Below are 69,655 nucleotides of genomic sequence, written 5' to 3' on the forward strand. Positions count from 1 at the left end.
CTTATGGATGAGAGATGGAGACAGACAGATGTCAGGCTTCTTGCCAGAGTTCCTACAGCTGGCATGTGCAGGAAGGGCTGGGTTTAGAACTCACTGTGACTTCAGAGACATTAAAGAGGACAAGTGTGTATTGGTGGGGGATGACTTGAATGAGCTCTGGGTTCTGTCCCAAATCTCAGGGTAGAGGGCATGGGATCACTTTTCCAAACAGAGAGCGCCCAGGGAGAGAGCGTGCAGGGAGGCAGCGGCAGGGTCTTCGTGGTAGAGGGGGCAGGGGAAGACGAAGATACACAGAGTGGGTAGAAGAGGGGCTGGCCAAGAGGAAATTACAAGGGTTTTAGGAGCTCTGTGCCAGAAACTGGGGGTAGAGACCTATATATATATATATATATATATATATTTTTTTTTTTTTTTTCTATTATTTCCCGCCGCGGTTCATCCTCCTGGTGGGGGTGGATATAGGCTCAGAGCAGACTGGGTTATGGTGAAATGACAGACAACCACAGCTTATTTCTCACTCATGCTACTTGTCCACCTCAGGTAGACTGGGGTTCTTCTCCACATTATCAACACCGTCACGGAACCCAGGGACACAGAACAGCCACATGGGTGGCCTGACAGAGAGAAAGGAGAGTGTGGCTAAGCATGAACTGGCTCATCCAATGGCTGAGTCTGACCTTGGCGAGGGTGAGAGACTGCAGTTCTCAATGAACGCAGAGAGTGAACCTTCTAAAATCTGCCATAAGGAGGGTGTGGCATCATAAGAGAAGGCAGTGTAGGGGACTGCCTAACCCAGTGGTTCTCAATGGAGACAGTGAGGAGGGGGCGGGTTTTGTCCCCCCAAGGGACATTCCACAATGCCTGGAGACATTTTTGGTTGTCACAACTTGGAGTGGGGGAGGTTACTGGCGTCTCATGGGTAGAGGCCAAGGTGCATGTTACAATGCACGGGACAGTGCCCCCCCAAACAAAGAATTATCCGACCCCAAATGTAAATGTTGCCAAAGTTGAAAACCCTGACTAAAAGAATGGTGTTTAAATGGAGAGATTTTAGGCATCAGACAGAGGAGATCTCTCAGTGAGGGTAAGCATATAGAAGGATGGTATTGTTTCTAAGTCAGTCAATTTATTACAAGGCACTTATTAAGCCATGACTGTGTGCAGAACTCTGTGGGAGAGGCTGGCAAGGTGAAAGACTGGGTTCCTGTAGTAGTCTTAAGGGAGACAGTTGATGGTGCATGGGTGCTCTTGTCCCCACTGCTCTGAGGGCCACCTCAGCTCCGTGTCAAGGGTACCTGTGTATGGGTCTCTCCGCTTTCTCTTCTGTCCCACCGTCAAGCTGCCAAGCCCTGTGCCAGCACCACCCTATGTCAGGGACCATAGCTCCGCAATACGACTGGCTGTCTGGAGGGCAAGTCCTCTCACTTTGTCCTTCTTTAGGCCCTCTGCACATCCAGGTACAGTACATTTTAGAATCTGCTGGTCAAGTTCCATGATTTAAAAAATCCCTGTTGGGATTCTGACGGGACTTCCTTTGAATTCATAGATCAATTCAGGGGGATAATGACATCTTTACACTGTGGAGTCTTCCTATCCAAGAACTTGGGCTATGTCTCCATTTTCAAGGCCTTTTTTATGTCTTTATAAAGTTTTATAATTTATTGCATCCATAGTTTGCACGTTTTTTGTTAGATTTATTTCTAAGTCTCTGCTGTTACTTTCTCACGAGAACATATGGGGGGGCGGGGGGGGCCTGAGGTTCAGAGAGTGCCCAGCCCCTGCTTTCCCGCTCACACCTGAAGGAACTGCAAGAGGAGACGATCTACACTCCGTCAGAGGCAGAGGGCTTGAGGTGCGCTGCTGGAGGCGGACACCATTTGCGCTGCAAGTCAGCCAAGCAACCACGCTGTAGAAGAAATTGTTATACGGGAACCACGGTCATTATAACATTTCTACTTCTGAGGGAACACTAGAATTTGGAAATCAGGAAGGTACTGGGTAGGGGACAGAGGCTGAAAGGAGACTGGGAGACAGTGAGAACACCGCACTGGCTCCGTAATATTGCCTGGCAGGCTTAGGTCCTCTGAGACCTGCTGTTTCCCCAGACTCTGCTCTGCAGGACTTATACCAATTCTGGCCCAGGACTCAATCTGTTTCACTCCTCCAAAAGAAAATTCATTTCACAAGGCAATTGTTATTAAAGGATGATTTATTGAAGATTTCATAGAGGAGACTGATGGAGGTGAAGGAAGTATATCTTTTATAGAGCGGAGCAACTTATTCCCAAAATCACCTGAACTGCCTTTTTTTCTTCAAAAATATCACCCTTAAGCTGTTCTCCTACTGGTTCTTCTATTCCTTCTGTCTATCCCCAATCCTCAAATTTTCCCTTATTGGGACAATATTACTCTGCTCAGACTTGGGTCCTCCACAATCAACGCTTAATACTGTCTTCAAGTGTTTGAATGTCAGTTGTTTTGGCCCAGGTTCCCAAGGAAACGGACTTTGGGCCATACAGGACATCTCCAGAGAGACTATATAGAGAAACCATTCTTTTTTTTTTTAATTTATTTTTTTATTTTTTGGTGAGGAAGATTGTCACTGAGCTAGCATCTGTGCCAGTCTTCCTCTATTTTATGTGGGATGCCACCACAGCATGGCTTGATGAGTGGTGCTAGGTCGGCGCGGCATCCAGGCCTGTGAACCCCAGGCAGCGAAGCAGAGTGCATGAACTTAACCACTGTGCCACTGGGCTGGCCCCTAGAGAAACCGTTCTTGGAACAGTGCCTAAGTGGGAGGAAGGAGGGGGAATTTGTCTACCTGGCTCACTCTGTTCCTTTTCTTATTGATCAAAATGTACCCTACAGGCATGAACTGCCCCCACACTTCTAGATTGCATCCTCTGGCCCCTTGGGCAGCTGTTTGGAAAGCCAAATCCCACACTTTGAGGTGTAGTGTTTCATACAACCCAAAATTGGTGGGCATAGCCAGAAAATCCAGGTGTGCAGCTCATCCAGGTGTGCAGGATCCAAGGGTGACAGCTAAATCCATACTCCTAGGCTAAGTCCTAAATTCACCAGGCAGTTGGAGTAGCCATCTGTGATAGCTAACTGCCTTTATCCGGAGGAAAAATTAAACTCTTATCTCTATGATAAGGGGTACTTACAGCTTGGAGGCAGGCGCCTAGGCTAAACTCCCAGGCAACGGGAGAGGGGCCCTTATCTTCCTCGACATCCACATTTCAAAGAGATGGCTCAAGGCTCTTAAGAAAGACATTCCTGGATTATAGGCAGGCAAGAGGCTTATTTAGCTTTTAAAAAGATGTACATAGAAATCAAAGTGGCAGAGGAAGGATTCACACGTCCAGGTTTCTTGAGGAAATGCTGGAAGAAGAGGGAAAGTCTCTTTCCCTTTGGGCAACAGGGAAAATTCCACGTGATGCATATTTACCCTAATGATTTTCCCCTTTGGTTACTCTTGTACTTACACTACCATTTTTTGATTGTTTACATTGCCATTTCTGCCTTTCTCTGGGTAGTTGGTATCTGCCTAAATATCCAGTAAGTCCATAGTAAGATGCAAAGTGAAGCAATCATCAGAATTACAGTAGAATGAATTTAAAAGTTCAATATAACACTTATCTTGGGGGAAAAAACTTTAAATCTGTCATACCAATGATTAAAGCAGATTCTTGCTTAGCAATGAGCAAAAATTCTCCATCACACATTCATTTTACTGCTGTGTTATCTTTACTGCTTGTGCTTTCTCTCTGTCTTGAACCTTCTCAGAACCTATATGCCTGAGACTGTCTTTATTCCACCCCATATAAATGTTCCTTTCTTTCAACACTTCGGAGTTATTACACTCTTGTCTCCTTGCCTCCAGTGTGGTGTTTGAGCGATCTGAGGTCAGTTTAATTATTCTTCCTCTGTAAGTAAACTGCTGTTTCTCTCTGGGCGTTTTAAAAATAATTTTTGCTTATCTTTCATAATCTTAAATTTCACTGTGTTTATGTGTATATGTATGTGTGTCTTATCTGTTCTATTCAGCACACTATGATCCCTTTAAATCTGAAGTCGTCTGTCTAAATCTGAGAAATTCTCATCATTATTTATTTAACTATTCCCTCCTTTCTGATCACTGTATTCTCTTCTTGTGCGTCTACTGTCAGATGGACTTTCACATTTATGCTTCTATCCTCCCTATTAATTAACTTTTCTTTCATTTACTCCATCTCTATCCATTCCTAATGACTTTTATTGCTTTTTCAAAGGCATCTACTTTAATATCCAACCTATTCCACTGAATTACTTATTTGAGCAATTGCTATGCAGTATCTCCAGTAGTTCTTCTTTATAACTGTTCGTTCCAGGGAAGCTGTGTAGCCTGGACAGCCAACGTGAGTTTCAGGGTTTGGAGGGTGGTGTCTTAGGGTAGAGACCGTCTAGAGCTGCCCTCTGGACTCAGCCAATCCTTCTTTCCCTTCCCCAGCCTATGACTTCCCAAGGAAGCTTCCAGGACGTCTGCCTTAGCCACCAAGCAAGAACATGGAAGGGATACAGTGATAGGGGTGTTATTTGTTGAAATTGCCTAGCCCAGAGAGTGGAGGGGGCCCCAGGAAGAAACGCCTAGTTTCTAGCCAGCCTGACTACACTTTTTCTTTGAGCTTTCCCACTCCACTATGCCTTGCTGTGACCATGCCACTGTAGGGGAGGAAGACGTTTCCTCTACCCACTCTGGGTCCTTCTGGCTGGACAATGGATTAAATTCACATGAGACAGAATAACAGGAGAAAATTAAACAAAGCTTTATAACATGTATACATGGGAGAGGCTCAGGGAAACTGAGCAACTCACCAAAATGGCGGAAGCTCTCACCTTAAATACCATCCTCAGCTAAAGACAAAGGAGGATGTTGGGGGTGGGGGGAGTCAGTTATGGGAGATTACCAGAAAAGCACAGTTAACAAAAGTAAGGTTATTATGCAGATTTAAATCCTTGCCTTCTGCATTGAAAAGAGTTTCTAGAGATAAGGTCATCCCCTCTTCTTCCTGGTACAGAGAGGGAGACACCTTTACAGATGGAGATTTCCTTTACAATGTAAATGACACTTAACAAAGGGTAACTTCTACTTTTCAGAGTTTCTGTCATGTCTGCAATTTTTCAAAGTAACCAGCCCAAGATAATCCTCATGCCAAAGAGATCTATCTTGGGATGGCAGATTCCAGTCCCCCACGCCACCTCAGACTGGCACCGGGCCAGCCCTGCCACTTTTCTGCTCTGTAGTATTTACAGGACAGATAATGAGCCTTTCAGAAAATATGAGGAGAGAAAAGGATGCAGTTAGAAAGCTCCACCTCAGCTCATCCTCCATCTGTGGCTTCTGACCTTTTCCCACTCTAGGCCATCTCATCCCCCAATGGGGAGCAAACCCTCAGGAGTTTTGCTGCTGGGAACTGTTCCAAAATTCAACCACCTCCTTATATCTTCTGTGGCATCTGCAGGGTTGGGTTTGGGGAAGGCAGCCAGCAGCTCTTGCTGGCTCACCATCCTCTAGAACCAAATATGCCTTTACATTTTAAGAGATACTTTAGGTCATTACTAACAACAACAATAATAATAACTAAAATATATATAGCACTTACCACATGACAGGTGCTAAGTACTTTATATATATTAACTCATTTAATGATCATAGCAAACCAATGAGTTAGATACTCTAGTTATCCCCAGTTTACTCTTGAATAGACTAGGGCACAGAAAGGTCATGTGACTTATACAAGGTCACACAGCCAGTAAGTTGAGAAGCCAGAATTTGAACCCATGCAATCTGGCTCCAGAGTTTGCAATCTAAAAGGCTAGTGCTCTTAACTATTCTACAGTTCTACCATTAATCAGCATCTATATCCATCCCTTAACCAACAGAAGAACTTCTCTTTCCTTTCCTGTTCTTCCCCTCGTCTCGCATGTTTATATTACCCAGAATTTTAGTTCAAGATTGTAGTTTTTTAAATTTATGATCAAAACATATTTAGGCTTTTCAATAAATTTTACAATTTTTCCCTTCATCATTGTTTGTTGCAACCCCCTCCTTCCTCCTAAATCCATTTTTTCTTCTTGCTGGATCACATACACTAATAATCCTTTCAGAAAAGGTATGTGTGTAATGAATTTTCTGAAGGATTTTTGCTGTCACCTGGATTCTCTTGGCTAGGTATAGAAATCTAGGTTCAAAGTTATTTCTCATTAGCTCTTTGAAGAACCTCTTCTTTGTATTCTGTCTTCTTTCTTTTCTCTTTAGGACCTTTCAGGATTTTCTCTTTATCCTTTAGGATTTTATCTTTAACCTAGAAATTTTATTTCTAGGGTATGTGTGTGTATGTGTTTGTGTGTGTGTGTTTTAATCATGCTCAGAACTTAGTGGCTCTTTTCAGTTTGAAGATTCATGTCTTTCTTTAGCTCAGACAATTCTAGAACATTATTTCTTCAACTATCGCCTTATCTCCAGTCTTTCTATTCTCTATGTCTGGAACTCCTGTTGGATGAATGTTGAAACTTCTGGGATCTATCTTCCATTTTCTTTATTTTTTTTCCTTCTATATACTTTCTACTTTTTTTTCCAGATTTTATTTTTCCTTTTTCTCCCAAAGCCCCCTGGTACATAGTTGTGTATTTTTAGTTGTGGGTCCTTCTAGTTGTGGCATGTGGGATGCTGCCTCAGCATGGCTTGATGAACAGTGCCATGTCCGCACCCAGGATTCAAACTGGTGAAACCCTGGGCCACCGAAGCAGAGCACGCGAACTTAACCACCTAGCCATGGGGCTGGCCCCTACTTTCTACTTCTTAATCCCTTTGTGCTATACTGTGAAGTAATGCTGTTGCCTAAATATGTGTTTTCATTGGGTTGCTCCAGTTTCTCTTATTGATTTGCAAAAGCTTTCTTATATATTAGGATAGTTCCTTTTAATTTGTTGCATAGTGTAGGAGACCAGATATGCCACCCCAAAATATGCCTCTTTGGCATAAGAATTATTTTGAGAAACAGTAGACATGGGAGAAGCTCTGGAAACAGAGTAGAAGTTACTTTTTTGTGAGGGAAATTTACATTTATAAAGGAAATCTCCATTTGTAAGAGTGTCACCCTCTCTGTACCAGGAAGAGTAGGGTGACTCTAAATTACAAGAAACTCTCATCAGTGGAGAAAGCACTGACATAAATCCGCATAACGAATCTTATCCTTGCTTACCTTACTTTCCCTGGTCACCTTCCCATAACTTGCCTCCCTTACCTGGAAGCCCAAAACCCCTTTTGCCTTTGTTTTAGCCCAAGTTGCTATATAAATCCAAGCTGTAGCCATCCCTTTGAGTTACTTACCCCTGAGTCTCTCCCATATATATATGAGATACACATGTCAATAAACTTCTATTTGTTTTTCTCTTATTCATCTGTCTTTTGTTACAGAGCCTCAGCCAAGGACCTAGAAGTGTAGAATGAAAATATTTTTGTCTTCTCTACAATATATTTCAACATTTTCCCTCAAATATGCCCTTTCAAATGGTTGTTTATGGTGTCTTTTCACTTAGATGATACTTTTTTATGTCTTTAAATATGTCATTTATTGCTCATATTCTTGGTCTAATGCCAAGAAATGCGTATGCCACCTCAAGATTTATTATAATATTTTCCTAAATTTCCTTCTAGTTCTTTATGAGGTCACATTTCTACATTTAAACCTCTGATTTTTATTGAATTTATTATTTTATGTGATATAAGGTAAGAATTTAATCTTTATTTTTTCCAAATGGATAGACTCTTGTCAAACCATTACTTGTTACACAATCCATCAAAAGCCTACTGGCTGAGTGGGTAAGTTCTCAGGCTCCACTTCGGCGGCCCAGGGTTTCACTGGTTCAAATCCTGGGTGTGGACATGGCACCACTCATCAGGCCATGTTGAGGTGGCGTCCCACATGCCACAACTAGAAGGACCCACAACTATAATATACAACTATGTACTGGGGGGATTTGGGGAGAAAAAGCAATAAAATAAATAAATAAATAAATAAGATTGGCAAGAGTTGTTAGCTCAGGTGCCAATCTTTTCTTAAAAAAAAAAGTCCACTGTTTGGAAATGCATGATGAGGTTTTATATATAGGTCAGTCTGTTTCTCATCTTTCTATTTTGTTTCATTAATTGATCTGTTTCTGTGTTAGTTTTCTATTTCTATTATAACAAATTGTCACATACTTGGTGGCTTAAAACAACACAAGTTTATTATCTTATAGTTCTGTAGGTAGGAAATCCAAAATGAGTCTCATTGGACTAAAATCAAGGTGTTCACAAGGGTGTTTTCCTTTCTGGAGGCTCCAAAGGAAAAACCATTTCCTTGCCTTTTCCAGCTTCTAGAGGCTGCCCACATCCCTTGGCTCATGGCCCCCTTTCCTCCATCCTCAAAGCCAACACATAACATTTCTCTGGCCCTGCTTCTGTCATCACATCTCTTCCTCTGGCTCCTCTTCTGCTCCCTCTTTAACTTATAAGGGCCCTTGTGATTACACTGGACCCACCCAGACAATCCAGGATGATCCACATTAAGGTTTAGCAACCTTAGTCCCACCTGCAGCTTTAATCCCTCTTTACATGGAACAATATATCCACAGGTCCCGGGGGTTAGGATGTGGATGCCTTTGTTGGGGGCACTTATACCGCCTACCACACTATTTCAGCCCCCTTACTGATTTTAAAGTACATTTCAGTATTTGTTAGGGCAAAAACACCTTAGTATTCTTTAGTTTTCAAAAAATTCTTAGTTATAAAATCAATAAGTCCTGGGGATGTAATGTACAGCATGGTGACTGCAGTCAATAATACTATATTGTATATTTGAAAGTTGCTGAGAGAAGATCTTAAAGGCTCTAATCACAAGAAAAAAATTTCTCAGGGCCTGCCCCGTGGCCGAGTGGTTAATTTCGCACACTCCGCTTTGGTGGCCCAGGGTTTTGCTGGTTTGGATCCCAGGCATGGACATGGCACCACTCATCAGGCCACGCTGAGGCGGCGTCCCGCATAGCACAACCAGAGGCACTCACAACTAGAAAATACATCTATGTACTGGGGGTGCTTTGGGGAGAAGAAGGAAGGAAAAGAAAATAACGATCAGCAACAGATATTAGCTCAGGTGCCAATCTTTAAAAAAAAAAGAAAAGAAAAAAGATTTTCTGTAATTATGTGTGACCATTTTGTCATATATACAAATATCGAATCATTATGTTGTACACCTGAAACTAATATAAAGTTATATGTCAACTACACCTCAATAAAAAAAAGAACTCAGGTTTGTACGTCTGAGTATTTTCTCCAAAGAATAAATAAAATGTTTTCTAATTGTCTAAACTTCAAATAGTTCATAAAACTAAAAAAAAAATTCTTGGCTACTCTCATATATTTATTCCACTGCCACTTAGTTTTCCACTGGCAAACTTTAGAATCAATATCATAGTCCAAAGAAAATCTCACCTGGATTTTGTCCAGAAATTGCAGCAAAGAGAAAACTGCAGCAAACAGAAAACTGTATAAAATAAATATCAGAAATGACATCTGGACAACACTGAGTCTTCTCACCCAGGAATAGAGCATTTCTGCAAGTTTATTCCCATCTTCTTTTATGTTCTTGAATTCAGTTTTATAGTTTTGTTGTTATGATCATGCATATTTCTGATTCAGTTTATTCTTAGTGAGGTTTTGTGTTTTTTTTTACCATTTTGTTGTCATTGTAAATGGGATATTTTCTCCATTATAATTTCTATCTGATTATTGCTGAGGGGAGGAATACAAACTGAGTTTGGGATATTTGTGTCCATGACAACTTACTGAATTTTTTTATAATTCTAATGCTTTTTGCCGATTTCCTTGGGCCTCCTGAGTAGATAATCTCATCATCTGAAAAAATATTATGTTTCCAATCATTTAAAAATACGTGTACCTCTTATTGCCTTGGGCGTCATGTCCAGATCAATATTGACTAATAGTGGGAATAGTGGGCAATGAACACATGGCAACTGAGATTAAAAACACAATACCATTTACGATTACTGCAGAGAAATGAAATATTGAGGTATAAATTAAAAAAAAACATGTACAGAACTTATATGTTGAAAACTACAAAACATTGATGAAAGGAATGAGAGAAGATCTAAATAAGTAGAAAGAGAGTGTTCATGGATTAGAAAACTCAATATAGTAAAGATGTCAGTTTGCCACACCTTGATATACAGATTTAATGCAATTCTTACCAAAATCCTAGCAGTATTGTAGATATAGACAAGATTATCTAAAATTTATATAGAAAGGCAAAGGAACTAGAAGAGCTAAAACAATTTTGAAAAAGAAGAATAAAGTGGGAGGAATCACTCGACCCAATTTCAACATTTATATAGCTATAGGAATCAAGATTGTGATATTGAGGAAAAAACAGACACATAGGTCAATGGAACTAAATAGAAAACAGAAATAGTGCCACACTGCTTCTTTTTACAAAAACACAGAAGTAATTCAGTGGAGGAAGGATTGTCTTCTTAAGAAATGATGCTGGTGGGGCCGCCCGGTGGCACAGCAGTTAAGTGTGCACGTTCCGCTTCGGCGGCCCAGAGTTCGCCAGTTCGTATCCCGGGTGCGGACATGGCACCGCTTGTCAACCATGCTGTGGTAGGCGTCCCATGTATAAAATAGAGGAAGATGGGCACAGATGTTAGCTCAGGGCCAGTCTTCCTCAGCAAAAAGAGGAGGATTGGTGGCAGGTGTTAGCTCAGGGTTAATCTTCCTCAAAAAAAAAAAAAAAGAAAGAAAAGAAATGATACTGGAACAGTTGAATATCCATAGGCAAAAAAAAATCAACCTAAACCTCATACCTAATACAAAACTCAATTCAAATGGATCACAGATTTAAATGAAAAATGTAAAATTTAAAAACTTGGGCATGGGGGCCAGCCCAGTGGCATAGTGGTTACGTTCACATACCCTACTTCAGCAGCCCGGGGTTTGCAGGTTCGGATCCTGGGTGTGGACCTGGCACTGTTTGTCAAACCATTCTGTGGCGGCATCCCACATACAAAATAGAGGAAGACTAACACAGATGTTAGCTCAGGGCCAATCCTCCTCAAACACAAAAAAAAAACCCAAAAACCAAAAAACTTTGGCATGGTGAACAGTTCTTAAACATGACACCAAAAGCACAACCCAGAAAAACCAGATAAATTAGATTTCACCAAAATTTAAAAGTTTATTCTGCAGGAGACCCTGTTGAGAGGATGATCTCTTTTTGTGGTGCTTTTTGTTAAACACGAAGACTTGCATTTTTCAGGCCAGGCACTGCAATTCCAAGTTGGCATTATTATTAAAAAAGCAGGCTTGTTGAGCTTAAATTCAGTGGCAGTAAGGAATGAAGAACAGTGAAACAAGGAGCCCAGAGTATTAACTGACTACAGTCAACTGTCCGATTTCTAAATATGGAGAGGAGAACAAAGATTATATATCCGTAGTGGCTTGTATGCATAAAATTTATCAGGGAAGATAAATGAATATCTCTTAAACATCTGAAAACATCTTCATAAAAACACGTGAATTTCAACAGCAATACCGTTTTCACCTATCAGGTTGGCAAAAATCCCTAAGTTTCATAACTTGGCCTCCCCACGTCACCCTCTCATAGTGCTCATCTTTATCAGAAATGATTTATCTCATCCTTTCTTCTGCTAGATCAGGGATCAGCAAATTTCTTCTGAAAAGGGCCAGATAATAAATAGCATAGGCTTTGTGGCCCATATGGTCTCTGTTGCAACTGCTCAGCTCCGCTGTTGTAACACTGAAGAACCATAAACAATATAATATGGACATGAATGAGGGTGAATGTGTTTCAGTAAAACTTTTATTAGCAGATGCTGAAATGTGAATTTCATATAATTTTCAAGTGTCACAAACTATTCTTCTTTTGATTTTCTTTTCAATCATCATCCAGAAACGTGTAAACCATTCTTAGCTCTGGGGCCATACAAAACTCGGCAGTGGGCTGAATTTGGCCTGCGGGCCACAGTGTGCCCACTCCTGTGCTAGAACACCAACCCCAGGGAGTCCTGTCGGCTTGCTTCCCTGCTGCACCCCCCGCGCCCAGAACAGTGCCTGGCACCCAGGAGGCTCTCAATAGATGTTTCTTGAGTGAGCAAGTGAATAGAATGATGAGTCGGGTAGTGAGCTACTGAAGGAGAGGAGAAGTGAGTGAGTTGGCTCAGTCCTACTCTCAGGGCATCAGTTTACCCTTGTCTGAACCCAAGCAGGCTCCCCCAAGAAGTCTTAGAAAGAGATCAGAAGGCTGAGTCCAGAGTTGCAATTCAGCATCTTTATTCCTCCCCTTTAGCTCGAGGGTGATTCTGACAAACAGCTTCCACCAGGAGGAGGCACAAAGGACTGGGCTGGGCAGGGACTCCCCAAGGATCCGGCCTCCTCCTCCTCCCGTGGGGTTGGGGTTGGGGCCATAATCCAAGCTCAGCATTCCTGGGGAGGAGGGAAGCGGACCACTCTGCAGCCTCTGTGGCCCCCTACCTCTGACGGCCACATTAATGGGCACCAGCCACCTCTACACGCCAGACAGGAGGGACCTGGAAGAGTGACTTCATCTTCCTCCATAAGCACAGGCGCATGATCGCAGGGGCCCGGGAGAGGCAGCGCATGGTCAGTGTCCAGACACATGGCTCTGGCCTGTGGCCCAGTTGGCAAACATAAAGCCTAGACTGATCGCCATGAAGAGGACCCCCAGGACACCAAAACACAGAGCCTGTAGACGAGAGGGATAGAAGATAGAGCTGCTTGGGTCTCCACACCTGAGCTGCTCCTGAGAATGTTCCTCCAGCCCTCCCCTCCCTCCACAGAGTGCCCCATTCTTCCTGACTCTCCTTTGTGCTCCCTCTCCTTCCTTAAAACCAGCCCCTTCCTGTGAAGCCCACTTCCATCTTCCTGGAACCCTTCAGGGAGTACTCTCCTCCATCCTCCTTAAAAGGACTCCCAACCCTCTTCTAATAATGCTCCTTCCATCTGTCTGGAGAAGGCTCCCTCTGTGCCAGCCCCTTCTTGAGTGCTCCCTCTGTCTTCCCAGACTCTGCTGGTGCTCTGCTCAGCCCCTTCCTAAGCCAAGCTCCTTCCTGCTTCCAGACCATCTGCCCCCTCCCTAGATCGATGCTCTCTCTTCCCCGAGTCCCCACTTGAGAATGTTCCTTCTAACTCTAGCCATCCTGGGGTGCTCCCTCCTCAGAATGCTTCCTCTTTCCCCAGCCCTTCCCTGAAATGCTCACCTGGATCTTGGGCCAGGAGTAGATGGGCTCCACCTCAGAGGGTACAATGCGGAGGTAGAAGATGCTGGGAAGGATGAAGATGAGGCTGGGGGCTGAGGTGGACCCTGGAGGACAAGCAGGAGGGACAGGAGTCAATGTAAGTTTGGGGTACAAGGCCCATATTAGGTGGTGTCTGGGACTGGGGTTGGGGGTACTGACCAATAACCCCAAAGATATCCCGGATGGTCGGCACGCAGATGACAAGGACATTGACCAAGACAAGCAGCATCAGGGCTATGGCCACATGCCGTGGCCAGCTGAAGGCCTTGCTTGGGAACAGCAGCTGCTGCAGGGCCCGGCGGATCTGTGGCCAGAGTAGGGTTGGAGACGGGTCAGGGCCAAGTGCTGCCTCCCCTCCGTGTGGTCATCTGTCTTTAACTCCACCCTCTATCTGAGCATCCCCCTGTGCCTCCACCCTCTGTCTGAGATCCCTGTCTCTCTCCATCTACCTCTATCTCCCTCTTCTGTCTAGTCATCCTACCTCCCCATCTGAGAGTCTTGTCCCTCCTACACCTCACTACTTCTGCCTCCACCCTTTTTCTGTCCATCTCTCTTTCTTCATTCTGTCCATCTATCTATGCCTCTACCTCCTGACCATTCCTGCCTCCATCTTTTGTCTAGCCAGATATCTGTGCCTCCTTCCTCCAAGTGACTACCCTGTCCCCATGACTCTCTCTGTTCTGCCATCTATGTCCCCCTTCTGTCTAACCATCTATTTTTGCCTTCTCTGTCCATCTGACAACTCTGCCTTCACTATCCATGCCTGCCTCCTCCATCCATCCTTCCACTCCTATCTCCACCCTCCATCCAAACATCCATGCCTATGCCCTATACCCATCCATCCATGTCCCCCCGCTCCACGGGCCCACCCTCGCCCCCACGCACAGGGAACAGCACGACTGGTACAGTGAGAGTCACCGCGAGCAGCACAGCCAGGCGCACACAGAGGATGAGCAGGTCCTTCTGGCTGTACATGTGCAGCATCTCTGCCTCCACGCTGCCTGGGCCATAGGACATAGGACATGGGATGCAGGATGTGGTGGGAGCACCAGGACCAGTGTCCCAGAAACACACACACGCATGCATGCACACATGCACGCAGACACAGTGATGAAATCTACATGTGTGATATGTACCCTCCTTTTGGAAACTGATGGGTCTGAGGGCATGGAGGAAAAGTGCTCAGGCTCCTGCCCTAGCAGTCTGCCCAGTCCCCACCCCAGTTCCCACCCAACCCTAGCCCCAGCCCCACTCACTGTAGAAGGTGAGGTATCCAAAGGTCGCTGTGAGCCCATACATGCAGAACATGGCCCCAATGGACACGTTGGCCACAGCCTGCATTCTGCGCTTGGAGGGTCTAAGGTATAGAAGTCACGTAGCTGTCATGCCCAGACCCCCGGACTTGGCCCAGGCCCCCTCAAAACCAGCCCCTACCCTCCAGAGTCCCCTTCTCCCAGAGCTGACATCCAGCTGGGACACACTGGGATGCTCATTTCTGCTTCCCCTGTGTGATTAGCCAAGCCTCCCCTCTCTGTCCATCCATATCTCGTCCCATATGACCATCTTTGCCCATCTCCTCTGTCTGACCACCTCTGCCTTTCCCTTCCATCTGACCATCCGTGCCATGCCCCTCTGTCTGATATCCCCCCATCATATCATCCCTGCCCACCTTTTGTTCATCTATATCTTCCTCCATCTGACGATCCTCGTCTCCCTATCCCCAATCATGCATGCCACCCCCTCATCTGATCATCTCTGCTTCCCCACTCTGTCCATTCACACTTGTACTGGAGGGTAAAATACTTAAGCCCCAATCAGTAAAGAGTCACTGCCCTGCATCCCCCAAGTCCTCCTGGCCACCTCAAACTCTTGCCCTGGCACAATCTAGCCATGATCAAGCTACAGTACCAGGACTGCTGTAGGGATTATCAGACCTTATGACTACTGCCCCACCTGCTGGCCCATCACACATGCCCATTTGCCTGCCCACTCACCGGTAGAGCTCCGTGTAAATGGGCAGCACCTCAGGGTGGCAGACGAAGGCGAAAGCCATAATGGGCACCGTGTAGAACATCTGGGGGGATGGCCCAAGTACACAAGATTAGAGCCTATGGGCTTCCATCCTCTCCTCCCCATCCCCCAGGCCCTGCCATGGCCCTCCACAGCAGACACATAGAAGCCCCTGATGTCCGAAACCTGGCTCTACTCTGAGCAGAGTGCACTGTGTGACAGGACCAGATGGCCTGAGTGTGGTGCAAGCCCTACACGTATGCCTGCACACCCACCTGTGAGTCAACTGTGAACATGTGGGCCTCACAGCTTCTGTTGAACCCCTGGAGGGGAAGATCCGGGGGGCCCTTGCTCTCCGTGGCTGTCTCATTGCGGCCTATGACACAGCCTAGCTGGAACTTCTTATAGATGACCTGGGGGAGGGCAGGTGAGGAAGCAAGGTCATGGGGAAGGCTATGTCCCAACATTCCAAACTCTCTCCCCACTTTTTCACGTCCTTCTCTCTCAGACTCACCGAAATGAGGAAAAACAGCATACAGGTCAGAGAGAGACCACTAGTATATCCCAGGTAGCCTGCAAGGGGCAATACACAGAGCCTCAGAAACCAAGGGACCCCCATCCCCACAGCAAATATCAAACTCCCAGTCTGGTCTTCAAGGCCCCCTCACCCCAATTATGCCACACTTTTGTACAAGCTTTTATGTTTACCTGGACCAGCCGCCCCTCCATAACAAACTCCTATTCATCTGTTAAAACCCACATCAAACAAACTCTCCCTTGATGTTCCACAGCCCTTGAAAATGGGTGTTTTCTCAATCTGACTCCCCTTCTCTAATTCCACCATCCAATGACCAACACAGGAAGCCTCTTACCCAAGTGTCTCATGAGGGCCAGGGGCAAGATGATTAACACACTGACAATGATGATGAGGAGGTTTCCCTTCAAGAACCAGTCCCTAGGGAGACAGGCAGACAGAGTGACTAGCTGCCAGCCAAAGAAAACTGTCAGGCAGATACTCAGAAGACTGCCAGACAGACAGATTTCTGCCTGCAGTCAGGAGAGATAAGCCAACAGCTCAGCTTCGAGAAGTCATTCGGGTGGCTACAGTGACAAATGGCACAACAGGATTGGCAGAAACAGCCAGAGTGATTATCAGACTGTCAGTTGGACACTCAGAGGGATACAGCTGAGAACACATACACAGCCAGAGAAAACTGCGCCGATAGACTCGCAAGTGGACATACAACCAGACGGGCAAACACTCAAAATCAGTCAGACTCACACAGTCCAACACAAGGTGCCAGACAGAGTGAGTCACGACCCTGGCGTGTCTGACAGGTAGAACAGTCTGATGAGCTGGAAGACAGGCAATGAAGCAGAGTCAGACAAAAAGTCAGAAACACACGTCTGGTTGTTTTAACAGCTCAAGGTTTGCTGAACACCTGAAAGTAGCTGGACTAATTTGGCCACACAGTGAAAGACTGAAATAGAGCCAGAATCAGCTAGCTGGCCACACTGCTGGAACCAAGCTCAAAGAAAGAGTGGGATCTGTATAGACGCTGGAAGGAGGTGCCCAGGCAAGAGAGTCAGTCAGTACAGAATTCGCTGAACAATTGCTCATTCGTTGTATTGAGTATCTACATGTTCCAGACATTCACACACTCTCTTTCTATCTCCTACGCACAGGTACACAGAAATAAACCAACAAAGCACCACTGGCCGTATACACTGTGGGAGCTGATTATAACAATTAGACACACTTAGTCACATAAACCGTCAGCTACCTAGATGATTTCAGAATCACACCAAAGATCCAACAGTATACACACAGAATCAGCCATCATATACAAACAACTGAACAAACTCAATCAGCAGACGGATCCAGAATCAAACATACAGCCGGCCGGATGCATACTTAGAACAACAGTCAAACGTACATGGTTGGAACCATAAAACAAAGGATATCTACAGTCATAGTCAAGAATCACACAGCCAGAGAGAATTTGCCAGAACAATGGTCACTAAATTAAACACATAAATGGAGTGTACTGGCATATACAGTTGGAGCAAGTCACATATACATAGTTGGCACCACAACACACAAACAAAGACAAACATACACACTGCTGGAGCCAGTGACCATACACTTACAGCTAGACATATTCAGCCAGGTTGATCAACCCAACATCAAGCAGAATCCGCTGGACAGGGAAAGTCAGAGTAAGCAAACGTCAAATACACATGGTCGGAATCACAGTATACAGGACACAGCTGGAGTCAGCTATCATACAGCAGGCCTGAGAATCTGCCAATACAACAGTCACAGAATCAAACCCACAGACAAAGCTTAGGTCTACTGGATATGTACAGTCACATGGTCAGCATCAGAGTACACTGCACATGTGGAGTCAGCCACCAGACAGAATCAGCCAGAACAACAGTCACAAAAATCAACACATGGTCTACTGGACTCATAGTCAGAGCAACAGCCACACATCCTGTTGGCATCACAATGCACAGGAATCACAGTCTGACCAAACTGGCCTGCCCAACAGTCTCAAAATAGAACACCAGGGAGTCAGCTGGACATAGAGTTGAAGACGGCAGCCAGACCTCACAGGCAGAGTCAGGGGCCTGCGGGCCAGAGCCAAGGGGTGTTGCTCACTCACCCCTCGGGGTCCATGTTCAGGAAGGTGCCGATAACCAGGGGGAGTTCAGATTTAATGATGAACAGGTAACTGGACATGGCTGGTGCAGGGGGAGGAGGTGTAAGCAGAAAGATTCCCCTCATCCTCATACCCCATCTTCCCCGGCCCAGCCTGGGGAAGCCCACCTCACCCCACCCTCTGCTCCCAAGTTGACTCCCCACCTCCCAGAGTCCTCACCCCCAACATTGTGCAGACAGATGACAGCGGCCACCACTACCTTCCCCGCAGGCCCCAGTGCCCTCTGTCCCAGCTGCTCATAGGCTCGGATGCCTGGTGGGGGGGGGGACAGGGAGGAACAGTTTGTGGGTTCAGGAGGCCAGGCCAGGGGTGAGGAGTGCAGGGGTCAGAGGGTCTGGAAGCTGGGGCGTTGGGTGTGACTGATGGGAGTGGGAGGTGAGGGTTAAGCAGTCTGGGAGGTGCGATCTGTGGCCAGGGACTGGTGGCCAGGGAGAAGATTAGTGGCTAGATGTGGGTAGTAGGGGTCTTGGGAGCAGGACTGGACTGAGACCATGGTGGGAGTGAAGTCTGAGATCTGCAGTGGGAGCTTGGGAGGCTGAGGAGAGGGGGTCAGAGGTGGAGTGGAGTGGTCTGGGGGCCGGGAGGGTCTGAGCAATGAGGTTTGACGGCCAGACCGAGGGCGAGGGTTGGGGATCTGGGAGCTCAGATAAGGTCTGAGGGCCAGGGTGCAGGGTGGGGTCTTGAGTCCAGGGAGTTAGGTGTGGGATCTGGGGTCCTGGCTCTAGGATCTGGGGTCAGGGTGCTATGTCCAGAGTCTGGAGTTTGGGTTGAGATCTGGGGTCTCAGGTCAGGGTGGGAAGGTTCAGGGTCTGGAGTCCAAGGTCTGGGATGAGCTCTGGGTCTCACCTACAACACCAGCACAGGTCAGCAGGAGATGGATGGAATATGAAGACAGAAGAGCAATGCATAGCAGCAGGGCCCTATGGCAGATGGCACAGCTCAGACTCAGCCCCCAGGCCTCCCACCTGCCCCACACACCCCCAGCCTCCCCCCCAGGCCGCCTAGGACTCACAAGAAGAAGAGGACCCCTGTGTGGGCCATAGCATAGGCCAGCCCCAGGATGCCGCTGCCCATGATGGCGTTGCTGAGGTTGAACACTGACATTCCAAACGATGTCTTCCCATCGAACTGCGGGTAAGGGGCAAGGCCCAGGCACACATGGGGAAGGGGACCAGGGAAGGAGACCAGTGCTAGGGCCCAGGAAAGACTAGGGAAGAGTGACTGGGGTAGGGAGAAGCCCAGGAAGCATCACTGGAGAAAGGGAGAAGCTAGGAAGGAAAAGGAGTTGAAGCTAGAAGGAAAAGGAGGGAAGAAACTGGGAGAGGCAGAACCGGGAAGGGAAAACACTAGGAGAAATTTTGGAGGGGAGCAGATGGAAGTGGATAGGAATAGGGGAGGGTGGAGCAGCTACCAGAGGCAAAACAGCTGGGGAGGCGAGTAGCTAGGGATAGGGAGCAGCTGGGGCAGTAAAGAGCTAGGCAGGGGAACCGCTGGGAAGGGGGAGTAGCCAGGAAGAGGGAGCAGTAGGAGAGGAGATGAGTTAGGCAAGGTGCAGCTGGGACAGATCCTGTGGGGTCACTCACATCCATAAACTGGGCTGGCTTCCTCCCAGGAGCAGCACTATGGCTGGGCAGGAAGCCCTCACGTTCCTGCCTGTAGCTGAATAGGGCAGGGAAATCGGGGCTGATGAGAGGGTAATCCTGCCCCTGACCTCGACCCCTTGGGCCCCCGACTCACCCCACAGCACCCGCAGGGAGGGCTCCATTAATCTTTGGATCCTGCAGTTCCATCCTGTGGGCAGAGAAATGGGATAGGGTGTCAGGGATGGAGCAGAGGGGCTACAAAGTGGGGAGAGCTAGACGAAGACAGGTGGGGGTCAGATAGAGACAGACAGAGACACAGAAACAGAGATGAGGTGAGGGGAACAGGAACAGAGGGATGAGAGAGACAGGGAGATGAATGGAGAAAATCTGAGACAAGAGTGAGAGTCCAACAGAGAAAGAGATGGGAGAGAGAGGAGGGGATCAGAGGGGGAGAGACGCCAATAGTTACTGAGAGACAGAGATGAAAAGAGGGCAGTGAAAGAGAAATAGAGGGAGAGAGACACAGAGAGACAGAGCGACCCCATGGCAGATGAGATGGCCATTTGGAGCTAGGATAGCCTCTCCTCCCAGGCCCCAGACTCACACCGTCTCTCTTGCTGTCTCTTTCCTTCCCCGTCCCCTGCGCACCGCCCCCCCTCTTCCCTCCACCCACACCGCATGGCCAGGCCACTCACTCCTTACAGGGACACGTGTCAGCCTGGCTGCCCCACCCCTCCTAATGCCCCCTACCCCCCTCCTCCCTGCCTGGGCCCCACGCCTGAGCTCAGAGCTGATGCAACCTGTTAAAGGTGCCGGGGGTGGGGGGCGGGCTTGGAGACCCCAGACTGACGCCGCAAACGGCTCTCTGCCACAACTCTGAATATCCTCACTAGAGGCCAGAGACAATTCTCCCAACTGAGCCCCCTTCCAGGGAGAGAAGTGACCCATGGTCCCCCATTTAATCCTCCTCCTAGGGACGAGAAGTATTTTCTAGGACCCCTGTCAAGTCTTAAACACTCGTCTCCTGGCAGACGGAACTTTGGAGACACTTCCAGACTTGAGACCCTTCCTGGGATTGGGGTGTCTCAGGAGCCTGCCTTGAGCCCTTATTTCCCCTCCTGAGGATGAGCTATCTGAGACCTTCATCAAAAGCCCCCTCCTAAGGGCTGATGTGTTTCCTGGGGTGGGGGCGTCTGCAATCCCCATGCAAGCCAGGAGCCCCTGTCTTCTGGATGGAGTGTCTCTGAAGAAACCCCAGCCCTGAGCTTACTTCCTGGGAATGCCCAGTATCTCAGAAACCCCTCTTCAAGGTTCCCATCGTTGCTAAACCTGCCTCCAGGAAGCCCCCTCCCCAAGCCCTGAATCTCCTTCCTGGGACGGGGAGGGCTCTCAAGGATCCCCATCCTCAGTCCTGAACACCCTCTGGAGACTCCCACCCACTCCTGAATTCACTTGCTGGGAGCAAGGTACCAAAAGGACTCCCCCTCCCATTCAATTCCCCACTAGTGCTAGAAATGTCTCCGAGGAACCCCTGAGCCCCCTCCAGCGACCTCCCACTTGTGCCTCGGGGTCTTCGGAGCCCCCCCGCCACGGCAAGCGCCCCCTCCTCACCTCGTTGCTCCTCTCAGCTCCGAAGCAGCAGCAACTCAGACTGCAGTTCTGGGACCCCGCCCGGCCCGGACCCTGCCCCCGCCCCGCCCTGCAGCCAATCAGCGCCGCCCCGCTCGCTCCGAGGCTAATCTGCGAGGGCTGAGCCCCATCTGGCCCGCGGATTTTTTTTTTTTCTGGGAAGAAGTTTTAATTTTAATTCAGTTTCCCTCCTTCTGGCTCTGGGCGGGGGAAGTAGCCTGAAAGGGCAGGGTGGGGGCTGCCTCCCCTCATCTGGACCCACGTGGAGGGAGACAGAGGTTTGTATGGATCTTGGTTGGGGGGTAGGGTTGATGGACAGAAAGACTGAGGAAGTGGATGACACCTAGACAGAGGGACAGGCAGACAGAGGGGACTGACTCAGGGGTCGGGCACACAGTGGGATGGGATGGATGACCGGATGACAGCAGAAAGGAGAGACCAGAGATAGAAAGAGAAACAGTGACAAATAGAGGCAGGCAGGCAGGCAGGAGAAACAACACAAGGACAGACAACAGAGGGGACAGAAAGACAGACAGGGTGTGGGGTAGTGGTAGACAGGCAGAAGGGCAGTCACAGGGAGAAAGACGGACAGACAGACACAGAAACAGATGGGTGGCAGGGATAGGCTCATGTAAGCACCTGGAGGAAGGCAACAGGCAGTGGGGCCCAGTAATACACAGGAGACACAAGTTGCAGATAGACAGGTGGACACAGCCAGACATATTCCCAAACAGAGATTGGGAGCGGACACACCGGTCCAGAGAGACAAGGGGACAGAGGGAGTAGTTGAGGCAGAGAGACACCTGGAGGGACAGATGACAACAGGCAGAGAAAGGTTCAGGCAGAGGGGCTGACAGGGATGATGGACAGACCTGGGGACAGCAGTGGAACAGGTGCAAGGATAAACACAGCCAGGCCACTAGAGGCTGACCTCAGACAGACAGCCGAGCCGAGAGAGAACCCTAGATCTCAGGGGTCCCCAGAGGGAAGCAAGGAGGGCATTTGTGGTTGGGTGGGGAGGGTGGACATGCACTGTCTGTAAACTAGGCACACCCTGCAGGCCTGGATCCACCCAGGCATTGGGTGGGGCCTGTCTACACCCTAACTGAGCTCCACTGTCTTCTGTCTGACTGTCTTATATGGGGGTCTGTCTGTTCATTCTCATCCAGGCATGTGACAGGCATGTCTGTCCCCCGTTAGGCTTGTGTCTCCTGCAGGGAGTCAGGCGGGGTGGACTTGGGGTCCAAACCCAACTGGACTGGGCTGCTTGAGGCCCAGGTGGACTAGAGGCCTCTGTCTGGGCCCCTCCACCCGCCTGCCCACCCCCCACAGGGAGCACAAAATTCCCGGAAAGGCCAGGGGCTGGCTGGGGCTTCAAAGCTAGCCTAGATGCCCCCACCCCACCCGCAGCTGGAAGAGGACGAGGGATGGGGCGTTTACTTCCCCACAGCGGGAGAGAGACTCTTGCACACTCTGAGTCCATCCAGAGGCTCAGAGATGGAGGCACACTCACCGTCACCCACAAAAGTACAAACTTGCACGCAGACTCACAGCCATGCATGGAGAATACAGGCTGACATATGAACACACACAGACTGCACACGGATAGCCCAGGCCAGGGTACAGTTACATACTCACGGCCACACAGAGTGACTTAGTCTTACAGGTATCATCACCCACAGCCTCAGAGCTGCACCCAGAGAGCACAGATTGACACGGGGATAGGCTCACACCGATTTACAGCCACTATAGACTCATGGACATCATCGCCCACAGACTCAACAGCCAGACCCAAGAGAACCATCAGGCAAATCACACACAGACTCACAGCCACACACACAGCCCACAAGTGTGATTTCATACAGCCGACACCATCACCCCGGGCCCAGTGTCTCCCACACGCAATTCCAGTCTCAGACAGCTCTGGAGGCCAATGTCCAGATTTAGGCTCTCTAAGGATACCTCTGTGCACGTGAACTCGTGTGTGAACTTGTGACCACGTGTGACCACATGCAGCTCTGGTCACAGAGAGAGAGGCACTCACAGGCAGGCACAATTGTACAGAGAAACCACAGTCACAGACGTACATACAACCACATTCAAGCAGATGGCTACACACAGCCTTGTACACACACAGCTACTCACAAATCAAGTCTACAAAGAAATGCACAGGGAAGGTGTAGACAGGTGCACAAGCCAGGAATGCAAGGATGCCGAGGGTCTGCTTACAATGGTTACAAAGAGGAAATCCCAAAACTGCCCCTAAAGCTGCATGGAGAGGAAAAAGGGAACCAGAGAGGACACATACAGTGGCACCAAAAGAAATATCCATAGGGCACACCCACCTCCAGCCACTCAGCAAGGAGAGACACAACGTGCGGTGGCAGAGAAGACACACATACATAGGAGACACACGCACAGGAGAGACAAATAAACACACTCCTCACCCACAAGCATTACCAACGAGACACATACACACCCAAGGAATACACACACAACCCCATATAGATGAATTTCACAAGCAGCCAGTACCAACACACACAGTCGCTGAAAAGGAAACACACGAGTTGGACAGGCAGCCAAAGACACAAGACACAACCAGGCCAGTTACATGGGAAGACACACGTGGAACTCACATCCATGTGTTTGTGGCTGAGAACATGTACAGGCAGGTGAGATGCACTCAGGGTCTCCACACACATACACACTCCCCTGTCTATCCCGGCCCTTCTCATGTCTCTCTCCTCCATACTCCTCCCCCCAGAGCCATTACACCATCTGTGCTACAGGCTGGCCAGGGAAAGAGACACCTGTCAGCAGAGGCCTTAGCCCAGATGGCTAAGGTAGCAGGGGTGGTGGGTGGCGGGGAGGGTGTTGGCAGGTGCCTAGATTTCAAGAAAAGTCTGAAGTGTCCTGGCCCAAGAACTAGTGTACCTTGGACAAAAACAGACACCCCCAGCCACCACCTCCAGGCAGCAGCTTCCTGCTCTCATCTCTGATCATTCCGCTCCCTTCCCAGGGCCTTCCCTGGCCCTTCACCATTGCCCAGCACAGCAGGTACTCAATAAATGCCAGGCACACAGCAGGTGCTCAATAAATGCCACTTATCAAGTGTCATATTATCATCATTAGTATTTTTATTTCTGCCAAGTGAATGCTTCTCGAGGAGGGATGCACCCCATAGCTCAGCTAGGTTTCAGGGCACTACAAACAGCAGGTGCTCAACATATGCTGGTAGGAGGAAAAACAGAGGGAAAGAGAAATCTGGCTGCAGAAGACAGCCTGCTTTAGAGGGAACAGATGTCTTGAAGCATGACCGAGGCCTTGAGGCCATGCCAGGGATAAAAACGCTTTGTTAGTTCATCAAAGTGGGGCCCTTTCTCAGGGTCATTTAAGGCTTTTGTTGGTTCAGCAAAGCAGACCCTTGTGTGACATTTGGAATTCCTACCGAGTCTATTAAACGTCAGTTTGGGTTCTTGTCAGTTCTTCTAAGCAGACCCCTGCTTTTCATTAAAACAGGTCACTGCTCAGCAGCCTTCGGGGGAGGGAGCCACAGAGCAAAGCAGTTCACAGCACGAGCTCTGCCGCTTACTAGCTGTATGGCCAGGAGCGAGTTCCGAAACCTCACCGTCTCAGCTTCCCCCAGGGCATAATAACACCTAACTCCTGGGGCCATTGGGAAGATTGAAGGAATTAATACAAGCAAAGCACTTAGAACAATGCTCGCTGGACACTCAGTAATTGCTCAATAAGATTTGTGAAAGGAATTAATGAATTCTTCTCGCCGGTGAAAGCAGCGCCCCACCAGGCTGCATTTCGGATTCTAATCTCTCCTTTCATGCAGGCTCCCCACTGAGTAACTCTTCCGTCCCTCAAAGCAGCCCCTGGGCAGCAAGGCTTTCTGAGTCAGTGTCTAGTCCCCTGCGCCTGGACCACCCCGTCTTTCCCTCACGTGATAAGATGCCCTCCGGTACAGAGCTGGCCTGGCAGTTCCCCCTTCCTTGACCTCTTCAGGAGGCTGAGGGGAGGACACCTTTACACTCAGTGGGGTGCCGGGTGGGAGCTGCAGGCCGACACCCTATTTCGGGAACAGCCTGCGGAGTTCAGAGCCTGGCTCCTGTCCCCCAGTCCCCCGGCCCTGCTGGAGGAAGCAAATTTCTTTGCGAAAAATTAAACATCCTCTTTGTGAGAGGCAAGAAAACAGGACGTGGGAAGTGTCCCACAGGGTGAACATGGGCCCCCAATGCCTGGCACCAGCGGGGGCCTGGTGGCTTGAACCCTGGCTTTCTCACACTTGCTCGCCTCCGCAGGGGAGCGTGTTCCCACCACCCCCACAAGGCTCTGGAGCTCTGCTGACAAGCTCTTGCTTCCTCTCTGGCTATGGAGACTCCCCCAGGAGGTGCTCTCTGTGTCTCTGCGCGTCTGTCTACGCCTCCCCGGGCCCCGCATAGATGCAGAACACACCACTGAGGAAAGAATGAAGGAACAAAGCGACAAAAGGGTGGATTCGACAAACATCTACTGAACACCAACTGTGTGCTGGGCCCTATTCTAGGTGCCTGGGAAACAGCAGTGAACAAGACAGAACAGAAATCCCTGCCTAGTGAAGCTCACATTTCTAAGGAATATGAATCAATTGTTCAGTTCTTTGAATACTCGCCAAGCTTGTTCCCGTGTCAGGGGCTTTGCACTTGGTGTTCTCTCTGCCTGGAATGCTCTTCCTCCAAATATTCCTAGGGGGTGCTCCCCTTCAGCTCTCAGCCCAAATGTCACCTCCTCAGAGAAGCCCTCCCTGATCACGCTAAAATAGCAACTCAACCCCTCTGTTAGCCTCCATCTCTTTCACCCTACCTTATTATTCTTCATAATAACATAACATTATATATTTACATACTTAATGGTATATTTATATTTAGTACAGTTACTTCAGTAAACAAATATACATAGATATTAGCATATTTATACATATCAGCATACATATTTATATATTATATGTATAAGATGACACATAGTGGGCTGGCCCTGTGGCCGAGTGGTTAAGTTCGCCCACTCTGCTTTGGCGGCCCAGGGTTTTGCTGGTTCGGATCCTGGGCAGACATGGCACCGCTCATCAAGCCATGCTGAGGCGCCGTCCCACATGCCACAACTAGAAGGACCCACAACTAAAAATACACAACTATGTACCAGGGGGCTTTGGGGAGAAAAAGGAAAAATAAAATCTTAAAAAAAAATGATACATATGTTATATATACACTAAAAAACATCCATAAATATATACTTCCTTAAATTTACATATAATAGCATATTGTATTTATTATATTTGTTTACTAATACATAACATAATTTATGTACTAGTAAATATTACGCATCACTGTATTTCTATATAATCACATACATATTAAAAGGCATATATGTTTATAGACCTAACATAGTAATATATATCTTCCCTCATCTGTTTCCTCATCTATAAACTGGGGGAAATTACAGTGACTACCTCATGTTGTTGTCATAAGGATTTAAAATGAGTTCAAGGAAGAACTCAGCAGTGTGCTGGAGCCTACTTGGCACGTTTGCAGATCGCTTGTTTAATTTTCAGGAATTTTGCGAAGTGGTTGTTAAACACAGTTATTATTAAAAATGAAATGATATAAACTTACAATTAAATAAATTAGATGTTTTAAACGTAATAAATACTAGAAACTCCTCACTTTCTTACTATTTTACTACATTTCACTATTCTCTATGCTCTTGAGGGCATTTACCCCTATTTTATCTGTATGGTAGAAATATGACATAATGGTGCACTACTGCATGTCTTCTGAACTCTGTGTTCCGTGACTACACGTTGATAACTTGAAATCTAACAAGATGATAGTATGTGAATCATGTAAACCATGGAAAATAGAAATGTTAGAAATCAAGCCTTCCTCCTTCGCTACCTCCAAAGAGCCTGTTGTTAACCATTTACCAGCACACCACCCAGGAGCACTTAGACTAGTGCCTGGCACATAGTAAACGCTATAATAAATGTTTCCATGATCATATTTGCTCGTGTACTGGGTCGCCATGTATAGTCTTTTTGTGGGTCGGAGTTAAAAATTTTTGCAGAACACAGAATTACGAAAGGCCAGGCAATGTTCTGAACTACACCTATTCAATCCCCCGAATAACCCTGTGAAGTCTGTACTACTTATCATCCCCATTTTACAGATAGAGAAACTGCCAAGTTCTAAAACGGTACAATTCAGGAAGCGCTATCAACTAGCGGAAGTGGATTCGAAATTGGCGCAAAACAGCTTCCGCGCGCCCGCGCATTTCATTAACGCACTTTCCTCACTCTCACGTTAATGACCCCAGCGGTAATTTCACCTCGCACCACGCCTAAAATGAATGGGTGCCGTCGTGCTCGTTGCATCTTGGGAAATGTAGTCCACAGACTCAATGACTACCACTGTCCAAGAAGGGAGGGGCGGGGATTAAATCGATTTTAAGCCTTGGAACAAAAGAAGAGAGTCAGTTCTTGTGCCTCGCGGCGTTTCAGCTACGCAGTGCGCGAGTTCAGCAGCGCCGGTCGTGGCCGTTGCATTCTGGGAACGGTAGTTCGCAAGACCAGCTACGTCGACACAAGATGACGGGACTCACGCTGTACGTTCCTGTCCGGACCTCGCCGGAGCCTCCACGTTCGACGATGACAGGCTTGCCACGCTGCCGTAGCCCTTGGGCATGCGCGACGGGCATTGGGAGCCACTAAGAAACGAACTGTAGCCCTACGATTTCCCCCGGGTTTGCGCGCTCGCCGAAGCTCGGACTGCTCGCGGACCGGCCTCCGTCGTCAGACTTCTCCCTACTCGGAAAGTTCAGGTAGGCCCTGGGGTGCGGAGGACGTGGGTCCAGGCCGAGACGGTTGAGGCACGCCTGCGCTGTCCCGCGGCCAGGGAAGGAGGGGAGCTCGCCCTCGGCGCCGCGGCTGTGCAGTCCGCGCGGCTGGCGCCACGTGGGCTCCAGACCCGATGTTTGTCTGTAGAAAGGGACCACTGTGCGGGGAGGACTTGGGGGGAGAGGGTCGTAGGGGTCCAGATATCAGCGGAGCCGCCTCGGGGGGACGTCTGGAGGCCCCAATGGGGACATGGTCTTCGAGGTAATGAGGAGGAGGGACCGGGGGCGTGGTCAGAGGGCTGTTAATGGGGAGGGCGGTTGGTGGGCTGCGTGAGGGTAATGGAAGTGTTATCAGGGAATCAATGGGAGCTAATAGGAGTGTTTTAGTCGACATGTTCATGGGGGCCGGTGGAGGTGTGTTCATTGATTAATGAAGGGGTGGTAGAGTAGGCAACCGAAAGATAATGGGAGGCGGATGGGGGTGTGACCCCTGAGGGATTGATGGAGGTATCATATTCAAGGAGTTAATGAAGAGCCGTGGGGCATAGTAATTGAAATGATAATCGTGAGGCTGTGGAGGGTATAATAGAGGCCAGTGGGGGTCATGATCAAGGAACTCAAGGGGGCAGTGGTCAAAGAAAAGCGAATGAGAGGCCAAAGGGGTGTTGTAGTCAAAGAGTTTTAGTGGGCGGTCCTGGCATGACTCTCGAGGAATTAATGGGAACAAAGTGAGCAAAGAGAGGATAATAGTAAGCTGTTGGGGTGTGATCATCAAATGATTATGGGAGGGCAAGGCGGGCAGTGAGGGGAGAATGGAGAACTGATGTATGATCCTCAGAGATTAACGTGAGTGTGCGATAATGCACGGGTTACAGGGGCCTGGTGGTGTGATCTATGAGGGATCACTTGGAGGGCTAAGTTAATGGGGGCTGATAAATCATAGTAATTGAGAGCTTCATGGAGAGTTAATAGGCCGTGATCCTCCAGGCATCATGGGGGGTTGGTAAGGATATAGTAGTAAAGGAATTACCGGGGGCCTAATCATTTCATCGGGAAGAGAGATTATGGGGTGGGGAGTGCAAGGAGATAGTGTTAGGATAATGAGGGGAAAGCAAGGGATTAAAGGGGCGCTAATAGGGCTACATGAATCTGGAGGCAACGAGGACAGCTGGGGAGACGGTCAGTAAGATGTTAATGGGGATGAGGTGGGCAAAGAAGGGTCAATAGTGAGAGTTGCAGGGTTTAATATGTGGAGTGTGGGTGACAGCAGTGGAAGGTTGACAGGGTCAGTAATGGGTCATCTATGAGATAAGTGTTGGGTTTGTGGGGTCTTTTGGGGGATCGGTGGCATTAATGATGGAGTCTGTGGAGTAAGTTGTGGGGGAGCCTGTGGGGTGAGTGGTGGAGCCTGAGAGCACACTGGTGGGGTCAGCAACTGGGCTTCAGTCTTCCTGTCTGCTGAATGAGCTGTCATGTGAGTCCGATGAGCCCAGTTTGGTTTGTGTGGTTCTTGCTGCCCTGCAGAGGTAGGTGGTGGCCCACTCACCTGGTTACTGATACGGGGTGGCATCAGCTTGCTGTTGGCAGGTCCCTGGGCAAACAGTGTGTGAGATGGGACGGACGTCGAAGGACAAGCGGGATGTCTACTACCGCCTGGCCAAGGAGAATGGCTGGCGTGCCCGCAGTGCCTTCAAGCTGCTACAACTTGACGAGGAATTCCAACTCTTCCAAGGTCCCCACCTGGCGGGCTAGTCCCTGGGGGGTGGGGCTGGCAAAGAGAATGGACAAGTGGGCTAGGTCTGCAGAGCTCCCCGTGGTAGGCGGGTTGACTTGGAGGGTCTATGGGGCAGGGACCAGGCAGGAAGCTGGGCAGATACTCAAAAGAAGTCGGGCACCTGGGCAGCGGATAGATGTGGGTGCTCCCCAGGGGAAAGGGGTGAACTTGGCAGGGTCCCCGGGTTGGAGGGGGGGGGTGCAACTGACCACTACACCTTCCTGTGTGTGCTCAGGCGTGACACGGGCAGTTGACCTGTGTGCAGCCCCAGGCAGCTGGAGTCAGGTGCTGAGCCAGAAGATTGGGTGAGTGTGGAGTCCCAGGTGGTGGGATGGGAGGGCAGCCTAGGTCAAGGGCAGGCCAGGAGTGAAAACTGGGCTGACGTGGGCCATGTTGTCCACAGGGGCCAGGGTTCTGGCCATGTGGTGGCTGTGGACCTTCAGGCTATGGCTCCTCTACCAGGTGTGTTACAGATCCAGGGGGACATCACCCAGGTGAGAGCATGGCTGGGGGTGTTGGGGTGTATCCTGGGCAAAGGCCACCCCCCGTACGTGGAGGCTACAGAAAGTGGAAGAGAGAGAGAAAGACAGAGAAACAGACTGAGAAAGACAGGCAGAGAGAGAATGTGTAACTGAGAGAACCCAAGAGGCTGTAACAGCAGAGAAACAGAGGCAGCAGGTCATCATCACAGAGAGACAGCAACAGATGATGACACCAGGTCCCTAGGGATGGAGCCCAGTCTTAGACAGACAAAGCCTGAGGATTTGGCTGACCCAGGGGCAGGTGAGGTTAGAGGGTTGCGGGCGAGGGGAACCCTGAGGCCACTCATCCTCCTTGTCTTCCATAGCTGTCCACTGCCCAGGAAATCATCCGGCACTTTGAGGGCTGCCCTGCGGACCTAGTGGTGTGCGACGGGGCTCCTGATGGTAAACAGCAGGGGTTGGGAGGTCAGGCGGGGGCCCTGTGTATGTCCTTCTCTGTATCTCCCACCTCTCCTGGCTTCTTTCACCACTTCAACTATTCTTGCCACTCCCCTCCCCTGTCAGCTGTTCTCCACATCTGGCAACTTCTTGCTGCCCCTACTGCCTGCTTTCTGCCTCTGCCTCTGCCTTCTCCCTCCCCACGCTCTACCATTTTGGTTTTGTCCGTTGTCCACCCCTCCCTCTTCTCGTCTCTCAGCCCTCTGCAGCCATCCAGTTCCGTCCGATTTTCTTTAAGCAGTCAGTCCTCCATTCAGCACACGTTTGCTGAGCACCTGTTGTGTGTCGGGCACTGTTCTACATGTTGGGAAAACATTCGTGAATAAAATTCCACTGATCTCTGACCTCAGGGAGCTGCTGTTCTAGTGGGAGCAGCTGGAAAAGAAACAAAAGATTGATCTATGTAGCCTGTCACCAGGTGATAGGTACCGTGTGGGAACAATGAAAAGGGGAGGGCAGTGGGGAGTACCCGTTGGGGTCTTCAATAAAGTGGATGGGGAAGGCCTCGCTGGCTTTAGTACGAAGACCTCGAGGTGAGGGAGTGGGCCAGGGGGAAGAACAAGCCAGACAAAGGGACCAGCCCATGCAAAGGCCCTGAGATGGGGGAGTGCTTGGTGTGTGAGGACCAGTGAGGTGGCCGAGGTGGAGACAGAGTGAGTGAGGGGGGAGTGGTAGGAGGTGAGGTCACGGGGGACAGATCCTTGAGGGCCGCAGTGAGGACTTTGGCTTTTCACTGAGATGAGAGCTCAGAGAAAACCAGGAGAGAGCTGTGAGCAGAGGAGGGCCGTGCCTGACTCGGGCTGTGATGACCCCTCTGGCTGCTGTGAGCAGTGTGAACGGCAAGTGTGGAAGCGGGGCTCCCAGAGGTGAGGAGGCCAGTGCAGTAGTACAGGCAAGTGACAACACTGGGCACAGTGGTGGAGGTGAGAGGAGGGTCGATTCAGGAGCTCGTCTGAAAGTAGAGCCGACAGGATTTGCTAATAGCTTGAACGTGGGTGTGAGGAAAGACTGGGGGCCGTCCCAGGTGACTAAGGGTTTTGGCCTGAACAACTGGAAGGCTCAGATGAGGTGCAGAAGACGCTGGGAGGAGCAGGTTTGGGCAGGCAGGCCAGGAGCTTGGTTTCGGATGTGTCAAGTCTGAGACGTCGGGTCTGGTCTGAGTCTGGAGTCCAGAGGAGCGGTCTGCACTGGAGGTAGACATGGTGATAGTGGTCCTTGCATATAAGACTGTTTTGAGAATTAGAATGAGCTCTTAAGGCTTAGGAGCTCAGAGTACGCGTCCAGTTGGCCAACGTTAATTCTGACGCAGAACCTTAGCAGTGTGAGAGCCTGGGAAATGTTTTTAGCGTCTAATCTCTGGGACAGGGCAAGGCTAGAACTAGACAGCCCTGCTAACGCTCTTCCTCTTGCTGCAGTAACTGGCCTCCATGATGTTGATGAGTATATGCAGGCCCAGCTCCTCCTAGCCGTGAGTAACCCTGGCTGCCCCTGCCTCAGTTTGGCCCCCTCCTGGCTGTCTCCACCTCAGCCTTAGCCATCTGTCCTGCCCACAGGCTCTGAACATTGCTACACACGTCCTGAAGCCAGGGGGCTGCTTTGTAGCCAAGGTAAGCCTTGGGGAACCAGGTAGAGGGGTAGAGTGGGGTCCCCAAGGGCCTCCCTCATGCCTCCATCTCTGCCTCTTCACCCTGCAGATCTTCCGAGGCCGGGATGTGACGCTGATCTATAGCCAGCTGCGTGTCTTCTTCTCCAGCGTGCTCTGTGCCAAGCCCAGGAGCAGCCGGAACTCCAGCATTGGTCAGTGGGCTGGAGGGGCCAAGCAGGCGGCTGCAAATCTCAGGGACGCATCCTGCCTGGGGCGGGGGTGGCAATCGCCCCTCACTCCACCTTCTACCCACAGAGGCCTTTGCTGTGTGTCGGGGCTATGACCCCCCTGAGGGCTTCCTGCCAGACCTGACCAAACCCCTGCTGGACCACTCCTACGGTGAGAGCCTGAGCCATGAGCCCTGTCCCTGGGGAGACTCTGCCCCCTTGTGGAGTTTATGTCTCAGGAGGGCCCTCAGCCCCACCTGTTGGTGGAGACTGCTCCTCATGGGAATTCTTCCCAAGAGGATCCTCAGCCCCACCCTCCCGTGGAAAGTCCTCCCCTTAGGGATATTTTATCCCAGGAGGATCTTCGGCCTAGTCCCTAGTGGTACGTCTTGGGCCGGGTGAAAATTCTGTCCCAGGAGGATCCTGAGTTCTGCCCCAGTGAAGACTCTCCCTACCTAAGGAGATCCCAGCCTAGGAAGACTCAGTCACCCCCCCACAGATGGAAACCCCAACCCTGTGTGGGAGTTTTGCCCCACGAGGGTCTTTAGCCTGGCCCCAAGTGGAAAAAGGGACAGAGCCTGCTCTTGCAGCGAGCAGGCTCGAGTGAGACAAGGTCCAGGCAGCGTATGATAGAATGGCAGGTGGACATAAGTGCGGTGCAGGAAGAAGCGGGGTGGTCCTGGAGGGCCTCCCTGAGGAGGTGGTTTGAACCCAATGAAGGATTGCTGGGGGAGGCGTATGAGAGTAGCTGGTGGATCCATGGGGAGCCCTCAGTACCCGTGCTGCAGCCTGAGTCATGACCGACCCCAGGCACCCCAGCCCTGTCCTGTCTCATTTCTCCCTGTTTGTCAGATCCAGATTTCAACCAATTAGATGGTCCCACCCGCATCATTGTGCCATTTGTGGCCTGTGGAGACCTGAGCTCCTATGATTCGGACCGCAGTTACCCGCTGGACGTGAGTGCCCAGCCAACAGGAGGCGGATGGAGGGCACCGTCCTAGGTTCCCAGGTCCTCACCATCTCCCCCCAATGTGTCCCTGCAGCTAGAGGACGGCTCGGAGTACAAGTATACTCCGCCCACGCAGCCCCCCATCTCTCCACCGTACCAGGAGGCCTGCACGTTGAAGAAGAAGGGGCGGCTAGCCAAGGAGATTCGGCCCCAGGACTGCCCCCTCAGCACAGTGGATACGTTGCCCCAGCCCCTGGCCGCCCCACCACGCCACACCCTGCTGGCCTCTGAGGTCTGGAAACATGGTGCCCAAGGCCTGCTGTACCCGCAGTGACCCCCTCCCGGTGTGCCCCTTCTGCCCCCAAATCACATGGCTTCTGGGGCCAAAATCCTCTTCCCTGCTTCCCAATAGCTATAAAAACCAGTGGGTAAAACCAAGTGTAATGAATGGAAGAGCTTAGCCAAGTATTTAAGTCCCTTTTCTTTTTCTTGAGTAGGTGGAAGACAATGAAATGAATTGTTCACCTTAACACATTAAGGTAAATTTGCTTTTTTATCTAAGAGTTTGAATAAAGGACACCTTTAAGAAAAAAACTCAGTAGGGGCCAGCCCGGTGGCACAGCGGTTAAGTGCGCACATTCCGCTTCTCAGCGGCCCGGGGTTCACCGGTTCGGATCCCGGGTGCGGACATGGCACCGCTTGGCACACCATGCTGTGGTAGCCGTCCCACATATAAAGTAGAGGAAGATGCGCACAGATGTTAGCTCAGGGCCAGTCTTCCTCAGCAAAAAGAGGAGGATTGGCAGTAGTTAGCTCAGGGCTAATCTTCCTCAGAGAAAAAAAAAAACAGTGAAATTTCACCTTTGAAATTCTTACGCCAACTGATAAGATTTCAATCAGCAAACCTTCCCTAAGCAGGCAATGTTGTATGCCAGGAACTGCTTTAAGCATTTTCCATGTTAGGTGTTGAGGCAGTCAGTCGGCATTTATTGAGCACATACTGTATGCTGGGCCTGGGCATTGTTTCAGGTGTGGAGATAGAGCAGTAAGCCAAACAGGCGAATATCCCGGCCCTCACAGAGCTGCTAGTGCGGGAAAGGGGGAACAACATAGGCTGAACGCCGGAGTGTCCGCACGCTGTATACACACACACACGATAGCTTGCATTTCACTGTATATTTGTATAGCTCGTATTGTAATATATGTGTGTATACACATATGTATTCTATGTATGCAATATGTAAAAGTGATACAGGATATGGCAATTTTAAAAAATAAAGCAGGGTAAAGAGATCAGGAATTCTAGGCGTGACAGTTTGCAGTTTTTACAAGGGTTGTCATGGAAGGCCTCATGAGGTGATGTTTGAGCAGAGACTTGAAGATGAGAGAGGGAATCCAGGTGTTTATCTAGGGGAGGAACATTCCAGGGAGAGGAGACAGCAAGTGCAAAGGCCCTGAGGTGGGCCTGTGCCTGGTGTGTGAGGGACCAGTTTGAGCTAAACCTGTCAGTGCCAGAGGGCTTCTCATCCTTGGGATGTCACTTTAGAGGATGTCCCTCTGACAGTGGCTTTGCATCTTATTCAGACCAAGTCTTTTGTTTAAAAAAGTAAAAAAGACACCTTTAACAAAATGAAATGGTGAAGCTCAGTGGGGAGAGATTATTTACAATCCCTGTATATAGTATCCTTGATATTAAAAAGCTCCTGTAAATCGATAGGGAAAAGAAAATATGACAGTGGACAGTAAGCACGTGAAAAGCTGCTCATCAGGGAAATGCAAGCTAAAACTAAAAAGATTGACAGTACTGAGCATCTGGCAGGATACGCAACAATTGGAACCCTCAGATATGCTGATGGCAGCATAAATGGTGCAGCTACTGTGGAAAATTGTCAGGCGTTATCTACTGAAGCTACGTGCCTGCCAGTTGCACTCCTAAGAAACGAGTACTAGACTGTTTCCAGCCAGCACTGTTTGTAGAACTCGCAGACTAGATGGAACCCAAACATCCATTAACTGTGGAGTGGATCATGAAATCAGGGTGTGTTCACGTGGAGAGTTACACAGCAGTGTGAATATCCTACGATTATACAAAATAACACCAGATTGTTACTCATTGAACTGAACATATATATGTTTTATGTAGTTTTCTGTATGTTTTTGGTTCATAATAAAAGTAGGAAAAAAACTTCACAAAAATGTTAGTGGCTGAGTAAACAATAATTATAGTAGAAGAAAGCAGGAAAATATTGTTTTGTTTAAAATTTTCCTTTCCTTTGACCTCCAGTTCCCTGGCAGTCTGTTACAACTCGGAAGCTGTTTGCTGTCAGGAAAACCAAAACTCACGTTGATGAACTTGTTTTCGACTATCTCATCGACGGGTCCTGAACATACACGCACCGAGTGGGAACCTGCAACAAGCCCCGAACACAGCAAGGAAAGAAACGTTACGGGACGTCCGTCTGCACTCACAAGGGCTTCCTGAGGTCTTGCCTCTTCTCTCAATCTTCCCAGTGGTATCCTGATTCTGTCCAGAATTTACCCCAAAAGCAGATTCTTACCCTGGGTAGAAGTCAGGGGTATCTGTGAACTTGATGGAGGAAAATGTTACACCTTTCTTTTCACTAATAGGAGCTTTACTCCCAAGTGTGAATGCTGGCAGCAAATCACAGTAGTAAAAACAGTGCCTGGGACTTTCCCAGCGATGCAGACCACGGGGACTTATGTTATGTGACAGTCGCCGCAGGCCTCTTCACATACGTTCACGTTCTTCCTTCTTTGAATCCGAAGATCTTACAATTTGATGTACTAATTAAAAAGTCCATATGTTACTGCATCCCAATGCTGTTTCATTTTGATATATATGGTAATATTTTTTCTGGTTTTATTGAAATATAACTGACATATAGCATTGTATAAGTTTAAAGTGTACAACATAATGATTTGCTGTATGTGTATGTTGCAAAATGGTTACCACAATAAGTTTAGTTAACATCCATCACTTCACATAGTCAGAAGTTTCTTTTCTTGGGATAGGAACTTTTAAGATCTACTCTCTTAGCAACTTTCAAATACACGATACAGTATTGATAACTGTAGTCACCGTGCTGTCCGTTACCTCCCCAGGACTTATTTATAACTGGAAGTTTTTACCTTCTGAGCACCTTCACCCCTTCGCCCACCCCGCACCTCCTGCCTCTTGTGACCACCAATCTGTTCTCTGTTTCTCTGAGTTTGGCTTTTTTAGATTCCACATGTAAATGAGATCACACAATGTTTGTCTTTCTCTTTCTGACTTATTTCACTCAGCATAATGCCCTCAAGGGCCATCACGTTGTTGCGAATGGCAGGCTTTCATATTTCTCGCAGCTGAAGCACATTCCTTTGTGTGCATATACCACATCTTCCCGATCCGTCCATCCGTTGTCAGATGCTTAGGTTGTTTCCGTGTCTCAGCTGTTGTGAAGAACGCCGCAGTGATGGTGGGAGTGCAGACGTCTCTGCAGTGGAGCGAGTTGATTCCCTTTGAACGCGTACCCAGAAGGGGGGTGCTGAATCGTGTGGTCACTCTAGTTTTAGATTTCTGATGACCCTCCATACTGTTTAATTGGTTTCCGTAGTAACCCTGTGTATTTGAGTGTGTGTGTGCACATGTGCATCCTTTTTAAAATATTCTGCAAAGTGGTCCACAGATTTAACCAGATGCCAGAGGGTTCCCCAGAACGCATTTTTTATGTTAAGAACCCCTCTCTTTAATGTCAGAAACTCTGCCTTGACTACAGTCCTGAGTTTACAATTTAGCAAACCACAGGTGACAAACGCACCAGCTACCTGCACAGAACCGGTTTCCTCAGCTTACTCGTGTATCCTAAATTCACCCTCTGTGTCCACACCCCAGCGCAGTGATCTCAGACTCCCCGGATCCCAGTCCGTGACCCTAGGTGCTTCTGCGCCTGACTGCATGACCCTGAAAGTGTCCACACTGAGCCTCTCTGACCCCGGGGGAGGCCACACCACCGTGTGTTAACCCAGGAGTCTTCTCACCCTAGTCAGTGTGATCACAGCAATGTCCACACCCCAGTCTGTGTGAGCCCAGAAATGTATGACAGAAGTATCCACACAAAAGACTGCGTGACCACAGGAGTATCCATGCCCATTACCATGAGAATTCAGCAGTGTCCTCACTAGAGTCTATGAGGCCCCAGGAGTGCGCACACCCTTGTTTGTGTAACCCCAGGAGTATAAACACACCGGCCTTTGGGACCCCTCAAGTGTATGCGCCTCAGGCTGTGTGTCCCTAGTTGTGTCCACTTCCATCTGTGTGACATCAGAAGTATACACACACAAGTCTCTGTGATGGGAGCAATGTCTAACCCCCGGTCTGCGTCCTCAGTGGCGTCCACACCCCAAGGATGTGGCCCACGAGAGACCAGGTTGGCCCAGGCCCAGTCTCTGACCTCGGGAATGTCCACTCTCTACCTGGCTGGCCTTGAATGTGGATGCCCTAGTCTTGCAACTCCAGGAGTGTCCACACCCCTCTGTGTGACAGAATTTTCCACAACCAAAGTTAATTTGTCCACAAAGGTGCATATACCTCAGACCGTGTGTCCCCAGTGGAGTATTGACCTTAGTCTGGGTGTCCCCTGGAGTGTTTATGCCCCAGTCTGTGATGAAAGGTGTGTTTATTCTCTAGTCTGTGTGACCCCAGGCTTTCCATAATCCAGTCTGTGTTGCCCCAAAAGTGCACACACCCCAGACAGTTTGACCACAGGTTGTCACTTCCTTAGACTGTGTGACAATAATGAGCATCCATTACCCAGTCTATGTGACCCCAAGGGTTACCACACCTGTCTTTGTCACCCCTGGGGTGTCGTCTACAGTGCAGTCCGTGTCACCACAGAAGTGTATACACTTCAGTCTGCGTAACACCTGGCGTATTCAAAACAGTTTGTGTGACCCCATAAGCGTCCATGTCCCAAAGCTGTGGCCACAGAGTTGTGAAAACTTCAGTCTATTTGACCACAGAGTGCCCACTGCCATGTACGTCAGTCCGGTGTAGTGCCCACACCCCAATCTGGGTGACCTTACCAATGGCCATATGTCAGCCTTTGTCACCACAGGAGTGTCCACTCCCTCTGTGTGTGACCTCAGAAGTCTCCAGACCCCAGTGTGTGTCCTCAGGGGAGCACACCGTAGTCTCTGTTACTGCAGAATTGTCCACATCCCAGTCTGTCACCATGGGCTTTCCACCTCCCAGTCTGTCCCCTAGGCGTGATCATTCCCCAGACTGTGAAACACCAGGAATGTCCACGGCCCAGTCTATGTAACCCCAGGAGGGCCCCAGCCAGGCTGTGTTTCTCCAGAAGTGTCCGCACAATGTCTGTGTAAACCCCAGGATGATCAACTTTCTGTGTGACTGAAGGACTGGCCACCAGGGGCGCCTGTGTTTCCCCAGGGTCCCCTTGACTATGTGGCTCCCAGGGTTTTTACACCCCAGGCTGTATAATCAAAGAGGTCTCCATACCCCAGGCTCTGTGACCACCAGGGTGTCACTCCCCAGTCTGCAACTCCAGGAGTTTCCACCCGGTGTGGGACCAAGGAGTGTCCGCGTCTCAGTCTCCATGGCCCCAGGTTCATTCACTACATCATCCGGTCAGTGTGATGCTAGAAGCATCCATACCCCAAACGATGTGAGCAAAGGGGCATCTACACTCCAGTCCGTGTGCCCACAAACGTGTCCTCCCCCTTGTTGCTATGACCCCAGATGGGGCCAGTAGGTTTTTCCCTGGCTGTGTCCACATCCTAATGTTTGACTATAGAAACGTCCAAGCCCAGCCCGTGTGACCCCAGGAATGTGTACCCCACAGTCAGCGTGAGTCCAGAAGTGGCAACATCTTAGTCTGTGTGACCGCTGGAGTTTCCACACCGCAGTCTCAGTGGCACCATGAGTGCGCGCATCTCAAACCATGTGCACAGAGGTGTCCACACTCCAGTCTCGGTGACCCCGCAGGTGTCCACAGCTCAGCCTGTGATGGTCCAGGAATCGTTTTGCCCCAGCCCAGCCACCTCAGGAGTGTCCACTCCCCAGTCGCCATGACACCAGGAGTGTCCACACCTAAGTTTTTGCGACAGAAGTGATGTCAATGTCCAATCCTGAGTGTATGTGACCCCAGGGTTGTCTAAACCCCACAGGCACAATGTGTCTACACCCAAGTCTCTGTGGCCTCAGGAGGGCGTACTCCTGTCAGTGTGACCACAGGAGTATGAAATTCCCATGCCTGTGACTACTGGCAGGTCCATCACACTCCAATTCGAGTGACCCACGGGAGGAACCCCCCAATCTATGTGACCAAAGGAGTCTCCACACTCCAGTGCCTGTGACCTCAGGGGTGTCGATCATCCATTCACTGTGACCAGAGGGATGCCCACACCAAATTCTGTGTGACCACAGGAGTGTCCATCCCCATCCACATATCCCAAGAGGTGTTTCTGCTCCAGTTGGTGTGACCCCAGCAGAGTCCACACTGCAAGCAGTGTCACTACAGGGGTGTCCACAGCAGAGCCTTTGATAATCTAGGAGTATCCACACCACAGTCATTCGACCGCAGGAGCGTCTACTCCCCAGTTTATGTGTCCTCAGTCATGTCTTTGTCCCAGTCTGTGTGACCCCAGGAGTGTCCACACCCCAAACTAGGTGATCCAAGAGATGTTCAAACTCCAGTCTGCGTGATCCCAGTGTTATCCACACACCAGTCTGTGTGACACCAAAAGTGTCCACACACCAATCCTGAGGACTCTAAGAGGACACATCCCAGTCTGTGACACTTCAGGAGTGGCCACACCCCATTCTGTGTGACCTCAGCCACGTCTACATCCTGGTCTGTGACCCAAGGAGGTCCGCATCCAATTAGTGTGACCCCAGGATAGCTTATACCCAAATCTAGTGACCTCACGAGTATCTACACCCTCATCTGTTTGACCCCAGGAGGGTCTAGACCCCAGACTGTGTGACCCTGGAAGGATCCATACACCAGTCAGTGTGACCCCAGGAAGGGTTATGTCTGGAGGAAGAGTGATCCAGATAAAGGGGAAAGCCTGTGCAAAGGCCCTGAGGCAGGAGTGTGCCTGGCATATTTGAGGAACAGTGAGGAGACCAGTGCAGTGGGAGCAGAGTGAGCAAGGGGGCCAGTGGTAGGAGGTGAGGTTGGAGACTTGACAGGGGCCTGATTCTGTAGGGCTCATGGGCCATGGAAAACACTTTGGCTTTTTCTCTGAAAGAGATGGAGCCACAGCCGGGGTCTGAGCAGAGGAGAGCCATGGACTGACTTGGGTTGTAACAGGCCCCTCTGGCTGCTGTGAGGACAGACTGAGGCCCCTGAATCAGATTAGCGATCATGTTGAACTGTGGAGAGCAGGGGCCCCGGGGGCCAGCACCATAGCCACTTGGCAGACTTCCCTGGGAGGCTATGCATTCTCTCTGGAGTGTACGGTAGGGTTCCACCCCTCCTCCTGTCCCCTAGAAATGCAGCACATGCTGGGGAGAAGCCATGAGTGAAGATGACCTCACTGTGGGACCTCAGGCCAGCTCTGCCTTCCCCTGGGTCCCGGATTTCCCCCTTTGGGGGTTTCCCCTGAGTATAATCATTCCTGCCTGGCCAGTCTTTCTAGCGTCTCTACTCACCTATTCTCTCCAACCACATCACCCTCTTTAATGTTCCTCAAACACACCAAGCATTATCCCACCTCAGGGCCTTTGCATCTGCTGTTCCCTCTCTGCTTGGACACTCTTCCCAAGATATGTATATAGTTTACAGCTACATGGCTGCCCCCTTTATGTTCTTCTTTTTCCTGCTTAAAGATCCTATCCTCAGGAAGCTTTCCCTGACTATCCAAAATGGCACCCCATCTCTCTACCCCTGCAGGCTTTGTGTTTCTTCATAGCAGGGGAAACAAGGCACACACAGCTGGAATTTTGAAGAGACCTAAATGAAGGAACAATTCACAGAGGTGTGGGGAGGGTTCAATAAACCAGTAGGGTCACTGAGCTACCCAGGGACTGGCATCGGAGGGGCGCTGTGACTATTCCCAGGCCTGAAAGGTCAGGGAAGGAAACTGTTCCTGAAACCCAGGGGAAACTGGAGCCCAGCCCCGGCCAGTGAACACCTGGCTTTCTCTGTCCTTGCAGTGTGCGGTCACCTACAAGGGTCTCTCATTGGCCAACCCAGCTGGAAGCCAGATGGGGCAGAGTCTAGCTAATGAAGTCCACACGGTCAACCTCCTGGGACACAGAGCAGGACAGGGAAGGAGAGAGAACGGACTGGGGGACAAATAGAATATTCAACTGGTTAATTTAGTGTTTTCCCTTGTCTATAGAATAATATCGAGCGTGGGAGGTCCACGAAGACAGGGATTTGTGTCTGTTGTGTTCCCTTCTGTGTTTTTAGTACCTAGAGCAGTGCCTGGCATACAGCAGGTTCTTAATAAATATTCGTTGAAAGAATAAATGAACAAAAAAATAGATATAAAAGTATAATGCAAAAGTGAAAGGATAAGCCACACACTGCGAAAAAATATTTTCAAAATGCATTATCTGGCAAAGGACCAGTATCCAGAATATAGAAAGAATTCCTACAACTCAATAATAAGAAAACCAACAACCTAATTTTTAAAATGGCAAAAGATTTGAACAGACACTGCATCAAAGAGGAACTACGGATGGCAGATAAACATGTGAAAAGATACTCCACGTCATCAGTCATTTGGGAACTGCAAATGAAAACCACAGGGGGATATGTACCATCATACACTCATGAGAGCAGTGAAGCTCGCCCAGGCTGACCGCACGAAGTACTGGCAACGATGAAACTCTCCTACAGTGCTGGTGGGAACGCGAAACGGTACGGTCGCTTTGCAAAACAGTTTGGCAGTTTCTCATAAAGTGAAACATACACTGACCATGCAACCCAGAAATCCCACTCCTAGGTATTTATCCAAGAGAATTGGAACTGATGTTTACACAGAAACCTGTATGCAAATATATATAGCAGCTTTATTCACAATCACCCCAAACTGGAAATAACTCAAATGTCTTTCAAATGGCAAATAAATACACAAACTGAGACGTCCTTATTTATTCCTCAGTAATGGAAGACAAACCACTGATGCATACGACAGAGAGGAATCTCAAGCGCACAATGCTGAACGAAAGAAGCCTGAATAATAAGGATACACTTATATGCTCTTATAGAGCATTCTAGAAAAAGCAAAACTATGGGGCTAGCACACAGATCAGTGGTTGCCAGAGGTTAGGGATGGAGGGAGTGGCTGACTTCAAAGTGGCCGCAAAAAGAATTGTTTTGAAGTGAAAGGACTGCTCTGTGTCCTACTTGTGGTGGCAGTTAACAGACTATTTTTGTTTGTCATGCCTCAGAGAACTGAACACTACAAAGGGGAAATTGGGGGCTGGTCCTGTGGCCGAGTGGTTAAGTTCGTGTGCTCTGCTCCAGCGGCCCAGGGTTTTGCTGGTCCAGATCCTGGGCACGGACATGGGACTGCTCATCAGGCCATGCTGAGGCGACGTCCCACATGCCACAGCTAGAAGGACCTGCAACTAGAATATACAACTATGTACTGGGGGGCTTTGGGGAGAAGAAGAAGAAAAAAAAGAAAAAGATTGGCAACAGACGCTAGCTCAGGGCCAATCTTTAAAAAAAAAATGAAGTGTATATTTCAAAGAAGGGTTATGGTTGTGCCTGTTGTTATGCCTCCTCTCCATGTGGTTTCTGCACAGACATGGCTCAGGAATGCCCCTAAAGTGAAGGAGGAGCCATGACCATCCTGCAGCTGCTCAAGGTAGAGCTTTGTTTGTTGACTGTTAGCACCCCAAAAGTCACACACTTGTGTCCCCCAAAAATTCATATGCTGGGGCCCTAACCCCCAGTGTGACTATATTTGGAGATGAGGCCTTTAAGGAGGTAATAAAGGTTAAATGAGGCCATAAGGGTGAGGACCTAATCCGATAGGACTGGTGACCTTATAAAAAAAAAGGAAGAGACACCAGCACGCTCTTTCTGAGTGCATGCGCCCAGAGGAAAGACCTTGTGAGGAAACAGCTAGGAGGCGGCTGTCTACAAGCCAGGAAGAGAGGTCTCATCAGAAACCAACCCTGCTGGCACCTTGATCTTGGACTCCCAGCCCCCAGGACTGTGAGGAAATAAATGTCTGTTGTTTAGGCCACCCATCTGTGGTGTTTTGTTATGGCGGCCTGAGCAAACGAATTCATTGCCCTTCAGTTTCAGATCTGGTTTCAGGAGACTCATCTTGACCGTGTGTGAGGGCAGCAGGCGCTCAAATGGCAGAAGGGAACTTCAGCACATCCTCCTTGTCTGGTTGAAGGGGGCTCTGAAGCTCAGAGAAGGCGTGTGTGGCCCAGGGAAACCGCGGGATGAAACCACAGCACTCCCACGGATTGGATCCTGGGGGCTTTGTCCACAGAGCATCCTCAGCCACACTGTAGGAAGAGTTAGAATCGTTTTGGGAGCTTTCAAAACTGCTCTGAGTCTCCTTTTAAAGCCCCACTCCAACCTGGTTCATGCCAGGTTGTTCTCCCATGGAACACGTTGGCAGTTTCAGAGCCACTGATGCCTTATGTCAGGAGAGTAGCTGTGATGGTATAATCTCAGGCCTGGTGGCAGCCCAAGGGAAGGGGTAAATGTTTGCATCTCTCTAGATGACAGAGACTGGGGAAAGCTGGGGTGAATCAGGGGTCACAGCCTACATCTCACAAGATGCCAAATGCAGGAGCTGGGAGCAATGACCAGCCAGGCAGGATCGGTGACTGAGAGCCTCAAAGGGTAACGGGGTGTGCGTGCCTGTGTGGACGTGTGTATGCACACCAGCATGTGTGAAGTTATGTGTATCTCTGCATGGTGTGCCTATGCCCACGTGTGTGCATTTACAATGCATTCATACATGCACACATATGTGGTCCATGTGTGTGCATTCAGGCTTTGCTGGTTTGAATGCAGGTGTGTATGTGCGCTACACAAGTGTAAGTGTGCGTTTTCGTGGAAATGCTAAGGTGCAGATGAGCTCAGCAGGTGCATAGGAGCTTGTACCCTGACGAGGGTATTTGTGAAAAGCAATTGTGCACATGCATGAGGATTGCTTCTGCATGAGATTCTGTGTTCAAACCCTTATGGCCACGGATGCAAGCTTGAGTGTCTGTGTCTGTGTGTGCACATGTATACCCCAGAATGCACATACATGGCTGTGTGTGAGTGCACAGGTGCAGGGGAGCCCACTGGCCCAGGCTCGTGTGTCTAGTGTCTGTGCACATATACCCCGGGTGCCACACATGTGAAAGTGTGAGTGAGCAGGTGCACACATGGGGCTGGGCCTGGATGTTGGTACATGTGTACCCCTGGGAGCCTGTGCACGAGCATGTGTGTGTGCATAGCTGCAGGTATTTCCATTGGCCTGGGCCACGATGTCTGTGCTCATGTCCCCCAGGGGGCTCATGAATGCACACGTGTGTGTGCATGGATACACAAGTGCTCAGGAGCCCGGACCGTGGTGTCTGTGCACATGTACCCCTGGGCACCCATGTATGTGTGTGTGCATGAGTGCAGGTGTGTCCACGGGCTCAGGTCTAGGCATCCATGTACATGTACTGCTGCGTGCTCATAAACATGTGTGTGTGCACAGGTGCATATTTGTCCATGGGCCCAAGTCTGGGTGTTTGTGCACATGGACCCTGTATGAACATGCATGTGTATGTGGATGGTGAGGAGTGCCCATGGACCCAGGTCTTGGTATCTGTGCATGTGTAACTCTGGGGGCCCATGCGTGTGTGTGTGCATGGTTTCAGGCATAGCCATGGCCTGGGTCAGGGCACATTTGTACATATATCCCTAGGGCCTATGCATGAGTGTGCTCATGTCTTCTTGGATCTGGGTGTCTGTGCACGTGTCTCCTTAGGGGCCCACATATGGCATCTGTGCATGCATATGTGGCCGTGTCGGGGGGATGGGTGTACAGCTTCACTTCCACCTACACCTGGCTGAGGATGGAAAGGGAAACCAAGAAATGCACTTCCTCTAGGAATCCAGGTTTTGGCAAAGCCAGGGGCATGAAATTCACGGCCCTCTTGCTTTTCTAAAACCTTGTTATTTGGGACAAAGCTGGAGCTTGGAAAATGCCCCTTCCTTCATTCAGCCCTGTGCTCCTGCATTGAGCACTGTGCCAGGCTCAGTGGTAACCCAGAGACAGTGTGGCCAGATTCCAGGCTCCAGACTCCAGGCAAGAGGAGCAATGCTTATAAGCCACCATATAAAGCAGAAGTGCCAGGAAGCCGCTCAGAGCAGGGAGAAGAGACTCTGGTAAAGCTTCCTAGAGGGTGGGACAGAAAGGTACAGGGAAGGGAGCCCACGGCAATGGGGATGGGGGCGCGCCTGGGCACGCGGGAATGGGAGTAGGGAGACAGAAGCCAAGGCAAAGGAAACTCAGAAGGCAAAGCCTGGAAGTGGGACAGCAGTGTTTCTTTGGTTTTTTGGAAATTGCATCTGGCTGTCTGATCACTTGGAGACCAAGTGCCCAGGTCTGGGAGGGGCCCAGAGATGAATGAGGGTTGGTGGGTGGGAGCATTGTCTGTCTGTCCCCAGAACAGGCAGTTTACACTTAGGAAGCTGTTTAGGGTTCCATGGGCCACTAGGGTCTAGGGTAAGCCATCTGCTCTTTCTGGGCCTCAGTATTCTTTGCTGTCAAATGGCTTGCTGGTCTGCATCCCAGACGCAGGAAGCATTTAGCCTGAAAGAGCAGCCCATGGGCAATGAGCAGGCAGGGTGGCTGCTCCCCAAGATTGGGCCACCCTCTCACTCCTCGCCACCTCTGAGTCCTCTCACCCTGCCCCCAGGGGCAAGGCTTGGAAATGGGCTTGAGGGAGCCATGCCTACTGGCTTGTCAGCAGCAAGGAGGCCAGGCCCAGCAGGGCTGCAACCCTGGGCTAGAAGGCAGCACCTCCACTGCTAGCCCTGATCCCCCACCAACCTACTAGGGCATGGCAGGGGAGGCACAAGAACCCCCAACCCTTTGCCTGGCTCTGATTGGACATGGGATGACTGCTGCTCCTGAATTCCAAGTCTGGGCCAGGTGTAGAGCAGGTTTGGAGAGGGCAGAGGGGTCTCCCCTTCCAGTCTCAGCACCCAAGCCCTGCCCAGCTTCACCCCTAAAAAGCCCCTCAGGTGCAGGGGTACGGCCTTTGCTGTGCCTCACCTCAACCCCAAGCCTCCAGGGGGTCACCACCAGTGAGTGTGGGATGTCAGGCAGCAGTGGGCCACTGTGCACAGCTGTGCAGGCTGTGCCCTGGCAAAGGACACCCAGCCACAGAGGGAAGCAGGGACAGAAATGCAGCCTGGGCTCCTCTTGCATCCCTGGGGCCTGGCTTGGGGCCATAGTATCAGTAATATGGAACCTGAAGTGAGTTTGCTCACCCGTTGCACAGCAAGCCAATCTCTGACACCAGGTATAGTGGAAGAAAGTAGAAATTTTATTATTGCACAGCACTGGGCAAGGAGAGAGGGCAGCTAATGCTGAAATCCCAAACTCCCTGAAAAGCTACAAGAAAGGGTTTTTATTTGGGGTTTTAGGTAGGGGAGGCAGGAGCATATGGCCTTGCTGGTTGGAGCTTTCCCACCAGCCTGTGTTTGGCCTTGAGACTACTTACAGAGAGAAGGGACCCCATGACCTTGCTGGTCAGCAGCTTTCCCACCAGCCTGTATCTCTTTGCAAGGATGAGATAATGAATCCAGATGCTTGTCCTTGGCGGTGTCTTTCTCCATGGATGATAGTGGATTCTGGAACCAGGAAGCCAGGGAGTAAGCAGGGAATGAGTGTTTTGGTTTTAACCCCATATATGCTGGGTTTAACGTAGGAAAACTGATATCAGGGTTGGTATCAATTCCCCCCTATTTTATGTCCATCCCTCAATCTTGAGGGATATGGGGCGGCAACCAATCTAGCTACTTCCTGCCGAAATGGGGCATAGGTTGTTTCATCTCATTGAATCAGTCTTTTAATAAGGCGGTGATGCTAGTGGGCTCCCGAAGTTAGGCCTGTATCATGTAAGTAAGTAACCAGGTATTTAATAAGAAGTTTTTCTAGAGAAACAAAGAGAGAAAAACAAGGTTAATTGTTGGAGCAAATTATAAACAAGTTTCTGAGCCCAGGGGGCAGCCAATCAAAATTCCTATAAGTCAGGGCCAAAGCATCTTTTGCAGTTTGAAATGTCTCTGATGGTGTCATCGAGCACTTGGGTAGCTTTTTGAGTGGCTTACACAGCAGTAGACATAAATCTCTCTTAAGTTTATGTTAGGTTCTCCAGCTTCAGTTTGCAAGGCTCTAGGAAAAATGGCAGATTTAGTTTTTAATGACTCCAAATGAAAATGATAGGGGAAAAAAAAACCCTGAAAATGTTAGTTTGGAGGTTTGTAGCCAGATATTTCAGGAGACTAGAAGAATTCAAGATCCAGTCCAGTTAACAGATGTAAAACAAAAATATCAAAGACAATTGAAAGAACTAAAATCCACTATCTATAAACGTGTATTATAGTTTCCATTGAAACATAATCTTTCTCTTTAAAATCACCCTCAATTTCACTAGACATAGCCAAATTAAGACTAACTGGTTTTCAAAATAAATCTAGTTTTAATAAATTTGGCATAATTATTTACATAAGTACAGCAAGAATAGTAACTGATTATACAGGCTCTTTTAAATCTGCTTTGCTGGAACCTCATAAGGAATTGATACCAACCCTATTATCAGTTTCTCTACGTCGAACCCAGCATATATGGGGTTAAAACCAAAACACTCATTCCCTGCTTACTCCCTGGCTTCCTGGTTCCAGAATCCACTATCATCCATGGAGAAAGACACCGCCAAGGACAAGCATCTGGATTCATTATCTCATCCTTGCAAAGAGATACAGGCTGGTGGGAAAGCTGCTGACCAGCAAGGTCATGGGGTCCCTTCTCTCTGTAAGTAGTCTCAAGGACAAACACAGGCTGGTGGGAAAGCTCCAACCAGCAAGGCCATATGCTCCTGCCTCCCCTACCTAAAACCCCAAATAAAAACCCTTTCTTGTAGCTTTTCAGGGAGTTTGGGATTTCAGCATTAGCTGCCCTCTCTCCTTGCCCAGTGCTGTGCAATAATAAAATTTCCACTTTCTTCCACTATACCTGGTGCCAGAGATTGGCTCGCTGCCCAACGGGTGAGTGAACTCACTTGAGGTTCCATATCATCAGGAGAAAGGGGCGTCCTTTTCTGAAGTTCACAAAGGCACTACATGTGCTAGTGGCGCCCCTTAGCGTCCAGGTCTTTAAAAGCAAAGAAATCAGAAGATGAGTCGGAAAGTGGACACAGCCCCAAGGGCTGGGCACGCCTCAGCCAGGGAGGCCTCTGTGCTGGAAAGTCTCAGCCATTGTTTAGTCCAGCTCTATATATTGTCAGGAAAAACTGTGAAGGCTTTTAAATGGACAGAACTATTCCCAGATGTCCTTTCAATGGACACTGGTGTCACCTAGTGGACATTTATGGCTTATCTGATCTACAGTGGGCAGCACCTTCATCTCTGGCTGGGCCATTTTGAAACTCCACAGAGACAGGAGTTAACATGTGCAGGGCTGATGATTCCCATTCATAAACACGCAAATGAATTTTGTCTTGTCGAGATACAACTGATTTCTGCTCTGTAGAAAAGATGATTCCAAATATTCTAATGCGTCTATTGGCAAATTCATTTCAGTGTCCCTGTAGCCTATCTATGTCTGTTCTGCAGATTCTCCTTTGAGCTAATTGAAACATCTTACCAGTTCTCTCAGTAACAAAAGACCTAAGTGCAACCTTTGACACATCTTCACTTTATAGCTGTATGAGTTGTGAAAGCACCATTTTGGAAATTATCCTTCAACTCCATCTGCCAGCTCGTAGTACAGATGAGGTCACCAAGGCGGGAGGGGAGGGACTCACTTGAGGTGACACTCAGGGGCTGGGGCTGGGAGACAGAGCTGAATCCAGGCCATTCTGGGCTCTGCCCTGCTCCTGGAGGGAGGGTGCTGTGCTTTGCCCGGGGCGTGGATTGGGGGTCTGTGACACATCCTCCACCCTGGGGATGTGGAATGACCCTCTGGGGTGAGGGCCTCCCCTGTGGTTCCCACCCTCTGTGCTGTGCCCTCATTCAGATCCAAGACAGCCAGCTCCCCACCCCCAAGCCATCCTGGCCAGTGGGAGTTTGGGTGGATTTTTTCGGGCCATGCAGGTGCTGAAATGCCCCATTGCCATCCTGGGCTGCTGCGCTGATGACACCTGTGGGAAGGACTTTATTCTCAGGCTGGTTGTTTCAACTGCTGGGCCTCAACTTCCTGATTGATAAAATCTGGATACCTATGGTTCCCCCCATACAGTAGTGTGGAGAAGACTAAATGAGATAGTGGACGTGAAGCTCTTCAAATAGTCTGGTACAGAGTAGGCGCTCAATAAATATCAGCTGTCAGTCATTAGGCCTGTTTGCTTTGCAGAACTTCCAGTGGCAGACATTTCGGAAAGGATGCTTGATGCTGGCCTAGCAGGACCAGCTGTTCCATCTCCAGCTAAGACAGCAGCAAGTGCTCCCTGGGTGATGGATCAGCAAGTTAGAGCCCTGGCCAGTGAGGACACGCTTGGCTTTCTCTCTCTGGCACCCCATGCTGTCCCCAGGGGATCCTGGGGCCCAGAGGCCAAAGGGAGAGGAGCACAAGGAAAGGCGAGTTCCCAACACGTAGCTGTGGGGTTCCCTGGAGCGAGTCACCTCTTAGGGTCTTGGTTTCTCCATCTGCAAAATGGGCACTTTGGAGCTGAGAATTGCTGAGGACCTTTGAAGCCACCTTTTAGGGAAGAACAGATGGTCTCCAAGAGCATAACGGCTGCAAGCTGAAGCTCCCCCAGGCCAGGCCCTGCTTTCGGAGACCAAGCACAGCAAACAAGGGGAGAGGCGCTCCCCTTTACATACAGGAAGTGGCCCAGCAGGGTGAGAGGCAGAGTTGACCGAGAGCCCAGGTGCCCAAGTTTCTGGGCTCGTGTGGAGGAGATTTTGGTCAAGGTCACTCCCGAGGGCTGCCTGGGGAACTTGTAGGGGCTGAGTGATGAACTCAGTCGCCTGAGGGGTCCCTTCCCGCCCTTGGACCTGACTCCTGGCTATGACATTGGCACGCTCTGACCTGAGAAGACCAACCTTCAAAATGAGCAGAGAACTCCACCAGCGCATGAGAAGGCAGGAAGGTAGATGTACTCTTCAGGGATCTTGGGGTTGTAAGTGAGAGAAACACAAGTCAAATCAGCTGAAGGAAAAGGGACTTAGGGAACTGAAGAGGCCTGGGCAGAACGAGTGGGGTGTGTACCCCATTTATCGCTGGGAGGGGGCTCCGCTTTTTCTTTGACAGCTTCACCCTCAGCAGGCTCTCCTCATGTGGTGGCTGCCTCACCTCCCCCTGAACAGCTAGGAACCCCAAGGGGCAGAAAAGCCCCTTTCCCTACAGTCCCAGCTTTAGGTCATGCAGCCTGGGTTGGGTCACATGCCCATTCCTGACCCCGTGGTCAGGATGACAGATTGATCTGATCAACCAGGCTGGTCAGAGCTCATGGGTCCTGGAGCTTTGGGCCGGGTTTGGGGGAGTTAGCCCCATCAGAACCACAGGCACTGGGATGGGGTGAGGTGTGTTGTGAAAAGAAAATGGAAGGTGGTGTTTAAAAAAAGGGAAGACCTGCTGAGTTGACAAGAGGAAGGCCTGCCTACCACAATAGGCTACCACTGACTCCTTAAATAAAATCGCTGGCAGCCTTCATCCCTCTCTGCCTGCCATTTGGAGGTCCTCAGGTTTATGCCATAAAGTAACCCCATCTCTCTCAGCCACCAGAAATTCCGCCTCCTGTGACAATTAAAAATTTTTACTAAGATGTTAATGTCTTCCAGAAGCAGTTAAACATGTTTGCAGCAGAGGCTGTCTAAAGAAAGCAAAGCCTCGCTGGAAATAATTTAATCTACTGGTGGGATTTAGGGCAGCAGGGCAAAAGGACGGAGGATCTCTGGGGAGACTTCCAAGAACACAGTGGACCTAGTGGCACAAAGGCAGCCCAGGAGGAAAGAGGAAACTCCTGCCCATCTTAGGTCTCCATTCAAGGCGGATGGCTCTTTTGCTCCCTTCCTCTGCGGGATCTGTCTGTCCAGCTGTCAGCCTGTCACTTCAGCTCTGCTTCAAAGCTGTTGTGTAGGTGTGTATTCATCATCAATTTCTAACACTGAGAAAGGATCTTTCTAAAGAGGGAGGTCTGTTCTTCTGCATGATTACAGATAAGTTCTGTGTGGGAGGGTCAAAGGGGAGGCTCCAGGAAGCAGATAGGACAGCTTAGAACATTAGAATAGTCATCACCACTCTTCCATCCACCCACCCACTCACGCATCACCCAACCACTCACCTAGCCTTGCACCGATTCATCCACCCATCAGTCACCCACCTGCCCACCTATCCATTCATCTATTCATCCATCCACCCATCCATCCATCTGCACACCTACCCAACCATCCGCCCACCCACCCACTCATCTGTCCAACCATCCATCCACTCCCACGCACACCCATCCACCCACTCACTCATCCATCCACACACATAACTGGTGACTGCTGTGGATCCAGCCTGTGCCATGCATTGGGAGCACAGAGATGAGTCACGTCTACCCCCTGCCTTTTAAGCCCTCCCAGTCTAGCTGGAGAGACATCCTCAGGCATATCTCACTGCATGATTCTGTGATCAATGCTGTGGGATCCCCAAGGAGCATTTGATTATGACAGTGACATTTTAGCTGCATGTTTTCACATCTGTTGGTGTTTACCGAGAGAGAGGAGGAGGGAAGCCATTCCTGGAAGTGGGAACAGCATGAGTGAATTCTGGGAAGTGTAAGAGAGACGAGTGTAGTTGAAGCACAGGGTGGATGGAGGGCCAAGGCAGAAGTTGACACTGGAAAGCTGGGCAAGGACCTTTAATTCCTAGCCTTGGGGAGCCAGGAGTGACATTTGAGCAAAAGAGCCAGCACTCAGAGAGTGTGGCTAGAGACCTGGGGGTGGCCAGCCACTCTTGCTACAGGCTCCAAGAAGACATGCATGCCAAATCCAGCCTGCAATTCAAAGAAACAAAAAGACTCCAAATCTCAGGAAGGATGCCTTTATGGGAACTGTCCCTGAGATGGACAGATGGATGTGTAGACAGCTGGTTTGTGTGCAGATGTAATCATGAACGCTGGTCCATGCTACACACTCTGGGGACATGTGCCAGGGACCCAACGTGGTCAGAGGCATTAGGCATGTGCATCCCAATATACCTGGCTCTGCAGGGCTGGGAGGCTTATGGGATGCACGGCCACATTGCCAAGGGAAGAAGAGGGAGGGGAGTGCTGATGGCCGTGGCTGGAGCAGCCATGTTGCTGGATGTCTCTAACCAGAAGGTGGAGGCTGCTCCTAGCTGGGGATCTCAGAATTTCCTTGAGGGAAGTGGCTTCTGAATTTTCCTGAGTGTAGCCAAATTCTTATCTAATAAACCATCGTAGGCCTCTTGTCAGCAGCACTGGGCACCATTGGCTCTGTCGGACAGCACGTCTTTCACAGAAAGCAAGAGCCAGGAGGACAGTCGAGAATGTGCCCTAGGGATGACATCTGGCAGGGGATGGGGCTCAGTGGCTGGACAAACCTCCGTGCTGTAGCCTTCCAGGTATCAGGCCCAGTTATTAAAAGCCCACTGCTTTAACAGCTCAACATAAGGTGGGTGCAGTCAGATCTTGGGGCACCAGACAGATCTGGGGCAGGAGACAGTGTACCAGGGGATCCTGGGGTGCTAGGAGCTGTGGAAAGGCCCAAGCTGGCTCTAGAAAGAAGGGGAGCAGCAGCCTCCAGGGTAAGGAGAGGCCTCAGTGCCTTCTCAAATCCGGAGTGTCCCCTTGGCGGCCCCATGCCAAGCACTCTCCAGGCAGGCAGAGGCCAGCAGCATCCGTCCCTTGCTCCCCTGTGCTATTCAGTTGGCTGATAGAGTCCTGTAGTCAACACTTGCTGGACATCACCTAGAAGCCCAGCCCAGCCCAGCGCAGGCACTGGGGGCCCCAGACAGGACAGAGGTGCAGGCCCTGCTTAGTGGGGGGATGGGCACTCCTATGTGATAAGGTTTATGAAGAGTGTCAGTCCACGGTGTGGGAATCCCGGAGGCAGGAGGTGGGAAAGGCTTTTCCCACCTCACAGGTGATACTGAGCTGGATCTCGAAGGGAAATTACCAGAGCTCAAGGATGAGAAGCCGAGGAAGGGTGTTCCAGGCAGAAGGCATGGCATGGGCAAAGAGGGGGAGCTATGCAAAGGGAAACTGAGAGATGGGAATGAGGCATGCTCCTGGGGACAAGGTCTGTGAGGGACCAGACTCTGGGACACAGAGCAGCTGGACCAGGAAAGATGAAGCCCCTTTGGGCTGAATCCTCACTGCCTGAGCCTCCTTGAGGGCAGCCCAGGTGTGGGGTTCCTTATCCCTCACCTCAACCTGGGATCTTACTGCTCCATTCTACAGAGAAAGCTAAGGCTGGGAGGGAAAGAAGCCATCCTCCAGAGATGAGCACGTGTGTGTCCTGCTGGGGAGTTCTGTGGCCCATTCAGGGAGGATGCCGTCACCCTCCTGTTGGGGCTTGGCTGGGCTGGGATGGGCTTGGGGACAAGTCTTGTGTCTGCTGGACATAGCTCACCTTGGGCTTAGCTGCTACAGTTTCCAGTTCCCACCCACCTGTCAGCTCACGGTGGGACTTTAAGGAAATCACTTTATCTGTCTAGACCTCAGTTTCTCCATTTGTTTAATGGCATTCTTGATGCTGTAGGCTCAAGGGCCACTTAATTAGGATTCTGTGAAGTAGAGGTTCCAAAGAGCCCTTGAACTTGCAGCAAACTCTGTAAGTGCTATCAAAGCCCTCCAGCCAAAGCCCCCCAGGAATACACCTGGAATCAAAGAAGTTGGGTTGATCTCTCATTGCAACAAGAGACAGTGCACACCGTGGGGAACCGTGGGGTGTCTCAGTAAGAGGGTGTTAGAGAGGACTTCTTCTTGGATGTGGGGTGGTGTTGGGCGATTTGAGGGTGGGTTTAAGGAAGTGGGACTTTGCTCTGGATCAGAAGTGGGGTGATTCTATGATTGGGTATTTTAATAAATCAAATCTAGAAAGAGGAAAGACTAGAGTGAGGCTGAAGTTGTAATTGGTAAAGAAGCAGCATATCAGCCAGGTTGGGGGACTACCTGGTCATTTTCCTGGCTTGGACAATGTTCATATTCTGTCCGTGTTCAGACATGGTTATGGAGTGGTCTTGTTTTTGTCTTGAGAGTTTGTTTGGAGGTTCTAGGGGGGAGCACACCTACTCATATACCCTTGACCAAGGAACGGCCCTCCTCTATCAGGGAAGGTCATCCTCTTTGTCCGAGCACACAGCTTTGGGAAGGACACACATGGAGCGGTGAGGGAGGAAGCGGATACCCGCCTAGCCAGCCAGATCAACCCTGGCAATCAGTGGGGTGACAGATGTTGCAGCCAGATTGCCCTCACATCCTGTTTTGTCTTGATCTATCACAGTCACAGAGCAGCCTTGTCTGAGGCCGTTGTTCTACGAAATCGCTCACGTTCAACAGAAGGACACCAAGGTCTGGCTGTGAGTATGAGACCAGCTCCTGGATGTGGGGGCTGCTTTTCTCTTTCTCAGGGTGTTCCTAAGGAGAAGGCTTTAATCAGATTTTCTGGGAGATCTGGGATCCCACAAAGAAACAAATGCTTAATCTCTAAAATTACCTGTGGCCCAGTCAGGCTTTGAATCACAGATACCTTTTGATAGATGGCCCCTCCTGTGGTTTATCACATGTGACTTCAGTAGCTGCTTCCGTGAAATGGGCAGCTCCTATGGCAGCATCAGGTCATGTGGGGGAGAGTGGAGCCACCTGCAGAGGCTCCGACAATGTTGGTGAAATTAAATCACCCTATACAAACCAGTCTTTGTGAAATTCAATCCCTCAGTCTTAAAACCAACATGGACTGTTGTATGGCAGCCAGAAAGACTGCTTGGCTTCTCCTGTGAATAGCAACTTTTCCTCTTCTGTGTGCTTTTTTAAACGTCCTTTTTACAACCCCAATGGAGGGCAATATGGCATCTAACAAAAGTGCATACGTTTTTTTCCTTTGCCCCAGCAACCTCACTTCCAGTAATTTGCCCTAAAGATACATTTCAACAATGTGAAGATACATATGCACAAGGTAATTCATTACAGCACGGTTGACAATGGCAAAATATTGGCAACAATGTCAGTTTCTATACATAGGCAGTGGTTGAATAAACTGTGGTACATTCACACAACGGAGGCCTACACAGCTGTAGAAAGATCGAGGAAGAAAAAGAAAAAAAGAACAAAGCTGGAGGCATCACACTCTCTGGTTTCAAAATATACTACAAAACTATAGTAATTAAAACAGCACGGCACTGGCAGAAAAACAGAAAGATAGACCAGTGGAAGAGAACTGAGAACCCAGAAACAAACCCACATATCTTTGGACAGTTAATTTTCAACAAAGAAGCCAACAACACACAACGGGGAAAGAAAAGTCTCTTCAACAAATGGTGTTGGGAAAACCAAACAGCTACATGCAAAAAAATGAACGTAGATCACTATCTTACACCACACACAAAAATTCACTCAAAATGGATTAAAAGCTTGAATGTAAGACCTGAAACCATAGAACTCCTAGAAGAAAACATAGGCAGTACACTCTTTGACATCAATATCTTTTTGAATATTATGTCTTCTCAGGCAAGGGAAACGAAAGAAAAAATTAACAAATGGGACTACATCAGACTAAAAAGCTTCTGCACAGCAGAGGAAACCATCCACAAAACAAAAAGACACCAACTGGGACATGATACTTGCAAATCATATATCTGCTAAGGGGTTAATATCCAAAATATATAAAGAATGCATACAACTCAACTACAAAAAACCAAACAACCCAGGCAAAAAATGGGCAGAGGATCTGAACAGACATTTTTCCAAAGAAGATACACAGATGGCCAATAGACACATGAAAAGATGTTCGATATCACTAATCATCAGGAAAATGCAAATCAAAACCACGAGATATCATCTCATGTCCGTTAGAAAAGCTGTAATTAACAAGACAAGAAATAATAAGTGTTGGAGAGGTTATGGAGAAAAGGGAACCCTCATACACGCTGGTGGGAATGTAAACTGGTGCAGTGACTGTGGAAAACAGTATGAAGATTCCTCAAAAAATTAAAAATAGAACTACCATATGATCCAGCTATTCCACTTCTGGGTATTTATCTAAAGAACACGAAAACACTAATTCGAAAATATGTATGCACCCCTATGTTCATTGCAGCATTATTCACAATAGCTAAGATTTGGAAACAACCTAAGTGCCCATCAACAGATGAATGGATAAAGAAGATGTGGTACAAATATGCAATGGAAAACTACTCAGCCATAAGAAAAAATGAAATCTTGCCATTTGTGACAATATGGATGGGACTTGAGGGTATTATGCTAAGTGAAATAAGTCAGACAAAGAAAGACAATTATAGTGTGATTTCACTCACATATGGAAGATAAAAAACAACAACAAACACATAGACACAGAGAACAGATTGGTGGTTACCAGAGGGGAAGGGTAAGTGGGGAAGACAAAAGGGCACACGTGTATGGTGATGGATGGAAACTAGACTTCATGTGGTGAACACGATGTAGTCTCCACAGATGTTGAAATATGATGTACACTCGAAATTTATATAATGTTATCAATTAAAACAATTGTTATAAATTATAACAATTTATATAGTGTTACAAACTATAACAATGTTACCTCAATTAAAAATTAATTAAAAAAGAAGATCAAGGAAGAAAACTATGAACTAATAAGGTTGATTTCTAGGACATACAGTTAAAGTGAAAAAAACAAAATGCACAAAAGTATCTACAGTTTGCAACACTTCATGTAAGAAGCAAGATGATATAAGAAAACATACATATATTTGCTTATCTTTATAAAAAGAAACATAGAAAGGATAAACCAGCAATGAGTGAGAATGGTTGCCTTAGAGGGGCTGGGTGGAAGCAGGCTAGAAGGAATGGGATGAAGAAGCGATCCTCCTCTGAGTACGCTTGTGGGTATAGTTCTGACTTTTGAAACCAAGTTAATGTTCCACATCCATAAAAAATAAATAAAATTAACAAGGATGGGGGGAATCCTGAAACAGAATACAATCAGAAACAAAGGAACCTTAATCGTATTTCAAACACAGCCTCACTGAAGGGGAGCAGGAAGAAGAACTAATCCTCATAACTTGAACACAGTATCCATCAGGCTAACAACAAAAAGGACTGTAACAAATATTGACCTCTAGTCAGTAGACCTGTCTTCTAACGGTTAGTGTTAATGGTTAGTGAAACTGAAACTACTGAACGTGCATCCTAGGACTGAGCAAATAAGTAAAATTCTTGTGGATAATGAGAATCAGCTTTCTCACTGTTGAAGAAGGGAGTTACAAAATAGCAAAGGAAAAGGCTAGAATGAATGCTCTCACATTGGATTGGTATTGCAGATGTCAGTAGGCACTCATGGATTTCAATATCTAAGTAGAAAGATAAATGTGTGTATGTACTTACACACATGTGCATATGGATTCACTACATATACACATCTATATTCACATCCTAACTCTGTCCACTGAGAAGGCTTAGAATCAGCAACACTACAGAAGCAATGAGCACTTCTGGCATTCAGATCTTGGTTTCCTAAATGCCATTCTCTACTAAAAGGAAACAAGTCTTCTTGGGGGAAATGGCTGACTCCAGGGCCAGGACTGGGAAAGTACAAGATGAGCCTGAAACATTCTGATGTGATCTTAAGGAAAGATGCGCTCAAAAAATGATGGAGATATGTCAAAAGGACAAAGGAGCCAGCTTGAGGAGACTCCCACTGGCCAAATTTAGAACAATTTGAGCATAAAAATAAATAACAATAGTTCTTTTCAACAAATGATGGGAAAACTGGACATCCACATGCAAAAGAATGAAGTTGGTCCCTTACCTCACATCATATACAAAAATTAACTCAAAATGGATCAAACACCTAAATGTAAGGTCTAAAACTATAAACATCTTGGAAGAAAACATAGGGGAAAGCTTCATGACATTGGATTTGGTAATGATTTCTTGGATATGACACCAAAAGAACAGGCAACGAAAGAAAAAATAGATAAGTTGGCTATCTCAAAATTTAAAACTTCTGTGCATCAAAGGACACAACCAACAGAGTGGAAAGGAAACCCACGGAATGGGAGAGAATATTTACAAATCATATATCTGATAAGGGGCTAATATCTAGAATACATAAAAAAAACCTACAACTCAGCAACAACAAAAAAACAAACAACCCCATTTAAAAATGGGCAAAGGACTTGAATAGACATTTCTCCAAAGCAAATATGTAAATAGAGCCAATAACCACATGAAAAAATGCTAAACATCATTAATCATTAGGGAAATACAAGTCAAAACCACAATGAGATACCACCTCACACCCATTAGGATGGCTACTGTAAAAAATAAAGTGACAAAAAATAACAAATGTTGGCGAGATACCCTTGTTGGGACCCTCGTGCACTGTTAGTGGGAATGTAAAATGGTACAGCCACTGTGGAAAACAGTATGGCGGCTCCTCAAAAAACTAAAAATAGAATTACCATATGATCCAGCAATTCCATTTCTGGATATAGACCCAAAAGAACTGCAAGCAGGGACTCGAAGAGATATCTGTACACCCACATTCATAGCAGCATTATTCACAATAGCCAAAAGGTGGATGCATCCCAAGTGTCCAACGACGGATGAGTGGATAAGCAAAGTGTGGCACACACATACAATGGAATATTATTCAGCCTTAAAAAGGAAGGAAATCCTGTCACATGCTACAACATGGATGAACCTTGAGGACATTATGCTAAGTGAAAAAAGGCAGTCACAAAACAGCAAATACTGTATGATTCCATTTATATGTGGTACTTAGAGTAGTCAAATTCATAGAAACAGAAAGTAGACCTTTGGTTGCCAGGAGGTGGGCAAGGAGGGAACGGGGAGTTGGTGTTTAGTGGGTATGCGTGGGGTTGGGAAGATGAAAAAAGTTCTGGAGATGGATGGTGGTGTTTATTGCACAACAGTGTGCATATACTTAATGCTACTGAACTATACACTTAAAAATGGTTAAGATGGTAAACTTGATGTTTTGTGTATTTTATCACAATTTTAAAAACATGCTCGGCGAAAGAAACAAGACACAAAAGATGACATGTTGTATGACTTCATTTATATAGAATGTCCAAAAGAAGCAAATCTTTAGAGACAGAAAGAGATCCGTGGTTGCCTAGGGCTGTCAGGGGCAGATGGGACTCACTGCTCATGGGCACAAGGTTTCTTTTTGGGGTGATTAAAATGTCCTAAAATTAGACTGTGGCGATTTTTACACAAGTCTATAAATATACTACCATTGCATTGCACAACCAACACGGGTGAATTTTATGGCATGTAAATTAGATCTCAGTTAGCTACTTTTATAAATAAATAAAGATGGTAACTGATTTTAACCTGTAAAGTAAAAGAAGAATCCAGGTGTCCCATACTGCTACAAATAAACAAATGAATAAATAAATACACAAGGAAGGAGGGAAAGCTCTTCCTGAGAGTAAAATCCCAGCTATACATGTAAAAGAAAATCATTATTTGCTCACCATCATAGTGGTAATTGCTTCAGGCAAGAATCGCCAATGGATGCTAAACTAGTGAGTGGAAGTTTGAGGAAAAATAGAGCTACGTAATCTCAAAGTATGTCCCTACAAGATACCTGTTAATTACAAAGAGAAAGAGTACATTGACAGTGGAGAAACCCGGGAAACACCCTAATCAAATGATCGAAACTAATACCAACAATTTTGAAATTAACCAATACTTTGTGCCTTCAGATACACTGAGATGAACACAGTGTCACTCCTATGGAATTCATGCCAAAAATGCAGAAGCCAAATCTAATCTTGAGGAAACTTCAGATAAATCCAAATTGAAGGACATTCTTCAAAAAAACTGGCCTGTGCTCTTCCAAAACATCAAGATCATGAAAGTTAAGGGAAGACTGACACATCGTTCCAGATTGAAGGAGACTGAAAAGACCTGATAGCAGAATGCATCTCATGACCTAGGATTTCCTTTTCCTATAAAAGGACGTTATTAGCACACTTGCTAGGATGACTAAAATCAAAAAGTCAGACAACAAGAAGTATTAGTGAACACGTGGAGAAATTGGAACCCTCATACTCTGCTGGTAGGAACATAAGAAAATGTTTTTGTTCTTAGGAAATTCATATTGAAGTATTTCGCTGAAAGGGCATTACATCAATAACTACTATCAAATAGTTTAGAAAAAATTAGATAGATAGATAGATAGACAGACAGATAGATAGAGCGAGCGAACTATACAGAGAGAGACAAAGAGCTAGAGAGAGAGTAAATATGTCATTATTATGAGGCTTGGCTTTGTTTTTTTTTTTTTGGCCAATCTAGTAAGTGAAAAATGGGATATCATTTTTATGAGATCTCATCTCTTTAATTATGGGGAGACCATTTAAAATGCCCCGGAAACCATAACCCAGAATGACCATGAAGGCTATAAAATTTGACAGATATTTATTGAGTGCCCATTCTACTAAGCTCCAGTGATAAAAATATGAAACACCACATCTAGTAGATGTGAAATGGTATCAAACCATCGTTTTAAGTTTGCATTTCCCTGATAACGAAAGAGATGGAATTATCTTTTCATATAGTATACATACTGGCCATTTCAGAGTCTTCTGCTGTGAATGACCTAGTCATGTCCCCTGTCCGTTCTTTAGTGTACTGTTTGTCCTTTTCTCATTGATTTGTAGGTGTCCTTTATATGTTCTAGAATCTAGACACTAGTTCTTTGTCACACACATCAAAAGACTAGATGGAAACAATCAAGTCTGTGAAGCTCAGGGTCACGCATAGTGAAGATCTTCCCATTTTAAATGCCATGTCTTGCAACTAAGGGAAATATTTCCCGCACGTGCTGTGGGTCATCGTTGATTCTCCTTGGGTGTGTTTGAAAAGTGAGGAAAAAAATTAGAATGAAGTCTAAATCATAAAATTCATGACCTGTGTCCTGTTGTTAAGGAAAGGAATTAGTATTTGTGCATCTGGCCTATGTAATTTATTCATTATATATATTCTCACTGTTAAATGTTTTTCATTTGTAACACATGAATATTAATTTATGAGTTAAAACTCCATTTAACTTCATGTTAATTTAAAAAAAAAGAGAGGACACAAACATTCCTCTTCAATTGCCATTGGTATTTCCAAGCAAAGAACTGCTAATCCCACTCTTTTGTTCAACAGAAAGGGACACTGAAGCCCGGTGAGCGGGCATGACTTGCCCAGCTCCCAACAGGCGGGCATGAATCTGATCAGAACCTGTTTTCCTTAGCTCCTCAGGTCACAGTGGGGTCCAGCTTGACCTGGGCTTCCTTCTCCCTTCCACCTCATACGTAGCTAAGCACGCAGTACGTGCCCAGTAAATGTTGGTTTGGAAAAACAGGCCCTTCATCAGCCTAGGGACAGAACGGAGTGCCCAGACACTGCACACTGCAGGGCAGGGGAGGCAGAGAGCAGGTGCTGCATAAATCCTCAGTGTTGGTGCAGGTAGAGCCCAATTCAAACCATTGTTGAGGACGCTGTAAATGCTTTATAAACGCTCCCAATCGGTGCTCCGTACTAGCCTCCTGGTTCACAGGGAACACACCAGCTGCTGGAGTTACCCTCAGTGCGGCGGTGAGTCCGGTGGGGAATTTCGCAGGTAAATCAGTTCTCAACGACAAGCCAAGTGCTCACAAGGAGTCCCTAGGGGAAGCACAGGCGCCTAATTTGTGCTCCTAGGTGACCCAATTAGTACTTATTGAATGTTTCTGGCCCGTCCCTGGGGGGTGGGGAGAGTGAGAATTCCTTTAGTTCCCTCAAAGGATGGGGAAGGAGAGATCTCCGTTTATTTTCCCATCCGTGAAACGGGGTCACGACAGCGTGGAGAGCACGCGCGCGGGGTAGCATCAAGGGGGAGCAGGCTTCCCCTCCTCCCTCCCCCATCTTTCCCATCCCAGCTTCCGAGGATTAGGAATTGCATGAGTCGAAAGTTTGTTCCTGGACGGCCAGGAGACCTCCAGACGCGAACGTTCCGGGGCTGGAACACCAAGAGGCCGGAAAGGTGCGGGCGCGAAAGCTCGGCGCGCGGACGTCCTCTGGCGCCCCGCTCCTCTCGCTCTCCCGCTCCTCCTTCCCTCGGTCCCCCTCCTCGCTGTCCCCGCCCCGCTCCCGTCCTCTTATTGGCCGAGCCGGCCGGCCGGGCCTCCCCGGGATTTAAAGGGCCCGCTCTCCGCGCCGCTCTGGGAACCGCAGCTCGTCCCGGCCTTGCGGCCTGCGGGGGAGGCTGCCCGGAGGAGGCGGCGACGGTGGCGGCGGTGGTGCGTCCCCGGCCCCCAGGACCGCGGCTTCCTTCCTGCCAGGTAGGTCTTCAGTAGTGCGCGCGCGGTTCCACTGCTCCCATCCTGAGCCGGCCTCTCCGTGCGGGTCTGCAGCTCGTGTCCTGGGTCCCCCCTCCATCACCTTTCCCACTCCCCCTCCTGCTCTGCCCCCTACCACCACCTCCACCTCCCTGCAGCCTCCAGGCCTGGGCAGGGCTTTGTTGGCGGCTGCAGGAGGTCGGGTGGGGGTGAGATGAAGCGTGCGGGGGATACAGGACACCCCCACATCCTTAAAAGGAGAGATGCACACGGCCCCCAAGTGTCACAGGATCTCCCTGTCTGCCCTCCACACAGAGTGAATCTACCTTGGAAACCAGGGGGTCCCTGCCATTTGATATACGGGCCTGGAATGTACACCATTCAATCACCATTGGACCCGGACTGTTCACAGCATACAAGAGACACAGGTCCTTCATCCACCACAGGTCATGGGCTGTGTGTGTGCACCCAGGACACCCACATATGCACAGTTGGCAGCTCAGGCTAATGTACCTGACACTCATACCCTCTCCCAGGCCCCCAGGGCCATGTCTCTACATGGGTTGGACAGCCCCAAACTGAAATCTGAGTGCTCAAGTCCATCCCTTGAGCATGGTCTGCCCCGTGGACATCTGGGCTCCCTCTGTGTACCCCTTTGGCAGGTCTGTCCATCTGTCCATCCATCCATAGGGGTCCGCAATGGCCACCTTCAGCCGCCAGGAATTTTTCCAGCAGCTGCTGCAGGGCTGTCTCCTTCCTACTGCCCAGCAGGGCCTTGACCAGATCTGGCTGCTCCTCGCCATCTGCCTCGCCTGCCGCCTCCTCTGGAGGCTCGGTAAGTGCTTGCCACACCATGTGCCACACACTTGCCACGTTCATCCATACCAAGCCACACCTTGTCCTGCCATGTCTTGCCAAGCCAAGCCAGGCTCCGACATGTCCAGCCCACCACATCCTACCAGGCCAAGTGCCATTTAGCCACACCACATCCTACTACACCCAGCCACGCCATGCCACACCACACCAAGCCACATCCTGCCATGCCCAGCCATGCCTTTCAGTATTCCTGGGTTATGGGATTCTGGAAAGCTGAGGTTCTTGGATCTTGGGATCCTGAAATGTCTACATCCCAAGGTTATAAGATTCTGGAATACTGATGTCTCAGGGTCATGGAATCCCAAAGTACCCTGTTACAGGGTTTGGGGATTCTGACAAGTTGAAATTCTCACATTCTAAGCTTCCAAAATGCTGGCATTCTGGATTTCAAGGCATGATGACATTTCTAGATTCTAGGATTCTGGAATGTTTCCACAATCACAGCAAGCCTATATCCAAATGATAAGATTCCAAGTCCCCAAGGTTCCTATAGGATGCTGAGAATTTGGGAAATCTGAGATTCAAAGGTTCTACACTTTCCTTTTTGTTTCCTTTTATTTTAAGTGGATGCTTTATTTTTCCCAAGTTTATCATTTGGAAATATTTCAAAGTTACCAAAAAGTTAAATTGAAAGAACAGTACAATGAACACCCATATATGCATTACCAGATTCTCCAACTGTCAACATCTTGCCACATTAGTTCTATCTACCTACCTATCTATCTATCTATCTATCTATCTATCTATCTATCACCTTCCTGAATCAAACTGCTGACACTTCACCTCAAATCCTTCAGTGTGTGCCCCCCAAGAACAAGGACATCTCCCCCTAATAACCACAGCCTCAAACATCACCCCTCAAGAAATGTACTCTGCGTGCAATAATATTGTCCAATTTAAGTTGATATTCAGATTTCCTCCAGGGTTCCCAAAATGCCCTTTATAGATGTTTCTTTTCTTTAAACCCCGGCCCGGCCACCTCTCCAGCTCCCCAGCACCTGCTTTGGGCCCCCTGCAATCCCACCACATTGCAACCTCTAGGCCTTTGCCCAGGCTGTGCCCTCTGCCCAGGTTGCCCCCCCATTCCTACCAGCCACCCGACTTGCCTTTCTTGCTCTCTCTGTCTCTCACCCGAAGGGTTGCCATCCTACCTGAAGCACGCAAGCACCGTGGCAGGCGGGTTCTTCAGCCTCTACCACTTCTTCCAGCTGCACATGGTTTGGGTCGTGCTGCTCAGCCTCCTGTGCTACCTCGTGCTGTTCCTCTGCCGACACTCCTCCCATCGCGGAGTCTTCCTCTCCGTCACCATCCTTATCTACCTACTCATGGGGTATGGGTGTGAGTCCTTATCCCCACACTGTCACAGTGTGGGCCCCCAGGCCGCTTCTCGTGAGGCTGTCCAGGACAGGGCAGGTGTGGGGGGTTCCTGGAGGAGGGAATCTGGGAGACTTGTTCTTTCTAAAGGCTGTACAGGACAGGCTGGACTTGGGCTTCCCCTGGAGTAGGGAGTCCTGAAGAATTACTCCTCTGTGAGGTTGTGCAGAACAGGGCATGGTATAACCCACCCTGCACCTTGGTTCCCCCTTTGTGGGCTCTGAGGCCATAGGGGTCACGGGGCCAAGACCACCACCTTTGTTCCTCAGTGAGATGCACATGGTGGACACTGTGACGTGGCACAAGATGCGAGGTAGGCAGCCCTGGCCCTCTCTCCTGCCCCAGCCCTCCTGCCCCACTCCCCAGCTCCTAACTCCCCCAGCCCTGTCTTCCCTTCCCCACTCTTCTCCCTCATTTGCCCACTCCACTGGACATGCAGGCCTCAGATCCCCTTATGTCTGTGTCTCTCCCTACCATGCCTCCCTGCCCCCCAGCCCCATCTGTCTGTCCCATCTCATGCATGTGCCTGACTCTCTTGAGTCAGAGCATCTGCCAGTCCTGGGCCTACTTGCTTACCTGCTTGTCTGATCCCATGCCAACCTGTTCACCCTTGTCCTCCTCTTTTCCTACCACCTCTCACCTGGTGCTCCCATTCCCCATGCTGACCCGTACTATACCTGTCCACTTGACTGTGGGTGCCACACACAGGGGCCCAGATGATCGTGGCCATGAAGGCGGTGTCTTTGGGCTTCGACCTGGACCGAGGCGAGGTCGGTGCGGTGCCCTCACCCGTGGAGTTCATGGGCTACCTCTACTTTGTGGGCACCATCGTCTTTGGGCCCTGGATATCCTTCCACAGCTACCTACAGGCTGTCCAAGGCCGCCCGCTGGTGAGGTCCTGGGTGGACAGGTGGGCAGGGACTGTGGGAGCCACCACGGGGCAGTGTTCATGGAGCCTTGATCCCCACAGAGCCGCCAGTGGCTGCAGAAGGTGGCCCGGAGCCTGGCGCTGGCCCTGCTGTGCCTTGTGCTGTCCACCTGTGTGGGCCCCTACCTCTTCCCATACTTCATCCCCCTCGATGGTGACCGCCTCCTTCGCAAGTGAGCACAGCCTTTGAGGCCTCTGCCCTGCAGTGAGGGCGTTGGGTAGGGACCTGGGGTCTCCCTAGCTCTGAGCCTGTCTCTTAATGCTTCTGTCTATCTTCTGTTACTACAGCAAGAAACGCAAAGCCAGGTAAATGAGGGCAGGTGCTGAGGGCGAGTGGGGCTGATGGAGGGTGGGGGCACAGTCTGTGACCGTGGGTTCTGGAAGTCTGAGACTGTCTGACCATCTACCCTGTGACTAGACAGAGACTGAGTGTCTGTCTGTGGCTGTTCTTGGACCAAGATTGGCTCTGTGACTCCATATATGACTGACACTCTGACACATACCATGTCTGGCTATCCATCTGTTCTGCTGTTTCACCATTAGAAACAAGTTACTTAGCTGCAATGGGGAGTGACAAGTATGTGTTGGCTGGTGACGCTGATCTGTCTGTGACTCTGGTTAGGGGTGTGTATGGGTTGTTTGGCTATCAGCCACTGACTCCCTGTGTGGGACTGGAGTTCTGGCTGGCTGGCTGGCTGTGCCATTGTCAAGGATGGGGTGCGTAGCTGTCATTGCATGTCTGGCTTATCTGCAACTCTGGCTGGGAATGGGTCTGGCTGTCGAGTGTTGTGTGCCTATCTGTGCTGGATTCTGCCTGTGGGTCTGCCTTCCGTGGCTGCTTGGTGGAGTCGTGACCAACTGTGTGCCTGTACCTGTCTGCAGGACCAACCATCTGCCTTTGGTGTGACTGTAGGATTCCATCCGGCTGTTTGATTGTATGACTCCCTCCCCCACTCACTGGCCGCTGACTGTGTCTGATGCTGAATGAGGCTCTGAAAGGTGGAGTGACTTGCCCAGTGTCACCCAGCTAAGCAGCCAGGCATTAATCCTAGGCCTGGTTCCAGAACCTCCGCTTTTTCCAGTGCAGGACACTGCCTGTTTTTGACTGTGTCTGACTGTATGACTGACAGGGTGGTTATCCTGAGTGCAGAATCATGTGTGTGTGCATAGCGGGTGCTTGATGGTCTCTGTGCCTAACTAAAGGACTTTTGTGTGTCTTATGGTCACCGAGTCAGGTTAGAGAGCTGCGAGGCTGGGGGTCCGATAGTGTCTGCCTCTGGCCACGTGGCTGTGTCAGGGGGTGGGGCAGTGAGGTCAGGCCTGTGACGGTGGCTGGGGCTGGATGTCTGGCCAGGGGAGGCTGTGGGACTGTGTCATGTTCCGGGGCAGCTCCTGGGTCTGTTTGAGCCAAATGAACCTAACTGACAGTGTTGTATGCGTATGACTGTCACAGCGCACCTCTTTTGCCACCACGGTTCTGTCTGTCTTGTCTACGAGTAACTCAGGCCAGCCTCCAGGGCCTCTCTGACTCTCTTTCCTTTCTTCTCTGCTGCCTTCCTGACCCCTGGGGGCCCTAGGGGCACCATGGTAAGGTGAGTCTACAGAGTGGGGCTGGGGATGCTGACATAAGGGGGGGGGTGTCATGCCGGGGCCTGGGCATCATGCCTCTCTGCCCTGCTCATTTCTCCCCAGGTGGCTGCGAGCCTACGAGAGTGCTGTCTCCTTCCACTTCAGCAACTATTTTGTGGGCTTTCTGTCCGAGGCCACGGCCACGTTGGCGGGGGCTGGCTTCACCGAGGAGAAGGATCACCTGGAATGGTGGGGAGGGCCGGGGGGCCCCTCTCCCACAGGGTGCTGCCTAGAGGAGCTGCAGGGAGGGGGGGGGGGTTCCCGGGAAAAGGAACAGCCAAGACAAAAGTGTGGCAGTCAGATGGGTTGAGCTCCCAAATGAATTTGTGTGTCTCTTTTTCCCATAGGGACCTGACAGTGTCCAAGCCACTGAACGTGGAACTGCCCCGGTCCATGGTCGAAGTTGTCACGAGCTGGAACCTGCCCATGTCTTATTGGCTAAATAACTGTGAGTCACCAAGACGCCACTCTAAGAGAGTTGGGAGTCCTCAGCTCAGGCCCTTTCACACATTCATACAACAAACATTTACTGAGCACCTACTGTGTGCTAGGCCCTTGTGGATCTGGCATTTTTATGGGGGGAGCAGATAATAAAAGAAAAAAAATACACAATAGTTCAGGTGGTAATAAGTGCTATGGTAAAAAAAACAAAGCAGGTAAAGATCTGGGAGTGTTAGCAGGAGTATGGGCAGGGGGGTTGCAATTTTAAATAAGTTAGCCACAGCAAGTCCGACTGAGGAGGTGACATCAAATATGTGGGGGAGGAGTGCAACAGATGGAGGGAACAGCCAGTGCAAAGGCCCTGAGGTAGAAGCATACCTAGCACATCTGAGGAACCAGTGTGGAAGAGACCAGTGTGGCAGGAGCAAAATGAGGGGGCCAGTGGCAGGAAGTGAGGTCAAAAAGGGGACATCCTGGTCCTGGAGGGCATTGCTGACCATGAGGAGGGAGCCATGGCAGAGGTCTGAGCAGAGGAGGGCCATGGGCTGACTTGGGTTATAACAGGACTCTCTGGCTGCTGTGAGGACAGACAGGGATGGGGCGAGGGCAGAAGCAGTGAGGAGGCCACTGCAGTGGTCCAGGCCTGTGATGGCAGTGGCGGCAGTGGACATGGACAGGAGAAGTCAGATTCCGGATAAATTCTGAAGGTGGAACTGACAGGATTCGCTGAGAGTTTGGTTGTGGGAGTGGAGAGAGGACAGGTCAAGGGTGCTTCTGAGTTTTTGCCCCGAGGAGCTGGAAGGGTGGAGTTGACATTGGCTGAACTTGGGGAGACTCTGGGAGGAGCAGGTTGGGAGGGAAGATCAGGTTTCGGACATGTGAAGTTTGAGGCCATTAGAAAGACTTTATCCTGGGGGCTCCAACAGGTTGCGGGTCGCCTCACCCTGCCCTATGGCACCCAG

At 49.1% G+C, this 69,655-nt stretch overlaps 3 protein-coding genes across 16 annotated transcripts in view; 2 read left to right on the forward strand and 1 right to left on the reverse strand.

The window, feature by feature from the left end:
• Positions 1-12,376: 12,376 nt before the first annotated feature.
• SLC38A5 (solute carrier family 38 member 5) lies at positions 12,377-21,439 on the reverse strand. Of its 3 annotated transcripts, none has more exons than XM_023633412.2 (16): positions 21,310-21,439; positions 19,853-19,906; positions 19,699-19,774; positions 19,128-19,243; positions 18,962-19,035; positions 18,275-18,367; positions 18,059-18,137; positions 16,262-16,344; positions 15,904-15,962; positions 15,665-15,802; positions 15,374-15,453; positions 14,636-14,736; positions 14,265-14,380; positions 13,539-13,683; positions 13,341-13,444; positions 12,377-12,826 (listed from the first exon to the last, which is right to left on the reverse strand). In XM_023633412.2, the coding sequence occupies exons 2-16, from the start codon at positions 19,903-19,905 to the stop codon at positions 12,725-12,727; spliced, it is 1,419 nt and encodes a 472-aa protein (XP_023489180.1). In that variant the 5' UTR covers position 19,906; positions 21,310-21,439; the 3' UTR covers positions 12,377-12,724. The 3 variants fall into 3 exon arrangements, with proteins under 3 accessions (XP_023489180.1, XP_070114800.1, XP_023489181.1); XM_070258699.1 differs by lacking the exon at positions 21,310-21,439 and adding an exon at positions 20,303-20,349; XM_023633413.2 differs by lacking the exons at positions 13,539-13,683; positions 14,265-14,380 and having other exon boundaries at positions 21,310-21,376.
• Positions 21,440-27,740: 6,301 nt separating this feature from the next.
• Positions 27,741-36,548, forward strand: FTSJ1 (FtsJ RNA 2'-O-methyltransferase 1). 5 transcript variants are annotated; one of them, XM_070257676.1, is made up of 14 exons: positions 27,934-28,188; positions 29,777-29,935; positions 30,213-30,282; positions 30,381-30,471; positions 30,825-30,903; positions 31,157-31,382; positions 32,373-32,425; positions 32,511-32,564; positions 32,652-32,754; positions 32,858-32,941; positions 33,622-33,725; positions 33,813-34,010; positions 34,216-34,257; positions 36,003-36,548. In XM_070257676.1, the coding sequence occupies exons 7-13, from the start codon at positions 32,402-32,404 to the stop codon at positions 34,246-34,248; spliced, it is 600 nt and encodes a 199-aa protein (XP_070113777.1). In that variant the 5' UTR covers positions 27,934-28,188; positions 29,777-29,935; positions 30,213-30,282; positions 30,381-30,471; positions 30,825-30,903; positions 31,157-31,382; positions 32,373-32,401; the 3' UTR covers positions 34,249-34,257; positions 36,003-36,548. The 5 variants fall into 5 exon arrangements, with proteins under 5 accessions (XP_023489109.1, XP_023489110.1, XP_070113777.1 ...); XM_023633341.2 differs by lacking the exon at positions 31,157-31,382 and having other exon boundaries at positions 27,741-28,188; XM_023633342.2 differs by lacking the exon at positions 31,157-31,382 and having other exon boundaries at positions 27,799-28,188; positions 33,628-33,725.
• Positions 36,549-63,149: 26,601 nt separating this feature from the next.
• PORCN (porcupine O-acyltransferase) overlaps positions 63,150-69,655 on the forward strand; it is a 10,458-nt gene continuing 3,952 nt past the window's right edge. The window contains exons 1-10 of one of the 8 annotated variants that reach the window (XM_005614109.4): positions 63,286-63,448; positions 64,136-64,280; positions 65,459-65,651; positions 65,965-66,008; positions 66,404-66,585; positions 66,666-66,796; positions 66,912-66,929; positions 68,201-68,215; positions 68,316-68,441; positions 68,600-68,700. In XM_005614109.4, the coding sequence (XP_005614166.1) occupies positions 64,145-64,280; positions 65,459-65,651; positions 65,965-66,008; positions 66,404-66,585; positions 66,666-66,796; positions 66,912-66,929; positions 68,201-68,215; positions 68,316-68,441; positions 68,600-68,700 (946 nt within the window). In that variant the 5' untranslated portion in view covers positions 63,286-63,448; positions 64,136-64,144. Of the gene's footprint in view, positions 63,449-63,782; positions 63,874-64,107; positions 64,281-65,458; positions 65,652-65,964; positions 66,009-66,403; positions 66,586-66,665; positions 66,797-66,911; positions 66,930-68,200; positions 68,216-68,315; positions 68,442-68,599; positions 68,701-69,655 lie in introns of those variants that run through there. The other 7 variants (XM_070258164.1, XM_070258166.1, XM_070258167.1 and 4 more) reach the window with 7 other exon arrangements.

Source organism: Equus caballus, chromosome X (assembly GCF_041296265.1).
Source record: "Equus caballus isolate H_3958 breed thoroughbred chromosome X, TB-T2T, whole genome shotgun sequence".
NCBI classification, from domain to species: Eukaryota; Metazoa; Chordata; class Mammalia; order Perissodactyla; family Equidae; genus Equus; species Equus caballus.

Coding starts and splice junctions, on each gene's coding strand:
- SLC38A5 (XM_023633412.2), bottom strand. CDS start 19,905: ATGGAACTGCAGGATCCAAAGATTAATGGAGCCCTCCCTGCGGGTGCT. Junction 19,244..19,698: donor AGCCAGCCCAGTTTATGGAT/GTGAGTGACCCC, acceptor CCTTACCCGCAG/TTCGATGGGAAGACATCGTT. Junction 15,803..15,903: donor TGCTGTTTTTCCTCATTTCG/GTGAGTCTGAGA, acceptor GCCCTCCCCCAG/GTCATCTATAAGAAGTTCCA.
- FTSJ1 (XM_023633341.2), top strand. CDS start 29,815: ATGGGACGGACGTCGAAGGACAAGCGGGATGTCTACTACCGCCTGGCC. Junction 32,565..32,651: donor GGGGCTGCTTTGTAGCCAAG/GTAAGCCTTGGG, acceptor TTCACCCTGCAG/ATCTTCCGAGGCCGGGATGT. Junction 34,011..34,215: donor ACACCCTGCTGGCCTCTGAG/GTCTGGAAACAT, acceptor TTTCTTGAGTAG/GTGGAAGACAATGAAATGAA.